The following is a 60,000-nucleotide window of genomic DNA, read 5'->3' as shown; positions in this document are numbered from 1 at the left end:
TGGCGAGGCTGCTGTTTCTCCCTGGGGTGCTGCCGATGTGGTTACTTGTGAACCCTGGAATGCTGCTGGTTTCCGTTTACTTGTCATTCCTACGATGTTCCATGTTCCTCTCCCAAGCCGATTTGCTGCAAACTCTTGCGCTTTTGCGCCTACCACTAAAGTCAATTTACACCAAGCTGATTAACCTGCAAACCTGCATGTCTTTGGAGTGTGATTAGAAAACTCACGTAGAAACATAGAAACGAGTGCAGAAGCAGGCCATTCGGGTCTACGAGCCAGCACCGCCATTCACTATGATCACGGCTGATCATCCTAAATCTGCAATCGATCCTGCTTTCCCCACATATCCCTTGATTCCGTTAGCTTTAAGAGCCATACCCAACTCTCTCTTGAATACATCCAGTGAATTGGCCTCCACGGCCTTCTGTGGCAGAGAATTCCACAGATTCACAACTCTCTGACTGGAAATGTTTCTCCTCATCTCAGTCCTACATGGTCCACCCCTTATTCTCACACGGTGATCCGGATATTCTTCTGGACTCAGCCAACATGGGGAACATTTTTCCTGCGTTTAGCCTGTCCAATCCCGCAAGAATTAAAAATGTTTGTATAAGATACCCGTTCATCCTTCCAAATTCCAGTGAATGGTGAAAGGCCTGGATAGAGTGGATGTGGAGAGAATGTTTCCACTAATGGGAGAGTCTAGGACCAGAGGGCACATACTCAGAATAAAAGGACGCGTCTTTCGAATGTAGATGAGCAGGAAGAGAGCGGTGAATCTGTGGAATTAATTGCCACAGACCGCGGTGGGGACCAAGTCATTGGGTATTTTTAAGGCGGAGATGGACAGGTTTCGTCATTAGGGGCGTCAACGGGGAGAAGACAAGATAATGGTGTTGAGAGGGAAAGATAGATCAGGTATGATCGAATGGCGGAGCGAACTTGATGGGCCGAATGGTCTAATGATGCTCCTATATCTCATGATGCAATGGGTTTGTGGGTTAATTGGCCTCCATAAATTGTGACTAGTGTGTAGGGAGCGAAGGGGAAGTAAGTATAACCTAGAACTGGCGTGTGAACGCATGATTAATGGTCGGCTTGGAGTGGGTGGGCGGAAGGGCATGGCTAGATAGGCTAGACAGATCAATTAATAGAGGGGATAGATTTAGCGTGATGGGGCAAAGTTGAAAGATGTACGGGGCACGTTTTGGGGGATTGAACGCACTGCCGGGGGTGGTGGAGGCAGATACGATAGTGGACTTTCAGAGGCTTTTAGATGGGCATGCAGAGAATGGGAGGATATGGACCACGCCCAGGCAGATATTAATTTAATTAGACATTATGTTGGACACGGACATTGTGGGCCGAAGGGCCTGTTTCTGTGCTGTACTGTTCTGTTCATGGGAATCTCGCACTCACAGGAACAGAGGGAACAACGAGGCCATTTACCATTGTGACACTCCACACCGCCTGGACCCCGAGGATTTTCATGAACCAGGTTTCTGCACCCACTGACTAACCCTTGCCCCTACAACATTCCCTATCCCGAGACACAGCAGGATGAAGGTCAGAAGATCATAAAGAATAGGAGTAGAATTAGGTCGTCCTGTCCATCAAGTCTATTCAGCCATTCACCCATAGTTGACATGTTATCCTCCTCCAAACCCCATCTCTCCTGCCTTCTCACCATAACCTCTGACACTTGAACTCACCAAGAATCTATCTATCTCTGCCTTAAAAATATCCACTGACTCGTCCTTCTGTGGCAAAGAATTCCACAGATTCACCATCCTCTGACTAAATACATTTCCCCTCCTGTATGTTTCAATGAGGTCTCCCTTCAATCGACTAAACCTCAGCGAGTACAGTCCCAGTGCGGACAAACGCTCTTCATAGGTTAACCTACTCATTCCTGGGATCCTACGTTTAGAGGTTGTTGCCCGGACTTGAGGGTCTGAGCTCCAGAGAGAGGTTGGGCAGGCGGCGAATCTGGTCCTTGGAGCACAGGAAGCTGAGGGGTGATCTTATAGAGTTGTATAAAATCACGAGAGGAATAGAGTGGGCTAATGCACATATTCCTCTAAACCTGTCCTATCCATCTACCTGTCTAATTGTTTCTTAAACGTTGGAATAGTCCCTGCCTCAACTGCCTCCTCTGGCAATGTTCCATACACCCATCACCCTTTGTATGAATGTTCAAGAATGAACTGCAGATGCCTTTCTGGATATTCGAGCCTTTCTGGATATTCACTCTTCCTCTTCGGCCTTCTTGTCCAGATCCGCCGAATCGATACCCACTTCTTCGTAGTCCTTCTCCAGCGACGCCATGTTCCCCCGCGCGTCCTGGAACTCCCCTTCCTCCAGCCGCTCTCCCACGTACCAGTGGACAAAGGCCCGCTTGGCGTACATAGAAACATAGAAACATAGAAATTAGGTGCAGGAGTAGGCCATTCGGCCCTTCGAGCCTGCACCGCCATTCAATATGATCATGGCTGATCATCCAACTCAGTATCCCGTACCTGCATTCTCTCCATACCCTCTGATCCCCTTAGCCACAAGGGCCATAACTAACTCACTCTTAAATAGAGCCAATGAACTGGCCTCAACTACCCTCTGTGGCAGACACTTCCAGAGATTCACCACTCTCTGTGTGAAAAAAAAATCTTCTCATCTCGGTTTTAAAGGATTCCCCCCTTATCCTTAGGCTGTGACCCCTTGTGACTTCCCCAACATCGGGAACAATCTTCCTGCATCTAGCCTGTCCAACCCCTTAAGAATTTTGTAAGTTTCTATAAGATCCCCCCTCAATCTTCTAAATTCTAGAGAGTATAAACCAAGTCTATCCAGTCTTTCTTCATAAGACAGTCCTGACATCCCAGGAATCAGACTGGTGAACCTTCTCTGCACTCCCTCTATGGCAATAATGTCCTTCCTCAGATTTGGAGACCAAAACTGTACGCAATACTCCAGGTGTGGTCTCACCAAGACCCTGTACAACTGCAGTAGAACCTCCCTGCTCCTATACTCAAATCCTTTTGCTATGAAAGCCAACAAACCATTCGCTTTCTTTACTGCCTGCTGCACCTGCATGCCTACCTTCAATGACTGGTGTACCATGACACCCAGGTCTCGCTGCATCCCCCCCTTTCCTAATCGGCCACCATTTAGATAATAGTCTGCTTTCCCGTTTTTGCCACCAAAATGGATAACCTCATATTTATCCACATTATACTGCATCTGCCAAACATTTGCCCACTCACCCAGCCTATCCAAGTCACCTTGCAGTCTCCTAGCATCCTCCTCACAGCTAACACTGCCCCCCAGCTTAGTGTCGTCCGCAAACTTGGAGATATTGCCTTCAATTCCCTCATCCAGATCATTAATATATATTGTAAATAGCTGGGGTCCCAGCACTGAGCCTTGCGGTACCCCACTAGTCACTGCCTGTCGTTGTGAAAAGGACCCGTTTACTCCTACTCCTGGACAGTTTGAGTGAGTGGGAAGATGCAGTATAATGTAGATAAATGTGAGGTTACCCACTTTGTCCTTGTTCAACAGTCACTGAAAGTAAACATGCAGGTACAGCAGGCAGTGAAGAAAGCTAATGGCATGTTGGCCTTCCAAACGAGAAGATTTGAGTATAGGAGTAAAGAGGTCCTTCTGCAGTTGTACAGAGCCCTGGTGAGACCACATCTGGAGTATTGTGCGCAGTTTTGGTCTCCTAATTTGAGGAAGGACATCCTTGCGATTGAGGCAGTAGGTTCACAAGGTTAATCCCCAGGATGGTGGGACTGTCGTATGAAGAAAGATTGGAAAGACTGGGCTTGCATTCACTGGAATTTAGAAGGATGAGACATATAACATTATAAAGGGACTGGACAAGCTCGATGCAGGAAAAATGTTCCCAATGTTGGGGGAGTCCAGAACCAGGGGCCATAGTCAAAAAATAAAGGGGAGGCCATTTAATACTGAGATGAGAAAAAAAACTTTTGCACCCAGAGAGTTGTGAATTTGTGGAATTCTCTGCCACAAAAGGCAGTAGTGGCCAATTCCCTGGATGAATTTAAAAGAGAGTTAGATTTAGCTCTAGGGGCTAGCGGAATCAAGGGATATGGGGAACAGGCACGGGTTACTGATTGTGGATGATCCGCCATGATCACAATGATTGGCGGTGCTGGCTCGAAGGGCTAAATGGCACATTTACACCACATCCACTGGTTCCCCCCTACCCCTCAAACAGGAAATTAGAAATGCGTGCGACAAACGCAAAACGGTTATAATGGGTGACTTCAATCTACATATAGATTGGGTGAATCAAATTGGCAGGGGTGCTGAGGAAGAGGATTTCTTGGAATGTATGCGGGATAGTTATCTAAATCAACATGTAGAGGAACCAACGAGAGAGCAGGCTATTTTAGACTGGGTATTGAGTAATGAGGAAGGGTTAGTTAGCAATCTTGTTGTACGTGCCCCCTTGGGCAAGAGTGACCATAATATGGTTGAGTTCTTCATTAGGATGGAGAGTGACATTGTTAATTCAGAAACAATGGTTCTGAACTTAAAGAAAGGTAACTTTGAGGGTATGAGACGTGAATTGGCCAAGATTGACTGGCAATTAATTCTAAAAGGGTTGACGGTGGATATGCAATGGAAGACATTTAAAGACTGCATGGATGAACTACAAAAATTGTTCATCCCAGTTTGGCAAAAGAATAAATCAGGGAAGGTAGTACATCCATGGATAACAAGGGAAATCAGGGATAGTATCAAAGCGAAGGATGATGCGTACAAATTAGCCAGAAAAAGCAGCATACCGGAGGACTGGGAGAAATTCAAAGATCAGCAGAGGAGGACAAAGGGCTTAATTAGGAAAGGAAAAATTGATTATGAAAGAAAACTGGCAGGGAACATAAAAACTGACTGCAAAAGTTTTTATAGATATGTGAAAAGAAAGAGATTAGTTAAAACAAATGTAGGTCCCTTGCAGTCAGAAACAGGTGAGTTGATCATGGGGAACAAGGATATGGCGGACCAATTGAATAACTACTTTGGTTCCGTCTTCACTAAGGAAGACATAAATAATTTGCCGGAAATAGCAGGGGACCGCGGGTCAAAGGAGTTGGAGGAATTGAGTGAAATCCAGGTTAGCCGGGAAGTGGTGTTGGGTAAATTGAATGGATTAAAGGCCGATAAATCCCCAGGGCCAGATAGGCTGCATCCCAGAGTACTTAAGGAAGTAGCTCCAGAAATAGTGGATGCATTAGTAATAATCTTTCAAAACTCTTTAGATTCTGGAGTAGTTCCTGAAGATTGGCGGGTAGCAAACGTAACCCCACTTTTTAAGAAGGGAGGGAGAGAGAAAATGGGGAATTACAGACCAATTAGTCTAACATCGGTAGTGGGGAAACTGCTAGAGTCAGTTATTAAAGATGGGATAGCAGCACATTTGGAAAGTGGTGAAATCATTGGCCAAAGTCAGCATGGATTTACGAAAGGTAAATCATGTCTGACGAATCTTATAGAATTTTTCGAGGATGTAACTAGTAGCGTGGAAAGGGGAGAACCAGTGGATGTGGTGTATCTGGACTTCCAGAAGGCTTTCGACAAGGTCCCACATAAGAGATTAGTATACAAACATAAAGCACAAGGCATTGGGGGTTCAGTATTGATGTGGATAGAGAACTGGCTGGCAAACAGGAAGCAAAGAGTAGGAGTAAACGGGTCCTTTTCACAATGGCAGGCAGTGACTAGTGGGGTACCCCAAGGCTCAGTACTGGGACCCCAGCTATTTACAATATATATTAATGATCTGGATGAGGGAATTGAAGGCAATATCTCCAAGTTTGCGGATGACACTAAGCTGGGAGGCAGTGTTAGCTGTGAGGAGGATGCTAGGAGACTGCAGGGTGACTTGGATAGGCTGGGTGAGTGGGATTAGATTCGATTAGGAAAGGGGGGGATGCAGCGAGACCTGTGTGTCATGGTACACCAGTCATTGAAGGTAGGCATGCAGGTGCAGCAGGCAGTAAAGAAAGCGAATGGTATGTTAGCTTTCATTGCAAAAGGATTTGAGTATAGGAGCAGCGAGGTTCTACTGCAGTTGTACAGGGTCTTGGTGAGACCACACCTGGAGTATTGCGTACAGTTTTGGTCTCCAAATCTGAGGAAGGACATTATTGCCATAGAGGGAGTGCAGAGACGGTTCACCAGACTGATTCATGGGATGTCCTGGGATGTCAGGACTGTCTTATGAAGAAAGACTGGATAGACTTGGTTTATACTCTCTAGAATTTAGAAGATTGAGAGGGGATCTTATAGAAACTTACAAAATTCTTAAGGGGTTGGACAGGCTAGATGCAGGAAGATTGTTCCCGATGTTAGGGAAGTCCAGGACAAGGGGTCACAGCTTAAGGATAAAGGGGAATCTTTTAAAACCGAGATGAGAAGAACTTTTTTCACGCAGAGAGTGGTGAATCTCTGGAAGTGTCTGCCACAGAGGGTAGTTGAGGCCAGTTCATTGGCTATATTTAAGAGGGAGTTAGATGTGGCCCTTGTGGCTAAGGGGATCAGGGGGTATGGAGAGAAGGCAGGTACGGGATACTGAGTTGGATGATCAGCCATGATCATATTGAATGGCGGTGCAGGCTCGAAGGGCCGAATGGCCTACTCCTGCACCTAATTTCTATGTTTCTATGTTACCCACGCTACTAGTTACATCCTCGAAAAATTCTATAAGATTCGTCAGACATGATTTACCTTTCGTAAATCCATGCTGACTTTGTCCAATGATTTCACCACTTTCCAAATGTGCTGCTATCCCATCTTTAATAACTGCCTCTAGAAGTTTCCCCACTACCGATGTTAGACTAACTGGTCTGTAATTCGTTTTCTCTCTCCTTCCCTTCTTAAAAAGTACATCTTGTCGAACTTGAGGTTCATGCGGGTCCAAGCCAGGGAGACGGCGGTGGTGTTGCTCAGCATGCAGACGGCACGTCGCCTCCAGGCACCACCGTCGGGGGCTGGTAGTTGATGCCCACCTGCGGGAGAGAGAGAAACACCCTTTAGTTCGGTTGCAGACACATTGGAAGGATCACATCCATATTAACGGGACGGAGGTGGAACGTGTTTCCAGCTTCAGGTTCTGGGGGTCAACATCTCTGATGACCTCACTGGGACCCACAATACCTCAACACTGGTCAATAAGGCTCACCAGCGTCTCTTCTCCGTGAGGAGACTAAAGAAGGTCCATCTGTCTCCGCAGATTCTGGTGAACTTATACCGGTGCACGATCGAGAGCCGGACCAGCAGGGTCAGGAACACTACTTACACTACTTAACTCTGCACCTTGTTGATTGGCAGTTGATTGCCCCCCCCCCCCCCCCCCCGACACTCCTTCCCCCAGAAAAATTGCACTACTGCTAAAGTTTGTACATATATATATTTTACTGCTCATTATTATGCATTGCACAATGACAATAAAGCTTGAATCTGAATTCAAGATGATATGCATCTGCCGCCAGTAGGTGGCGGCAGTGGCGCAGCGAATAAAAGCCACCTCCATTGCTTGGTCACGTCAACATGTCCGCGATGGATTAATAGGCAGTGTGCGTAAGTGAGTGGTGAAAGAGAAATCGGTGCTCTTTTAGCCGAGGGACACGAGTTTGGTTCTTCGGTTGGAAGAAGCCGGGGCCACCCAAATGGAGTTCTGGAAATTGCAAATGGTTCCCGCTAGGGTTGGAGTTCCACGAAAGCAGCTGTTCCAGAGCGCTGTGGATCCGGGATCGATCCCAACCTCCGACGTTACGCCACCTTACCCCTCCCCACTCCTCCCACCGCCCCCTTCATCGCAAAGGGGCTGGTGCTGGGTAATTGGCATGTCGCATGGAGGAATAATGCAAATATATGGGACTGAACGAGCGTTAGGATATAAGTGACAGGAGAGAATGGAATTGCAGGTTCAAGTTTAAGTTCAAGTGAGTTTATTGATAGGACAATTAAATTATTGCTTTGCTTCAGCACACAGAGCATAGTAGGTATTTACTACAAAAATTATCAGTTGGGGTGGTGGGTAAATTGGGGAAGATATGCCAGTGTTATTTGCATAGTTATTGGGTCCGAGTGCTACCATTTCCCCCAACACCGCACCATAGTGTGCGCCTGGATTCGCGTGGTCAGTGCGGAAACTCTCTGCATGCAGGGTCTTAGTTCCCGGTGCTCTGGAGTTATCCCGGTTCTCCCCATCACCGGTTTCATACGACGCCCCACCGCCCAAACCCGGGAGCACCTACCATGATGTCCCTTCCAGTCTTACAGCTACAGACAATGTGTCGCATTCGCCGAACGCGTCCCTTTGATACATGGCCCGATAGAATGTTCCATACACCCCGGCCGCGCTGTGATTGGCTGCCAGTGAACGAAGCGTCGGTGTGGAACGCGGAGACAATGGCAAAGGGAACGCCGATTGGTTCTCAAATCGAGTGTCGCAACAGAGGGTTCGCGGCCACATGTTATTCGAACGGCGCAAAGAACCAAAGAACCCCCAAACGACCAATAAGAGACGCATGATTTGGGGTTGGACAGGTTAGATGCAGCAAGATTGTTCCCAATGTTGGGGAAGTCCTGAACAAGGGGTCACAGTTTAAGGATAAGGGGGAAGTATTTTAGGACCGAGATGAGAAAAACATTTTTCACACATCGAGTGGTGAATCTGTGGAATTCTCTGCCAGAATAGGTAGTTGAGGCCAGTTGATTGGCTATATTTAATAGGGAGTTAGATGTGGCCCTTATGGCTAAAGGGATCACGGGGTATGGAGAGAAGGCAGGTACAGGATACCGAATTGTATGATCAGCCATGATCATATTGAATGGCGGTGCAGGCTCGAAGGGCCGAATGGCCTACTACTGCACATATTTTCTATGTTTCTATGTTTCTATGAATTAAACCTACAATAAGATTGCTATTGCCTGATGGCTGAAATCTTGGCAACATATTCTATTCATTTTAAATGCTGTTATTGCACCTACCTCGATTACTTCCTCTGGCAGATCGCCCACGTACCCATAATCTTCTTCGTGAGAACCTCACCACTCCGTTTCTATTAAAACATTACCATTAAATCTTTCCCCTTTCACTTTCCACCTCTTTACAATTTAGAATTCAGAGATGAAACACAGAAAGAGACTTTCCGCGCCGACCAGCGATCCCCGCACTATCCTCTACACTAGCAACAATTTGCAATTTTACCGATCAACAAATTAACTTACAAACCTGTACGTCTTTGCAGTGTGGGAGGGAACCGAGAGAAAACCCAGACGGTCACAGGGAGAACGTACAAACTCCGCACAGACAGCATCCGTGGTCAGCATCGAACCCGGGTCTCTGGCGCTGTGAGGCAGACAATGCCGCTTTCTGCAAAACGTTTTTGCTTACATTTCTATTTGTGAAGATGACATGACAGCATAAGTCCATCCCACAAAGTTATCAGTAGCTGGGTTGGTCACATATTATGAAGACAGTGCAGAAGTCCTAATTTGAAGAAGGACATTCTTGCTATTGAGGGAGTGCAACATAGGTTTACAAGGTTAATTTCCGGGATCGCGGGACTGTCAATGCTGAGAGAATGGAGCGGTTAGGCTTGTATACTCTGGAGTTTAGAAGGATGAGAGGAGATCTCATTGAAACATATAAGATTGTTAAATGGTTTGGACACGCTAGAGGCAGGAAACATGTTCCCGATGTTGGGGGAGTCCAGAACCAAGGGCCACAGTTTAAGAATAAGGGGTAAGCCATTTAGAACGGAGACGATGGAATACTTTTTCTCCCAGAGTGTGGTGAGTCTGTGGAATTCTCTGCCTCAGAGGGCGGTGGAGGCGGGTTCTCTGGATGCTTTCAAAAGAGAGCTAGATAGGGCTCTTAAAAATAGCGGAGTCGGGGATATGGTATGAAGGCAGGAACGGGGCACTGATTGGGGATGATCAGCCATGATCACATTGTACTGGCAGTTGAGATATTTTAGCTTGGCAGCACGTTCGGCGCCAACACTGTGGGCCGCTGGACCCGTTCCTGAGCTGTACTGTGGTAAGTTTTTTGGTCTATGAACACGGGAGCCGTGCCCATTCTCGCCGCCGGGTCAGCACGCTCCATGAGCTCAAGGGGTTTCAATGACTGGAACGTTGTGACCCGTGGACCCCGAACACTTTCAAGAAATAAATTTCCTCATCATTGACCAACCCCCAGCTCTACAAACATCCCCATCCAGAGATAAATCTGAATGATGATTTATGAGATGCGATGATTTACGATGCCACGACTCGTAGGATTGAGATGTAGGGGGCGGTCAGGCAGGCACAATCTGTAATCATTGGAACACAGAAGGCCGAGTAGAGTCCCTGTGGAGGTTTATGAAATCATGAGCGGCATACATAGAGTTAATGCACGGAGACCTTTCGTACCATAGAGGAATCAAAAATTAGAGGGCATAGGTTCGAGATGAGAGGGGAAACAGTTAGAGGAATCTGAGGGGCACATTTACCTCGCAGGCGGTGGCGGATGCGGCACGAGGTTCCAGGTTATAAAGCAGAAGCGGTTACAGTAACATTTAAAGGATATTTATGCAGTTACATGGCGAAGAATTTGATATAGTGAATGCGCCAAACGTGGGCAAATTGGATGAGCAGAGATGAGGCGGCATGGAAGGATCTGTCCGAAGGATCTGTTTCCACGATATAGATCTATAGACATTAAGTAACAGTGTCTTGACAAAGGACATAACACGAAACTAAGTCTCAAATAGATTTAATTTCGTAAATTAGATTTACACCAGTATACAAAAAACGAATCTGTATAAATATACAACACATTCACTCTTCCTCTTCCGCCTTCTTGTCCAGATCCGCCGAATCGATGCCCACTTCCTCGTAGTCCTTCTCCAGCGACGCCATGTCTTCCCGCGCGTCCTGGAATTCTCCTTCCTCCAGACCCTCTCCCACGTACCAGTGGACAAAGGCCCGCTTGGCGTACATTTTGTCGAACTTGAGGTTCATGCGGGTCCAGGCCATGGAGACGGCGGTGGTGTTGCTCAGCATGCAGACGGCCCGTTGCACCTTCGCCAGGTCGCCCCCTGGCACCACCGTCGGGGGCTGGTAGTTGATGCCTATCTGCGTGGGAGAGAAAGAAGAGACTCATAGAAACTTTCAATAGTATGCATTGCGAGCTAAATGTTAAGAAACCCGGGCCATCGTTCAGGAAGATTTTCGGCTGTTCTTGATGTGGTAGATATCACAATACAGTGTGAACCCGCGGATTGGGTCAAGCTTCTGTTGCGTGGATTGGTCTACAATCTACACCTACCTTGAACCCGGTCGGGCACCAGTCCACGAACTGGATGGAGCGCTTGGTCTTGATGGTGGCGATGGAGGCGTTGACGTCCTTGGGCACTACGTCCCCGCGGTACATCATGCAGCACGCCATGTATTTGCCCTGGCGGGGATCGCACTTGAGCATCTGGTTCGCCGGCTCGAAGCAGGCGTTGGTGATCTCCGACACGGAGAGTTGCTCGTGGTAAGCCTTCTCAGCCGAGATCATGGGCGCGTACGTCACCAGTGGGAAGTGAATGCGCGGGTAGGGGACCAGGTTGGTCTGGAGCTCGAGCAGGTCAACGTTGAGGGCGCCGTCGAAGCGCAGCGAGGCGGTGATGGACGACACTACCTGCCCCAGCAGGCGGTTGAGGTTGGTGTAGGTGGGGCGCTCGATGTCCAGGTTCCGCCGGCAGATGTCGTAAATAGCCTCGTTGTCCAGCATGAAGGAGCAGTCGGAGTGCTCCAGGGTGCAGTGGGTGACCAGCACGGCGTTGTAGGGCTCGACCACGGCGGTGGAGATCTGCGGCGCCGGGTAGACGGAAAACTCCAGCTTGGATTTCTTGCCGTAGTCGACGGAGAGTCTCTCCATGAGGAGGGAGGTGAAGCCCGAGCCGGTGCCGCCGCCGAAACTATGGAAGATGAGGAACCCCTGCAGTCCGGTGCACTGGTCGGCCTGTGGGCAGATAAAGCGGAGAGCATTGAGAAGTATAATGGTGGGGTGAGTGTGAGTGTTGCAGAAGTAAACTGACCCTCTGGAGAGGTGTCTAACATCTGTGGTCGCACCCTAACAACTGTCATTTTTGTGTAATATCTGGAGATGGAAAGTTGCTAGAGTATGCTGAGGGATAGATCATTCATTTAACCATATAATCATATAACAATTACAGCACGGAAACAGGCCATCTCGACCCTTCTAGTCCGTGCCGAACACATAATCTCACCTAGTCCCATATACCTGCTCTCAGTCCATCACCCTCCATTCCCTTCCCATCCATATAACTATCCAATTTATTTTTAAATGATAAAAACGAACCTGCCTCCACCACCTTCACTGGAAGCTCATTCCACACAGCTACCACTCTCTGAGTAAAGAAGTTCCCCCTCATGTTACCCCTAAACTTCAGTCCCTTAATTCTCATGTCATGTCCCCTTTTTTGAATCTTCCCTACTCTCAGTGGGAAAAGCTTTTCCACGTCAACTCTGTCTATCCCTCTCATCATTTTAAAAACAATCAAGTCCCCCCTTAACCTTCTGCGCTCCAAAGAATAAAGCCCTAACTTGTTCAACCTTTCTCTGTAACTTAGTTGCTGAAACCCAGGCAACATTCTAGTAAATCTCCTCTGTACTCTCTCTATTTTGTTGACATCCTTCCTATAATTAGGCGACCAAAATTGCACACCATACTCCAGAATTGGCCTCACCAATGCCTTGTACAATTTTAACATTACATCCCAACTTCTATACTCATCAAGGTGCGGAATCGGCGCGGGCGAACCAGGAGCGCCAGATCGTTGAATAACGGGCACTGTTTCACGGTTGAATTCGCTTCCACAACCTACCAGCTTCCGGATGCGATCCAGGACCAGATCCACGATCTCCTTGCCGATGGAGCAGTGGCCCCGGGCGTAGTTGTTGGCCGCGTCCTCCTTGCCAGTGATGAGCTGTTCGGGGTGGAAGAGCTGCCGGTATGTGCCTGTCCGTACTTCATCTACAGGGGAGCGAACAGAGAACGGAGAATGAACCAGTTCATTAAGAAACTGGTTCATTAAGAAGCACACGCCCCGGCAACCGCCGCGGGGAAGGTTTCAGACAAGCCCAACATGTCAGCTTACCGATCACCGTGGGCTCCAGATCAAGGAACACGGCCCGGGGAACGTGCTTGCCCGCCCCAGTCTCGCTGAAGAAGGTGTTGAAGGAGTCGTCGCCGCCCCGGATGGTCTTGTCGCTCGGCATCTGTCCATCCGGCTGGATCCCGTGCTCCAGGCAATAGAGCTCCCAGCAAGCGTTGCCGACCTGAACTCCGGCCTGGCCGATGTGGATGGAGATACACTCACGCTGGAGAGAGAGATAAAGAGGGGGTAGGTCGGTGGAGGAAAAGGGGAAGATATGATTGTGTTATTCCCACGGATATTGGTTCCGAGTGCTAACATTTTCCCCACGTCATACCAGAGTGTGCGACCGGATCAACGCGTTTGCCCTGCGTGGTCACCGCGGAAACACTCTCCACCCATGGGTCTTCGTTCCGGGTTCTCTGGAGTTATCCCGGCTCTCCCCATCACTAGTTTCACACGACGACCCGCCGCCCAGCCACGGGATCACCCACCATGATGTCCCTTCCAGTCTCTCAGCTCCAGACAATGTGTCGCATTCGCCGAACGCGTCCCTTTTATACCCCGCTCAATAGTACGTTCCATACACTCGGGCCGCGCTGTGATTGGCCGCCAGCAACCCGTGGAACGCGGAGACAAAGGTACAGAGAACGCGGATTGGTTCTCAGCGCGAGTGACGCAACAGAGGCGACCTCTACTTCCAACGGCGCAAAGAACCGTCGGCATCTCGACCGTCACAACCGAGGATCATTGGGCGTTTCAATAGTCGCGTCAACACGGACACCCCCAACGTCCAATCGTCGCAACATCAGCCCCCCAAAAGGAGAGTAATACATTAAGGTAAATGCAAAAAAAACTGTAGTTCAGCGGGACAGGCAGCATCTCTGGAGAGAAGGAATGGGTGACGTTTAGGGTCGTGACCCTACTTCTCACAATAAATCAGTAATGAATTAAACCCGAAATCAAATCCTTGTTTTTGTCGAAAGTCTCAAATCTTGGCAACGAATTCGATGCATTTCAAATGCTGTTGTGACACCTGCCTCGATTGCTTCCTCCGGCCGTTTGTTCCAAATTCACACAATGTTCTGTGTGAGAAGGTTAGCCCTCAGGTTCTTATCAAAATTGTACTCCCTCACATTAAATATTTCCTCCTCATCTTTCCCCTCTGGTAAATATTTGTGCTCGATTTCTATTCGTCAAGATTACATTATTGATTTAGTCGATAAACCTCCCAATTGGAATTGATGACATATTTTGAAGACAAAGCGATTGTCTTGCGCCGTCCATACTGAAATAGAATACATCCACTGTTGGGTTAATTTATTAATATCTCACATACCAGCTCCCGTAAAGTATAATCGCCATGAATACCTGTGGTAGCGTTATGTGGCTTTGCTTCGGCCGATCTTCGAGTATTGTGTGTATTTTTGATATGGAGGAATTAGAGAGGACATAGAAACATAGAAACATAGAAAATAGGTGCAGGAATAGGCCATTCGGCCCTTCGAGCCTGCACCGCCATTCAATATGACAATGCCTGATGATCCAACTGTACCTGCCTTCTCTCCATACCCTTTGATCCCTTTTGCGACAAGGGCCACATCTAACTCCTTCTTAAATATAGCCAATGAACTGGCCTCAACTACCTTCTGTTGGCAGATGTTTCCACTGATTCACCACTCTCTGTGTAAAAAATGATTATTTTCATCTCGGTCCTTAAAGACATCCTCCTTATCCTTAAAATGTGATCCCTTGTTCTGGACTTCCACAACCGGAAATAATCTTCCTGCAGATCTGGCCTGTCCAGATGCAAGTCCTTCTAAATTCATATGAAAGTCCTGCCATCCCAGGAATCAGTCTGGTGAACCTTTGTACTCCCTCTATGGCAAGAATGTCTTTCCTCAGATTAGGGCAAGAATGTATTTCCTCGGATTAGGGCAAGATGTCTTTCCTCAGATTAGGGCAAGAATGCCTTTCCTCAGATTAGGGCAAGAATGCCTTTCCTCAGATTAGGGCAAGAATGTCTTTCCTCAGATTAGGTGTAGAGGAAGTTTAGCACGATGCTGTCTGGTATTAGCTTAAAGCAGGTTGGACAAACCTGTGTCCTTTGATCTGCAGCGTTTAAGGCCGAGAAGAGACGCGATGGTAGTTTACAAAATGATGAGACAGAGATAGGTTAAAAGTCAGAACATTTTACGCTGGATAGAACTAGCAAGAACTCGAAGGTCTGATATATGGTGAGGCCCTGGCATTTTAACTGAGATGTGCGAGTATTTATTTTGCACTGAAACTGGTGGGTGCCTGGAACACGGAGGTATTTAAGAGGTTTTTAGTCGTGAACACGAATATACAGAGTATGGCCGTGTCTGCTGCCAGAAGGTTCACCCACGGGCAATTCCATAATTTGACTTCCAAATTTCCAGAGAAGATCAAACTTTGCCCGCTCCCTTATCTCAGAGGACTTGCGGTGGCAGAGTTCAGCCAGGATTGAAAGGCGGAGTGGACTCAAAAGGTCGAATGTCTTCATTATAGTCCTATAACTTATGAATTTGTGAACTTATAGGGCCCTGTTAATATTGTCCTGTCAGGAGGCTCTGAAATGGAAAGGATTCGAATGCAGGCTCACCGAGAAGAACTGAAGCAAAACCAAACTCCACACGCGAATGGAACCGAAAGATAGAGACCTGGAAACGACAGAACCCAGAGCTGTAACCGAACAGACAGAATACTGAACTGACCAGTCGGCACCTGATTGGATGATGGGAGCAGATTAAATGGACGTGTAACTCCTTATAGCTCAGGGTCGGTGTGTGGAAACAGTCTCGTGTCTGTAGGCGTGGCCATTGTGACAAGAGCCCTCCGCCATGGACGCCTCCTGGCGTCCTCGTTGGCTGGTCCGGATATTGGTGATGAACGTCACGGATCAGGTTGGGGACCAGAATGTCATGGGCAGGAATCCAGCTCATCTCCACTGGACCCTCACCATCACGGTCAGTCAGGTAGTGGATCCCTCTGCCACGCCGCCGGGATATCAGCAGTGTACACCGGCCCATCGTTCATGGTGCGGGAAGGTGGAGATAGCAGAGGGGCGAGAGAGAGGGAGCTGGAGGACACTGGCTTAACCCGGGATTCGTGGAAGGTGGGGGTGAAACCGCATAGTTCGGGGCAGTCTTAGGCGGACAACAGAGCGAGATTTAGGCGGACAACAGAATCGAGAATGGGCCAATAACCCGGGGTGCCAACCAATGCCTCTGTCCCACTTAGGAAACCTGAACGGAAACCTCTGGAGACTTTGCGCCCGACCCAAGTTTTCCGTGCCGTTACCGGAGGTTGCAGGTGGATGCCGGAGGTGGCAGGCAGTGGAATCAGGTAGGGAGACTGACAAAAACCTCCGGGAACCGCACGGAAACCTTGGGTGGGGCTCACAGTCTCCAGAGGTTTCCGTTCAGGTTAAGTAAGTGGGACAGGGGCATTACTACGCGACTGAACGCGGAGGGGAAATCTCGGGTGGACAGCCATACTCTCTAACCAAGCCGACAGCGAGGGGCAGAGGTCGACCCAGAAGGACAGGGCAATGAGGGGCATTTAGCAGGAGCTACTGAATTTTCTCCGGTGGTTTCCATTAACATAAAGGTCTAGAGGGAGAGTAGATATGGAATGGGCGGATATGGATCACGCGCAAGCAGAGGTTAGTCTAATTGGACATTGTGTTTGACACGGACATTGTGGGCCGAAGGGCCTGTTCCTGTGCCTAACTGTACTGTTCATGAGAATCTCGCACTCACCGTAAAAGACTGAATAACGAGGCCATTTACCATTGTGACACTCCACACCCACAGGTCCCCGAGGACTTTCCTGAATCGAGTCTCTGCACCCACTGACCAACCCCTGCCCCGAGAACAGTTCCCATCCCGAGACACATCAGGATGAAGGTCATAAGGAGTAGTAGAATTATGTAAATCGGCCCATCAAGTATACTCCGCCATTCAATCATAGTTGGTATTTTTCTACCTCCTAACCGCATTCTTCTGCCTTCTCACCATGACTTCTGGCACCTGTACTAATCAAATATATATCGATTTCTGCCTTAAAAATATCTACTGACTTGGCCTCCACGTCCTTCTGTGGCAAAGAATCCCACAGATTCGCCATCTTCTGACAAAATAAATTCCCCCCTATCTCCTTCCTAAAAGAATGTTCTTTAAATCTGAGGCTATGACCTTTAGTCCTCGGCTCTCCACTAGTAGAGCCATCCTCCCCACATCCACTAGATCCAAGCCTTTCACTGTTCTGTGTGTTCCAATGAGGTATTCCTAAATTCTACTAAACTCTAGCGAGTATAGGCACAGTAACATCAAACTCTCCTCATCATACGTTTACCCAATCATCGCCGGGATCATTCCACTAACCCTCCTCTGGGCCCTCTCGACGCCTGCGCACCCTTCCTTAGCTATGAGGCCCACGACCGCTTACAATATTCCAAACGTAGCCTAACCAACGTCTCATGGGGCCTGACCATTACTCTTTATGTACTAGTGTTCTCGAAACTGAAATGGCACATTGGCACAGCGGTCGCGTTATATGCATAGATACATAGATACATAGACAATAGGTAGCGGTGTGGAATGAGCTTCCAGTGGAAGTGGTGGAGGCAGGTTCGTTGGTATCATTTAAAAATAAATTGGATAGGCATATGGATGAGAAGGGAATGGAGGGTTATGGTATGAGTGCAGGCAGGTGGGACTAAGGGAAAAAAAAGTTGTTTGACACCGACTTGTAGGGCCGAGATGGCCTGTTTCCGTGCTGTAATTGTTATATGGTTATATGGTTATATAGGTGCAGGATTATGGTATGCGGCCTTTTGAGCCGTTCAATGTGATCATGGTTGATCTTCAGCAATCAGTACCGCGTCCCAGCCTTCTCCCGATACCCCTTGATTCCGCTGGCCATAAGAGGTCTTTCTAACTCTCTGTTGAATGCATCCAGTGAATCGGCCTTCACTGCCTTCTGAGGCAGAGCACTGAGCCTTGTGGTGCCCCACTAGTCACTGCCTGCCATTCCGAAAAGGACACATTAACCCCTTCTTTTGTTTCCTGTCTGCCAACCAATCCAAGTCGGCACTCTACGCCCAATTCCATGTGCCCTAATTTTCCCCACTAATGTCCAATGTGGGACCTTATCAAATGTTTTCTGAAAGTCCAGGAACACTACATCCATTGACTCTCCCTTGTCCATTTTCCTAGTTACATCCTCAAAAAATCCAGAAGATTAGTCAAACATGATTTCCCCTTCGTAAATCGATGCTGACTCGGACCGATCCTGTTACTGCTATCAAATGTGCCCTTATTTCATCTTTTATAATTGACTGGACCATCTTCCCCACCACTGATGTTAGGCTAACTGGTCTATAATTCCCTGTTTTCTCTCTCCCGCCTTTCTTAAAAAGTGGGATAACATTAGTTACCCTCCAATTCCCAGGAACTGATCCTAAATCTATAGAACATTGGAAAATGATCACCAATGCGTCCACGATTTCTAGAGCCACTTCCTTAAGTACACTGGAATGCAGATCACCAGGCCCTGAGGATTTATCAGCCTTCAGTCCCATCAGTCTACTCAACACCATGTCCTGCCTAATGTGGATTTCCTTCATTTCCTCCCATGGTCCAACGTCACTAGTACATTAGAAAGATTGTTTGTGTCCTCCTTATTGAAGACGGATCCAAAGTACCTGTTTAACTCATCTGAATGTCCAGGTACACTACATCCACTGGCTCTCCCTTGTCCATTTTACTTGTTACATCCTCAAAAATGTCCAGAAGATTTGTCATGCATGATTTCCCCTTCCTAAATCCACAAATGTACAAGGGACAGCCAGTGGATGTAGTGTACCTGAACTTTCAGAAAGCCTTTCATAAGGTCCCACATAGGAGATTAGTGGGCAAAATTAGGGCACGTGGAATTGGGGGTAGAATGCTGACATGGATAGAGAAGTGGTTGGCAGACAGAAAACAAAGAGTAGGGATTAGCGGGTCCCTTTCAGAATTGCAGGCAGTGACTAGTGGGGTACCGCAAGGCTCGATGCTGGGACCTGCAGCTATTTACAATATACAGGACATTCGGCCCTTCTATTGAGCACCGGCATTCAATGTGATCGTGGCTGATCGTCCCCAATTAATAACACGTGCCTGCCTTCTCCCCATATCCCTTGAATCCACTAGCCCCTTTTGGGAATCCTGTATCAGCGTTCCCAAGTTCCTTTGAACCTCAGTTTTCTGGATTGCCTCGATTTTCTCGATTGATTCTTACTATCAAAATGCCGATCTCCGCAATTTGCTTCGCTGTACTCCATTTGCCATTTCTTTGCCAACTTTCCAAACATGTCCAAATCCTTCGGCAGAGTCGCTGCTTTATCTACACTATCTGCCCTCACACCTACGTTCGCAGCATCACCAAACTTCCCAACAATCATTCAATTCCCTTATCCAAATCATTGATATACAACGTGGAGAGGAACTGCCATCGCACCGACCGCTTGCCTCTTGCAGCCAAATCAGAAAGGCCACCTTTATTGCCACTCTTTGCCCTCAGACATCCGTGCAACCAGTTGTCCAAACTGTGCAGGAAAGAACTGCAGATGCTGGTTTAAAATGAAGATAAATACAAAATGCTGGCGCAACTCAGTCTCTGGAGAGAACAAATGATACCTGTCCAGCTGTTACTCCAGCATTTTGTGTCTATCTGCTATCCATGGTGATATATTCCGTTTGCCACAAAGACGATAAGAACGCATTTGGAGAATTGTTTTCAGTTCTGGGTACTATGTTATAGGAAACATATAGTCAAGCTTGAAAGGGTTCAGTGCAGATTTACGAGCATGCCACCAGGACAAGAGGGGCAGAGCTTTTGGGAGAGTTTTAGCAGGCTGGGTCGCTATTCCTAGGAGCGCAGGAGGACGAGGCGTGATCGTATAGAGGTGTTAAAAATCATGAGGAAAAACAGGTCGGGTAGATGCACAGAATCTCCTGCCCAGAGTGGGGGAATCGAGGTCCAGAGGACATAGATTCAAGGTGAAGGGATAAAGATTTAATAGGAATGTGAGGGGTAACCTTGTCAAACAAAGGGTGGTGATTGCATGGAACAAGCTGCCAGATGAGGTGGTTGAGACTGCAACTATCCGATCGTATAAGGAACAGTTAAACAGGTACATTGATGTGACACGTTTGGATGGATATGGTCCAAGGGCAGGCAGGTGGGACTAGTGTAGCTGGGACATGTTGGCCGGTGTGGGAAGTTGAGCCGAAGGGCCTGTTTCCACACTGTATCGCGCTTTGACTCTATCACTCTATAAATCCATCAATATGATATCTTTGCGATTCATCCTAACGAGATTGGAGATAGCTGGGATTCTGATGGATTGCACGTCATCATATTTGTAGAGTACATCTTGCAATCAAACGAGATGTTCAATCAGACTTAATTAATCAGTGATTCATCAACTGGAATCTAATTGCATGATATCGTCACAATCAAGGGTCACTCCCACCCCCAACCTCTCCCTGCCATCCTTAAGCCCCGGTCATTCACTCTTCTCTCCACTTCTGTTGGACAGCGTGTACTAAAGCATAAAAGAACGTACCACCTGATTCAGGGACAGATTGTCCGCAGCAGACCTCACCTGCGCTACCTTCCTGTGGTCCTCATGCTTGAAAATAAAAACGCTCTTTTTATTCTCTAGATGTAACACTACACTCTGCACCTTGCGTTTTTTCGTGTTGCGCTACCAGATATACTGAGGAGTGATGTGATCTGCGTGGATAGTACGCCTGACAAATATTTTTTTCACAGCACAGGTGATGGTAATAAATCAATATCATTTGATGTCAGACAATGGGATGATAGACCGGAGATCCCGGATTATGAAGTGATGAAGGGAGAGAAATTGATGGTTATCTCATGTATGCGTGGGATTAACATCACATTCGGTGTGATCTGCAGCCATTTTCCCACCGGTAAAGTAGCTAAATTAATACGACCAGTTGATTCCATGGGGTTAGGAAGTCAAATAGTTGGCGCTCGGTATCATTTGGAGGCATGTGGTCAGATACTTTAATTTCCAGCTGTAATTGATAGATTGGAATCTGGGAGGTAAAGACAGCCAATGGATTGCGTCACTGGGGGTCCATTGTATTACGTCACAATTCAGCAACGAGCGCCTTGGAACCTTCTATGTTTGTTTCCTGTGGCAACCAAGGTCATTGTCCTCATTGCCCAATCGGCGCGCGTTTGGCCAACGCCACCGTTCTATCCCCGGGGCCGTATAAATACCGGAGCGGCGCCGCATTGCGTCACAGTCTCGAGAACCACGCGAGCGGAGCAACATGGTCAGCGCGCGGGAGAATGTCCGCGGGACGCGCGTGTTCCCCGGGCGAGGGATCCACGGGGGAAGGAAGCGATTGTCTACGGACACCGGACGCGGGAAGGGGAGAGCGCACAGGAATGGGAACGTGGTAGATAACTGAGTACTTAGAGCGGGAATGAGACGGCAACGGGGGGGGGGGGGGGGGGGGGTTTTTTTAGGGTAATATTGGGCAGGGAAATTAAGAATGCAATTTCGAGGAATTTGAGGGTTACAATTGGCGAAGGCAGCGTGGAGAGTCTGCGAATTGCAATGTTGGGTGGAACTGAGATGGTGGTCATATTGGGCGTGGGACGATGAATGATGAGCGGCAAACAGGGTATGAACAAGTCCAAGTGGTGATCAATAGGAATTATGTAGATCACGCGGCCTGCACCAGCAAACGAGTAATTACCAACGCGCACCTCTCGCCCTAATATCTCATCGCCTGTTTCCCCTCGCCAACAGCGGGAGTGTCTTTCAATCCACATCGGCCAGGCTGGCGTCCAGGTTGGCAATGCTTGCTGGGAGTTGTATTGCCTGGAGCACGGGATCCAACCGGATGGACAGATGCCCAGCGACTCGACCATCGGAGGCGGCGACGATTCGTTCAACACCTTCTTCAGCGAGACGGGTGCGGGCAAGCACGTACCAAGGGCTGTGTTCATCGACCTGGAGCCCACGGTGATCGGTAAGTTGGAGGTTGAGGAGAATGTTGGGCGTTCTCTTAAGTCCTTCCCGTGCGGAGAGGGGGCAGTGTGTGGCATTGGTTAATTCTCTCTCTGTGCCGCCATGTAGATGAGGTGCGGACGGGCACCTACCGGCAGCTCTTCCACCCTGAGCAGCTCATCACCGGCAAGGAAGACGCGGCCAATAACTACGCCCGGGGCCACTGCTCCATCGGCAAGGAGATCGTGGACCTTGTCCTGGATCGCATCCGGAAACTGGTAGGTTGCTCAGGGACTGCAAATTGCTCCGCGTGCTTACAGCGCCAATGTATCCGGTTGCACTGGATTATTCGCGAGTGCTGCGGCCACGGTGTTCCCAAATACTCATTGTCACCGCTCTGTTTATCACTGAGATACTCACCGAACCATCTCGCTCGGCGCCGGCTGTAGAGAGCACCATAACCCTCTGGTGTCGCTCCTTCCTTTTACACGTCGGCACAGAATTGAGCTTTTGTCCATTCTCCCCCCTCAGGCCGATCTGTGCACCGGACTGCAGGGGTTCCTCATCTTCCACAGTTTCGGCGGCGGCACCGGCTCGGGCTTCACCTCCCTCCTCATGGAGAGACTCTCCGTGGACTACGGCAAGAAATCCAAGCTGGAGTTTTCCATCTACCCGGCGCCGCAGATCTCCACGGCTGTGGTCGAGCCCTACAACGCGGTGCTGGTCACCCACTGCACCTTGGAGCACTCCGACTGCGCCTTCATGATGGACAACGAGGCCATTTACGACGTGTGTCGGCGGAACCTGGACATCGAGCGACCCACCTATACCAACCTCAACCGCCTGATGGCACAGTTAGTGTCGTCTATCACCGCCTCGCTGCGGTTCGACGGCGCTCTCAACGTGGACCTGACTGAGTTCCAAACCAACCTGGTTCCCTACCCACGCATCCACTTCCCGCTCGTCAACTATGCTCCCATTATTTCTGCAGAGAAGGCTTACCACGAGGAACTGTCCGTCTCCCAATTGACCAACGCCTGCTTCGAGCCGGCCAACCAGATGTTGAAGTGCGACCCTCGCCAGGGGAAGTACATGGCGTGCTGTATGCTGTACCGCGGGGACGTGGTGCCCAAGGACGTCAACGCCTCCATCGCCACCATCAAGACCAAGCGCTCCATCCAGTTCGTGGACTGGTGCCCGACCGGGTTCAAGGTGAGTGTGGCCAACGCTCGCGTTTCCATGCACACCCATGCAGTATAACTCATCTGCTGGAATACCAACATACATGCAACGAACTAAGAATGCATCCTTGGCACCATTTGTACTAAGGAAATAAATCATATCAGCACCCGAAGACACGCACACACCCTTCTTTAAGAGTTTGAACATTTTGCAAAGGGTGGAGGAGGGTCTCATCCGGACAGTCCTTGTCCTTGTGGCCTTGCGTTTTTGGGAGAGGATAGATAGGCTAGGGCTCTTTTTCATTTGGAACGTAGAAATCTGAGGGGCAGGCATATCCTGGTGTGGAAGATCACGAGGGACATGGATAAGATGTGCTCTCATCTTAACATCTCAATATTGGATGTCATCTACGTGAGGCGAGAGATGAGATATTTAAGAGGGACCTCCCGAACAATTAATCTATTCATAGTGTAGTCCGCAGCTGGAACGAGTTGTCAGGTAAAGCTAGAATCCCTTACATTTGCCACATTTAAAGCATAGATAGAAATTCCCAAAACATAGGATGTACAGGAAGGGTTTAGAAGGATATAGGCCAGTCGCATGCAAATGAGACGAGCCCAATATGCCAACTGTGGACATGGACAAGGTGGCTGGAAGAGCTCGCTTCCCTGCTGCACAGCATCTTACCTTCATGACACTAACACACTTGTATCGGAGCTTGCGGCTCTGATGGCAATCCGGTGAATAATTACAGCCATTTAATTTATTTAACGGAATCGCTAAGCTATTAATCAATGGTCATTTGTATAATTTAAGGACGCTGTACTAAACTGACAATGCAGGCATTTTTGTGCAAGTGGAATTAATTTTAAAATGTTTTTATTTCCGCCCGCAGGTGGGCATCAACTACCAGCCCCCGACAGTTGTTCCAGGGGGCGACCTGGCCAAGGTGCAACGCGCTCTCTGCATGCTGAGCAACACCACCGCCATCTCCATGGCCTGGACCCGTCTCAACATCAAGTTCGACAAGATGTACGCCAAGCGGGCCTTTGTCCACTGGTACGTGGGAGAGGGGCTGGAGGAAGGAGAGTTCCAGGACGCGCGGGAGGACATGGCGTCGCTGGAGAAGGACTACCAAGAGGTGGCCGTGGATTCCGCCGACCTCGAGAGAAGGGGGGAAGAGGAAGAATAACATGTATTAGTTAAAAGTTTAATTTAATACAGATTTAATAGATTATATTGATAGATTTTGTACTTAAGATGATAAAATTATTTTAAGGACTGATTGTTTTGTCGATTTATTTGAGGTCGGAGAATGGAAAATAACAACATTGTTAGGCAGAAAGTGGGGAGAGTAATTTGGGAGCAGCTGTTCTCATGTAAGTCCTCATCCTACCTGTAGTAGTCATTTAAAGACGTGGTGATGGGAATTCAGTTCTGATGTACTCCACAGAACATGAAGGAACATGATGGGTTTCCTGAAGCTTGGATGGTAAATTCAGTCAATAAGAAAAGAGGAAACTACCTCGGAGGAGCAGCGGTACAGCTGGTGCTTTACAGCGCCAGAGACACGGGTTCGATTCTGACTACTGGTGCTTATCTGCACGGAGTTTGTATGTTCTCCCCGTCGTCGCGTCGGTTTTCCCAGCGTGCTCCGGTTTCCTCACACACTCAAAAAGGCTCACGCAGGTTAAGACGCAGGTTAATTTGGCGTCTGTAAATTGTCCCTAGTGTGTAGGATAATTTTGAGGTAGGGGAATTGATGGGCGCCGCACGCTCGGCCAGCCGACGGGACTCCTTTCGCTCTGTATCTATGGAAAAGAAAAAACACTTGAAGGAAACTGTTGAGTCTGAAGTAGGGCCTCGAATCGAAACGTCACCTATTCATTTTCTCCAGATATGCTCCCTGACGGCGCCTATTCCGGCATTTTGAGTCTATCTTCGGTGGTAAACCAGCATCTGTAGTTCATTCATTCTTACACAAGATGAAATACAAGCACGTTTTAGGATGTTGAGATGGGAAAATGTCCCGATGGAATATACAAAAATGAGCAAAGCACTTAGGTAGTGAATCGGGAAGGTCAAATGTCTTTGGCCAGTGGGAATATGATAAATCCCATGGGTGTGAACTATATATGGATTATACGAGAGGAGACGAGGAGATGGGCATGCAGGTGCAGCAGGCAGTGAAGAAAGCGAATGGTATGTTAGCATTCGTAGCAAAAGGATTTGAGAATCGGAGCAGGGAGGTTCTATTGCAGTTGTACAGGGTCTTCGTGAGACCACACCTGGAGTATTACGTACAGTTTTGGTCTCCTAATCTGAGGAAGGACATTCTTGCCATAGAGGGGGTACAGAGAAGGTTCACCAGACTGATTTCGGGGATGTCAGGACTTTCATATAAAGAAACACTGGATAGACTCGTCTTGTACTCGCTAGGATATCGAGATTGAGGGGGATCTTATAGAAACTTACAAAATTCTTAAGGGGTTGGACAGGCTAGATGCAGCAAGATTGTTCCCGATGTTGGGGAAGTCCAGAACAAGGGGTCACAGTTTAAGGATAAAGGGGAAATCTTTTTGGACTGAGATGAGAAAAGCATTTTTTACTCAGAGAGTGGTGAATCTCTGGAATTCTCTGCCACAGAATGTAGTCGAGGCCAGTTCATTGGCTATATTTAATAGGGAATTAATAGGTCCTTGTGGCTAAAGGGATCAGGGGGTATGGAGAGAAGGCAGGTACAGGATACTGAGTTGGATGATCTGCCATGATCATACTGAATGGCGGTGCAGGCTCTGCACCTGAATCTGAATCTGAATCTGAATCTGAATCTGAAGGGCCGAATGGCCTACTCCTGCACCTATTTTCTATGTTTCTTTGTTTCTGTGATATTAAGTGTTCCCTCTCCAACCGTTTTAATAATTTTTTTACCTTTATAAGGTGGGACGGACTTGACGACAAACAGGGATCTAAATTACTGAAATTCTTCGCAGCTCAGATTTTTTTGGTTTATTTTGCCTATTTTAGTTTAGGGGGTTTTGTTTTTCTCTTTATTCTATTTTTTTATTTGTATCTTTTTGTTTTTATATATACAAGTTCTCTTTTAAACATTTAACTTTATTTACATAGAGATCGGGAGGTCTATACCCAATGTGTATTCTCACACTGGATTCATACTTAGGTTACACTTGTTGTTAATGTAATCCTGATCCCTATGTATCAATATCACTGTTATGTTTATCATTTTTTGTTTGTTTTTGAAAAATTAATAAAAAATTTTTAAAAGAAAGAAGAAAGGATTCTTAGAGCAACCTGGACTGGAGCCTACTAGGGAGCAGGCAATTCTGGATTTTTTGTTATGTAATTAACCGGATTTGATAAGGGACCTCAAGGTAAAGGAACCATTAGGAGGTAGTGGCCATAATATGATGTTTTAATCTGCAATTTGAGAGGTAGAAGGTAAAAGCGGAAGTGTCAGTATTCCATTTGAACAAAGGGGACTATTGAGGCAGGAGGGAGGAGCAGGCTATAGTTCACTAGATAGGATTATAGAAGGGATGACGGTGGAACAGCAATGGCAGGTATATCTGCGAATAATCCAGAAGATGCACGTTCATTTCTTTCCAAAGAGGAAGAAAGATTCTAAGGGGAATAAGAGCGACCGTAGTCGACAAGGGAAGTCAAGGGGTGCGAGATTACAGCATTCACGTGGTCCACCCTGTTTCGACTACTGCAATCAACCCGACGTGCAGAAAGAAGAGCAAACAGAACAAGTTGACCTACAACTTTAGGCAGTGCACGCCACGCGCAAGAAGAAGAAGGGAAGTCAAGGATATAAAAATAAAATAAAAGACTTATAACATAGCAAATATGAGCGGGAAGTCAGAGGATGGGGAAACTTTTAACGAACAACAGAAAGTAACCTAAAAGCTTCTTTAGGTATGTGAAGAGGAAAACAAATAGTTAAGACAGATGTGGGTCCTTTGAAGACAGAAACAGATTGATTTATTATGGGGACCAAGGAAATCGCAAACGGGCACTTTGGTTCTTTCTTCACTAAGGAAGACACGAAGTATCTCCAAGATGTACTAGTGGACAGATGACCCAGGTTGATGGAGGAGCTGAAGGAAATTCACATTAGTCAGGAAATGCTGTTGGGTAGACTGACGGCACTGACGGCTGATAAATCCCCAGGGCCGGATGGTCTGCATCCCAGGGTACTCAAGGAGGTGGCTCTAGAAATCGTGGATGCATTGGTGATCATTTTCCAATGTTCCATAGATTCTGGATCAGTTCCTGTGAATTGCACGGTAGCTAATGTGATCACGATCTTCAAGAAAGGAGGGCGAGAGAAAGCCGGGAATTATAGAGCAGTTAGCCTGACATCAGTTGCGCGGAAGATGCTGGAGTCGATTATCAAATATGTAATAGCGGCACATTTGAATAGCGGTAACAGGATCGGTGCAAATCAGCATGGATTTACGAAAGGGAAATCATGCTTGTCAAATCTCTGCAATTTTTTGTGGATGTAACAAGCAAAATGGACAAGGGAGAGCCAGTGGATGTAGTGTACCTGGATTTTCAGAAAACATTTAATAAGGTCCACGATATTGGGGGGTAGATTTCTGACATGGATAGAACATTGGTTAACTGACAGGAAACAAAGAGTAGGGATTAATGGGTCCTTTTCAGAATGCAGTCAATGACTAGTGGGGTGCCACAAGCGCGGTGCTGCGATCGCAGCTATATACAATACATATTAATGACTTAGATGAAGGCATTACCAGTAGCATTAGCAAATTTGCAGATGACATAAAGCTGGATGGCAGTGTGAACTGTGAGAATGTTATGAGGATGCAGGGTGACTTGGACAAGCTGGGTGAGTGGGCAGATGCATGGCAGATGGAGTTTAATGTGAATAAATGTGAGTTATCCACTCGTGGCAAGAACAGGACGGCAGATTGTTATCTGAACGGTGACAAGTTACGAAACGGGGAAGTGCAACTGGGCGTCCTCCGTGGCCAGAGTGAGTCCCACCGCAAATTGGAGGAGCAGCATCTCCTATTTCGCTTAGGTAGTTTACACCATAGCAGTATGAATATGGACTTCTCCAATTTCAGGTGGGCCCTGCTTTCTTCCTCCTTCCCCTCCCCTTCCCAGATCTCCCACAGCTTACTGTCTCCACCTCTTCCTCTCTTCTTCCCGGCCCCTCCCCACCCCCACATCAGTCTGACGAAGAGTCTCGATCCGAAACGTCACGCATTCTGTCGCTCAATAGATGCTGCCTCACCCGCTGAGATTCTCCAGCTTTTTGTCTACCTATTTTTTCCAGTATCTGCAGTTCTTTCTTAACCATACGTTGCCTGGTGACCGCCAAACCTGCCACATGGTCTAGCTAATTGGTATGGATAGAATATGCCCACAATTCTCTGCCCAGTTCTGCCGCCAGTCTGTCTCCATTCCACTGCTCCCATGCTTATACGTCACCTTTGTTCCACGCCAAGAGGAGGAGGTCTCCGTTCCCTCTGCCCAGGAATTTGTGCGCGCGGTTGTCGGACCCGGAAGGAAGCCAGTTCTGCCCTGCTCCACGTCGTACCCAGGTACACACAACAGGCGAATCGTCACCGGACCACTGCCCCTCGCTATCGGTTTGGTCAGAGGGTGTGGCTGTCCACCCGAGATCCCCCCCCCCCTCCCGCATCGAGTCCCGTAAGTTGGCACCCCGGGTTAGGTTGGCATCCCTCCATCCGTCTGAAGAAATGTTTCGGCCCGAAACGTTGCCTATTTCCTTCGCTGCACCCGCTGAGTTTCTACAGCATTTTTGTGTACCCCGGATTATTGGCCCATTCTTGATTCTGTTGTCCGCCTAAGGCTCGCTACGTTGTCCGCCTAAGGCTGCCCCGAATAATGCGGTTTCACCCCCACCTTCCGCGTATCACGGGTCAAGCCTGCGTCTTCCAGCTCCCTGTCTCCCGCCCCTCTGCTACCTCCGCCTTCCGGCACCATTAACGGTGGCCCGGTGTACACTGCAGAAGTATCGGCGGCGTGGCAGAGGGATCCACTACCTGGTTGACTGGGAGGGCTACTGTCAAGATGAGAGGAGCTGGATTCCTGCCCGTGACATCCTGGATCCCAACCTGATCCGTGACGTTCATCACCAATATCCGGACCAGCCAAAGAGGACGCCAGGAGGCGTCCATGTCGGAAGGGCTCCTGTCACACTTGCTCCGCCTCCAGACACGAGACTGTTTCCAAACACCGACCCTGAGCTTTTAGGAGTTAAACGTCCATTTAATCTGCTCCCATCATCTGTCACATGGAAAAAATATCTGAAATCTTCACCAATTAGGTGCCGCCTGGTCAGTTCAGTATTCTGTCTGTTCGATTACAGCTCTGGGTTCTGTCGGTTCCAGGTCTCTATCTTTCGGTTCCATTCGCGTTTGGGGTTTGATTTTGCTTCAGTACTTCTCGGGGAGTCTGCATTCAAGTCCTTTCCATTTCAGAGCCTTCTGACAGGACAATGTGTCTAAGTTCACAAATTCATATGTCATAGGAATATAATTAAGACATTTGGCCCATTGAGTCCACTCAGCCATTCAATCCTGGCTGATCTCTGCCTCTCTAAGTCCTCTGAGATAAGGGAGCGGGCAAAGTTTGATCATCTCGGAAGAAGTCCTCCATTTGCATGTGAATTATATCCCTCCATACACTCCGTGTTCCAGGCACCCACCCGTTTCCGTGCAAAATAAATACTCGCACATCTCAGTGAAATTGCCAGGGCCTCACCATATATCAGGCGGCCGAGTTCTTGCTAGTTCTATCCTGCGTAAAATGTTCTGACTTTTAACCTATCTCTGTATCATCATTGTGCAAACTACCGTCGCGTTCCTTCTCGGCCTCCTACGTTATATAGCAAACGACACAAGTGTGTCCAACCTGCTTTAAGCAAATACCAGGCAGCATCGTGATAAACCTCCTCTACACCTACTCTGAGGAAAGACATTCTTGCCCTAAACTGAGGAAAGACATTCTTGCCCTAATCTATGTTTCTATGTTTCTATATCCTCTCCAATGCCCCCAGAGCTCTATCTAACTCTCTCTTAAATCCATCCAATGACGTGGCCTCCACTGCCCTCTGTGGCAGGGAATTTCATAAATTCGCAACTCTCTGGGTAAAAAAGGTTTTTCTCACCTCAGTCTTAAATGACCTCCCCTTTATTCTAAGACTGTGGCCCCTGGTTCTGGACTCGCCCAACATTGGGAATATTTTTCCTGCATCGAGCTTGTCCAGTCCTTTTATAATTGTATATGTTTCTATAAGATGCCCCCTCATCCTTCTAAACTCAAGTGAATACAAGCCTAGTCTTTTCAATCTTTCCTCGTATGACAGTCCCACCATCCCAGGGATCAATCTCGTGAATCTACGCTGCACTGCCTCAATCACAAGGATTTCCTTCCTCAAATTAGGAGACCAAAACTGTACACAATACTCTAGATGTGGTCTCACCAGAGCCCTATACAACTGCAGAAGGACCTCTTTACTGCTATAATGACATCCTCTTGGTATGAAGGCCAACATTCCATTAGCTTTCTTCACTGTCTGCTGTACCTGTAAGCCTAACTTTCAGTGACCGGTGTACAAGGACGCCCAGGTCTCGCTGCACCTTCCCCTTACCTAACCTAACCCCATTGAGATAATAATCTGCCCCCTTGTTTTTGCCGCCAGTGGATAACCTCACATTTATCTATATTATACTGCAACTGCCACGCATCTGCCCACTCACTCAACCTATCCAGGTCACCCTGCAACCTCCTAACATCCTCTTCACAGTTCACACTGCCACCCAGCTTTGTGTCATCCTAATTCTCATCCAAATCAAAGATATATATGGTAAAAAGCGGGAACTGTGTAAGTCCTCCAAGGTAAGGAGAGGGCAGCCGACAATCCTCTGGGCGTTGTCAATGGCCCTCTGGAGCGCTTTCCTCTGAGCCGCTGTCCAGCTGGTGTACCATACGCATACACAGTATGTTAGTATGCTCTCAATGGAGCACCGATAAAAGGACAGCAGCAGTCTCTGAGTGATGTTATTCTTCCTGAGCACCCTCAGGAAGTGCAGTCTCTGCTGGACCTTTTTCAGCAGCGCAGTGGTGTTCACGCTCCACGTCAGGTCCCCCTCAATATGGATTCCCAGGAAGCGGAAATCCGCCACCCTCTCCACACAGTCCTCTCTGATAATCAATGGTACCATGTCCGTTTTATTCTTCCTAAAGTCTATTATTATTTCCTTTGTCTTTAAGGTGTTGAGGAGCAGGTTATTTTCTTCACACCACACTGTCAGCTGCTCCGCCTCATCCCGGTAGGCGTACTCGTCCCCCCCCGGAGATGAGTCCCACCACCGTAGTGTCATCCGCAAATTTGACAATGGTGTTGCTGTGGTGGGCGGGGGTGCAGTCATGTGTGTAGAGCAGGGGGCTCAGTATGCAGCCCTGTGGAGAGCCGGTACTGAGGCTGAGGGCTGTGGATGTATGATGGCCCACTCTGACTCTCTGGCTGCGACACGACAGGAAGCTATTTATCCACATGCAGGTGGTGTGGAAGTCCCAAGTCCCCCAGTTTGTCCACCAGTTTGTGGGGAAGGATGGTATTAAAAGCAGAGCTGTAGTCCACCAAGGGCATCCGCACGTAGCTCCCCCGCTGCTCCAGGTGAGACAGTGCAGCATGGAGAGCTGTGGCTACAGCGTCCTCTGTAGATCTATTTGCTCTGTACGCAAACTGGTGGGGGTCAAAGCTTCGGGGCAGGAGTGATGTGATATGACCCCGGACCAGTTTTTCAAAACACTTCATCACCACTGGTGTGAGTGTGCGACTGGCCGGTAGTCATTGAGGCTGGAGATGTTGGTTTGTCTGGGCAAGCGGACTATGGTGGAGGACTTCAGACAGGGTGGAACAGTGGACTGGGCCAGAGATTGGTTAAAAATCCTCATACAGACTCCAGCCAGCTGGTCTGCGCAGTCCTTCAACACGCGTCCAGAGACGCCATCAGGTCCAGCAGCCTTCCTTGGATTGATGGCCCGCAGCGTGCGCCTCACCTCATGCTCCTCTATCTTGAGGGTTGGGCTGCTGTGGACCATGTGCTGTGATGTGGCTGTCTCTGGTGCCTCCATTTCAAAGCGAGCAAAGAAGTGGTTCAGCTCCTCTGCCAGCGAGGCGTCACCTTCAGCAGCTCCAAGGTTGGTCTTATAGTTGGTGAGATACTGGATCCCCTGCCACACTTGCCTGCTGTTGTTACTGTCTAGGTGGTCCTCTATCTTCCTCCTGTAGTTTGATTTGGCCTCTGATGCCTCTCCTCAGGTTAGCTCGGGCCGTGCTGTATAAAGCCCTATCGCCAGACCTAAAAGCGGTGTTCCTCTCTTTCAACAGCCGCTGGACCTCCCGGGTCATCCAGGGCTTCAGGTTGGGATAGACCCGGATGCGTTTTCCACTGTGACAGTGTCCATGCAGTTTTTAATGTAACACAGTACACTGTCTGTGAACACCTCCAGGTCCCGATGTTCAAACACCTCCCAGTTGGTCCTGTCGAAGCAGTCCTGCAGCTGCTGAGAAGCACCATTAGGCCAGGTTGTGATGGTCTTTGTAATAGTAGGAGCGGTTTTCCTGAGGGTGGCATATGCAGGAATTAAGAGCAGGGACATATGGTCCGACTGACCCAGGTGTGGTAGTGGTCTAGCCCTGTAGCCCAGCTTGATGTTGGAGTAGACCTTGTCCAGTGTGTTAGCTCCTCTTGTAGCACATTTAACATGCTGGTAGAATTTGGGCAGCATTTTCTTCAAGTCCGCGTGATTAAAGTCCCCTGCTATGATGTGAACACCGTCAGGATATATGCTCTGTTGACTGCTAATGCTAGTGTTATACCATGATATAAATATATGCACACATGAATAAATAAACTGATAAAGTGCAAATAGCAGAAAGTGGTTATTAATAATCAGAGTTTTGTCCGAGCCAGGTTTAATAGCCTGATGGCTGTGGGGAAGTAGCTATTCCTGAACCTGGTTGTTGCAGCCTTCAGGCTCCTGTACCTTCTACCTGAAGGTAGCAGGGAGATGAGTGTGTGGCCAGGATGGTGTGGGTCTTTGATGATGCTGCCAGCCTTTTTGAGGCAGCGACTGCGATAAATCCCCTCGATGGAAGGAAGGTCAGAGCCGATGATGGACTGGGCAGTGTTTACTACGTTTTGTAGTCTTTTCCTCTCCAGGGCGCTCAATTTGCCGAACCAAGCCACGATGCAACTGGTCAGCATGCTCTCTACTGTGCACCTGTAGAAGTTAGAGAGAGTCTTCCTTGACAAACCGACTCTCCGTAATCTTCTCAGGAAGTAGAGGCACTGATGAGCTTTCTTGATAATTGCGTTAGTGTTCTCGGACCAGGAATCATTCTCCGTTCTCTGTTCGCTCCCCTGTAAATGAAGTGCGGACAGGCACATACCGGCAGCTCTTCCACCCCGACCATCTCAGCCCGGCAAGGAGGACACGGCCAACAACTATGCCCGGGGCCACTGCTCCATCGGCAAGGAGATCGTGGACCTGGTCATGGATCGCATCCTGAAGCTGGTAGATTGTGAAACTGATTCCAACCGTGAAACAGCGCCCGTTATTCAACCATCTGGCGCTCCTGGTTTCTCCTTCTCAATGCTCTCCGCTTTATCTGCCGTCCGTCGACTACGGCAAGAAATCTAAGCTGGAATTTTCCGTCTACCCAGCGCCGCAGATCTCGACCGCCTTGGTCGAGCCCTACAACGCCGTGCTGGTCACCCACTGCACCCTGGAGCACTGCGAATTCTCCTTCATGCTGGACAACGAGGCTATTTACGACATCTGCCGGCGGAACCTGGACATCGAGCGCCCCATCTACACCAACCTCAACCGCCTGCTGGTGCAGCTACTGTCGTCTATCACCGCCTCGCTGCGCTTCGACGGCGCCCTCAACGTGGACCTGCTCGAGCTCCAAACAAACCTGGTCCCCTACACGCGCATTCACTTCCCGCTGGTGACCCACGCGACCCTGAACGCCGCCGAGAAGGCTTACCACGAGCAACTGTCCGTGTCAGGGATCACCAACGCCTGCTTGGAGCCGGCCAACCAGATGCTCAAGTGCGACCCCCGCCAGGGCAAATACATGGCGTGCTGCATGATGTACCGCGGGGACGTGGTGCCCAAGGACGTCAACAATACGTCATCGCCACCATCAAGACCAAGCGCTCTATTCAGTTCGTGGACTGCCCGACCGGGTTCAAGGTAGGTGTAGATTGTAGACCAATCCACGCAACAGAAGCTTGACCCAATCCGCGGGTTCACACTGTATTGTGATATCTACCACATCCAGAACAAGCGAGAACCTTCCCGACCGGTGCCCACGTTTCTTAACATTTAGCTCGCAATGGATACTATTAAAAGTTTATATGAGTCTATTATTTTACTTCCCCGCAGGTAGGCATCAACTACCAGGCCCCAACGGTGGTGCCAGAGGGCGACCTGGCTAAGGTGCAACGAGCCGTTTGCATGCTGAGCAACACCACTGCCGTCTCCATGGCCTGGACCCGCATGAACCTCAAGTTCGACAAGAATTACGCCAAGCGGGCCTTTATCCACTGGGAAGTCGGAGAGGGTCTGGAGGAAGGGGAGTTCCAGGACGTGCGGGTGGACATGGCGTCGCTGGAGAAGGAGTACGAGGAAGTGGGCATCGATTCGGCGGATCTGGACAGGAAGGCGGAAGAGCAAGAGCGAATTTTGTTGTATATCTCCATATAACCATATAACAATTACAGCACGGAAACAGGCCATCTCGACCCTTCTTGTCCGTGCCGAACACATATTCTCCCCTAGTCCCATTTACCTGCGCTCAGACCATAACCTTCCATTCCCTTCCCGTCCATATAACTATCCAATTTACTTTTAAATGATAAAAACGAACCTGCCTCCACCACCTTCACTGGAAGCTCATTCCACACAGCCACCACTCTCTGAGTAAAGAAGTTCCCCCTCATGTTACCCCTAAACTTCAGTCCCTTCATTCTCAAGTCATGTCCCCTTGTTTGAATCTTCCCTACTCTCAGTGGGAAAAGCTTTTCCACGTCAACTCTGTCTATCCCTCTCATCATTTTAAAAACCTCTATCAAGTCCCCCCTTAACCTTCTGCGCTCCAAAGAATAAAGCCCTAACTTGTTCAACCTTTCTCTGTAACTTAGTTGCTGAAACCCAGGCAACATTCTAGTAAATCTCCTCTGTACTCTCTCTATTTTGTTGACATCCTTCCTATAATTAGGCGACCAAAATTGTACACCATACTCCAGAATTGGCCTCACCAATGCCTTGTACAATTTTAACATTACATCCCAACTTCTATACTCAATGCTCTGATTTATAAAGGCCAGCACACCAAAAGCTTTCTTTACCACCCTATCTACATGAGATTCCACTTTCAGGGAATTGTGCACAGTTATTCCCAGATCCCTCTGTTCACCTACATTCTTCAATTCCCTACCATTTACCATGTACGTCCTATTTTGATTTGGCCTGCCAAGATGTAGCACCTCACACTTATCAGCATTAAACTCCAACTGCCATCTTTCAGCACACTCTTCCAACTGGCATAAATCTCTTTGTAGACTTTGAAACTCTACTTCATTACCCGCAACCCCACCTATCTTAGTATCATCTGCATACTTACTAATCCAATTTACCGCACCATCATCCAGATCATTGATGTACATGACAAACAACAGTGGACCCAACACAGATCCCTGTGGCACCCCACTCGTCACTGGCCTCCAACCTGACAAACAACCATCCACCATTACTCTCTGGCATCTCCCATTCAGCCACTGTTGAATCCATCTTGCTACTCCACCATTAATACCCAACCATTGAACCTTCTTAACCAACCTTCCACGAGGAACCTTGTCAAAGGCCTTACTGAAGTCCATATACACAACATCCACTGCTTTACCCTCATCAATTTCCCGAGTAACATCTTCAAAAAATTCAAGAAGATTAGTCAAACATGACCTTCCAGGCACAAATCCATGTTGACTGTTCCTAATCAGACCCTGTTTATCCAGATGCTTATATATATTATCTCTAAGTATTCTTTCCATTAATTTGCCCACCACTGGCGTCAAACTAACAGGTTTATAATTGCTAGGTTTACTCTTAGTCTCGAAAGATTCGTTTTTTTTTAATACTGGTGTAAATCAAATTTATGAAATTAAATATATTTGAGACATAGTTTGGTATTGCGTCCGACGTAAAGGCACAATTGCTCAACGTCTATAGTTTCAAACCGTGGAAACAAACCCTTCGGCCCAACGTCCATGCCCACCATGCCGCCGCAACTCTGCTCATCCAATTTGCCCACGTTTGGCGCATATCAATCTATCCAATTCTTCGACATGAAACTGCACACATATCCTTTAAATGCTAAATGTTTAAATGTCTCTCCATCGCAGGAGACAGACTTCTGACCGACATACACTACAAACCCACTGACTCACATGGCTATCTGGACTACACGTTTTCCCACCCTGCCCCCTGTAAAGACTCCATCTCCTACTCCCAATTCCTCCGCCTACGCAGCATCTGTTCCCAGGATGAGACGTTCCACACCAGGGCATCGGAAATGTCCTCGCTCTTCAGGAAACGGGGATTCTCCTCCTCCACCATAGATGAGGTTCGCACCAGGGTCTCTTCCATACCCCGCAACACTGCTCTCTCTCCCCATCCCCGCACTCGCAACAAGGGCAGAGTCCCCCTAGTCCTCAGCTTTCATCCCACCAGCCGGCAAATACAACAAATAATCCTCCGCCATTTCCGCCACCTCCAACGTGACCCCACCCCTCGCCACATCTTCCCATCTCCCCGCAAGTCTGCCTTCCGCAAAGACCGTTCCCTCCGCAACTCCCTTGTCAATTCTTCCCTTCCCTCCCGTACCACCCCCTCCCCGGGCACTTTCCGATGCAACCGCAAGAAATGCAACACCTGTCCCTTCACCTCCCCCCTCGACTACATTCAAGGACCCAAGCAGTTGTTCCAGGTGCGACAAATGTTCACCTGTATCTCCTCCAACCTCATTTATTTGCATCCGCTGCTCTAGATGTCAGCTGATTTACATCGGGAGACTATGCGGAGGCTGGGCGATCGTTTCGCCGAACACCTCCGCTCAGTCCGCAATAACCTACCTGAACTCCCGGTGGCTCAGCACTTCAACTCCCCCTCCCATTACGGAGTTCCCACTAATAATTTCACCAGCGTCTGCCTTCAAGGGACCCACATTTGACTTTGCTATTATTTTTCCCTTAACATATATATAAAAGCTTTTATATATCCTTCTTTATATTCCTGGCCAGCTTCCCGTCCTACATCATATTCTCAGCCCATATGCCCCGTTTTCTTTCCTTCTGTTGTCCTATGAAATTGTCCCAATAATCTGGCTACTGTTTGCTGTGATATACATCTTTCATTTAAGTTTCATTCTATCGCTGAATTCTCTTGTCAGCCACGGGTGCCTCCTACTCCCCGTAGAATCTGTCTTCCTCTTCGGAATGAAATGATGCTGTGTCTTCCGAATTATGCGCAGAAATTCCTACCATTGCTGTTCCACCGTCATTCTTGCTTGTATCCCTTTGCAGTCTACCTTAGCCAGCTCCTCTCTCATGCCTTCATAATCCCATTTGTTCAACTGCATCACTTCCACTTTCTTTCCTTTCCTTTCCAAATTACAGTTTAAAACTAATCACATTATGATAACTACCAAGCGGTTCCTTTACCTCGAGTTCTCTTATCAAATTTGGTTCATTGGACAACAGAACATCCAGAATTGTCTTTTCTCTGCTTGGCTCCATTACAAGCTGCTCTAAGAATCCATCTCGGATGCACTCTACAAACTCTCTTTCTTGGGATCCTGAACCAACCTGATTTTCCCAGTCTACCTGCATATCGAAATGCCCCAGCACCAGTGGCATTACCTTTGTTACATGCCAGTTTTAACTCCTGTTGCAACGTACACCCTACAACCGGGCTACTATTTGGTGGTTTGTAGATAACACCAATTAGTGTCTTCTTGCATTTGCATTTCCTCAACTCAATCCACAGTGACTCTACCGCGTCAGACCCTATGTCTTCCCTCGCAAGGGGTTGAATTCCACTCATCACCAGAAAAAAGCTACCCCCCCCCCCCCCCCTCCTCTGCTCACCTGCCTGTCCTTTCTATAGGATGTTGACGATGAATACGAAGTTTCCAGACCCGATCCTCCTGCAGCCACGTCTCGATAATCCCACAGTCATGTCTACCAACGTCTATCTGAGCCTCAAGCTCATCTACTTTACTTCTTGTACTTTGCGCATTCAAATACAATACTTTTAATTCCTCACGCATCTCACCGTTCACATCGATCCCTGCAACACCAGGCCATACTCTCCTATATCCTTTGTGAGTCCCCCCCCCCCCCCGTTAATTCTACGGATATTAACTATCCCTTTACGCCCTTTCCCTTTAAGTCCGTCATTGACTATCCCATTTGACCCCCCCCCCCACCCCTATTTAGTTTAAAGCCACCTGTGGCGCAGTGGCAAACCTGCCAGCCGGAATGCCGTCCACCCATCTGTTCAGGTGCAATCCGACCCTTTTTTACAGTTCCCCTTACTCCAAAACAGATCCGAGTGCTCTAAGAATCGAAATCACTGGCCCCTGCACCAGTTTCCCAGCCGCACATTTAGGTCCAGTATCTCCCTGTTCCTGCTCTCGTCAGCACGAGGAACTGGAAGCAAACCGGAGATAACCACCCTGGAGTTCCTGCTTTTCAGCAATTTTCCGAGCTCTCTAAAGTCACGCTTCAGTCTATTCATCCCCTTCTTTCCGACATCGTTTGTGCAACATGCACTACAACTTCCGGCTGTTCACCTTCGCCCTTGAGGATTTTCTGCACTCTGCCCGTAACATCCTGGATCCTGGCACCAGGAAGGCAGCACACCATCCTCGAATCCCGTCGGTTGCCGTGGAAACCCCTGTCCGTACCTCTCACAATGGAGTCTCCAACCACCATTGCATTGCCTGACGTCGGCCTCTTTGGTTTTGGCTCAACAGCACTTTTTGGTTCGCAAGCCAGTGCGCCGCTCAGTGCGTCAACGTCTTCTGTCCCGACAGCTTTTAAGTGGGTGAACCTGTTCACAAGAGGTGCAACACCCGGGGACGTGTGCATTCCATGTTTACATCACTTTCTCTCTGTCACCCATCTTCTCTCTTCCAGTGTCTTAGGTGTAACACTCTTGCTATATGATTTGTCGAGGACGAACCAGAGGTCATCCACTTGCTTCTCGAGTTCCCCAACTCGGCCTTCAGGAGCTGTACCTGGGTGCACTTCTCGCACGTGCAGCAGCCAGAGGCATCAGCGTTGCCCTTGACCTCCCACATACTGCAAGCATCCCAATGAATCAGCTTGCCTGACATCTCCTTGTTTCGTCTCACCCTCTCCAGAGATTTACGTAGCCTCCTCCCCTCAGCCTCCCCGCCGAAGACTCTGGAGCCAAAGACTCACACTTTACTCACAATGCACTTCCCTCACCAGGCCGCTCCCATAGAGCACTCTTGCCTATATTGACTGCTAAATTGCCTAATTTACCAATTTACAAACCAAATTCCTCAGTTTTATACTGTTTACCCCAACTGATTCACCTCTTTCTCTCCTCCCACACGGGCTTCAGCCAATCAGTGCGTCTTCCTGCTTCTCTTTGTGGCTGCTTCTTCAAAATCCACGTAAGCTCTGTGTTAATTCCGTCTACGTTTTTCCGCTCTTTTTCAATTGTTTTCCCCTCTGACTCGCCTCGTTCTCCCCTCCCACACGGGCTTCAGCCTATCAGTGCTTCTTCCTGGTTTTGCTTGTAGCTCCTTGTTGAGGACAGGCTAGATGCAGGAAGATTGCTCCCGATGTTAGGGAAGTTCAGGACAAGGGGTCACAGCTTAAGGATAAGAGGGGAATCCTTTAAAACCGAGATGAGAAAAACTTTTTTCACACAGAGAGTGGCGAATCTCTGGAACTCTCTGCCGCAGAGGGTAGTAGAGGCCAGTTCATTGGCTCTATTTAAGAGGAAGTTAGATGTGGCCCTTGTGGCTAAGGGGATCAGAGGGTATGGAGAGAAGGCAGGTACGGGACACTGAGTTGGATGATCAGCCATGATCATATTGAATGGCGGTGCAGGCTCGAAGGACCGAATGGCCCACCTAATTTCTATGTTTCTATGTTTCTATGAATTTAAAATAATATCTTGAGGTCAAATTTCTTCTGTACTCACGACGCCTTGTTGAATAGCTCTTCCCGCTGTTGAGCGCGGTCACTGTGGTACAATTTCCAATAACCACTTATATTGGTCTCTTATGTAACCGTTTAATGTCTCCACTTCAGGTGAAACCACTTCTCTTCCGATTCACATTCCACTTCAGACGGTAGGAAACTCTGTACTAATTGTCGTTTTGTACAACCTTGAGGTGGAGGTTGATCAATTGAACCAGATTAGATTTTTACTTCCTCTTCGTTGTCATCAGAGTTCCTTCTGGCATTCGTTTAACTTCTTGATCTGTTTCCATAATTTATTTATTTCATTCTGGCCTTTATCCAGGAGCGCAACTTGGGCCTTTTCATTGAGTTTGATGGTTCGGTTTCCACATATTCCCTGGTTTGACTCATCGTCTCCCTCTTGTGGCGGTTCTTCGCATTTACCTGCTGGAAGTGCCATGGCTGTGGCTCTCAATCACGATGTTTTATAAAAACATGAAATAATCCAACACAGAACTGGTCTTTCTTCAAAAGCACCTCGTTATTTTCAAGATCATGTTTTTTTCTGCCAGTACCTATTGTAAACAATCTCCAACTTGAGCACGCCGTAAAGAAACATAGAAACCTAGAAAATAGGTGCAGGAGTAGGCCATTCGGCCCTTCGAGCCTGCACAGCCAATTTTATCACGGCTGATCATCCAACTCAGTATCCTGTACCTGCCTTCTCTCCATACCCACTAATATCTTTAGCCACAAGGGCCACGTCTAACTCCCTCTTAAATATAGCCAATGAACTGGCCTCAACTACATTCTGCGGTAGAGCATTCAACAGAGTCACCACTGTGTGAAAAATGCTTTTCTCATCTCGGTCCTAAAATATTTCCCCTTTATCCTTAAACTGTGACCCCTTGTTCTGGACTTCCCCAACATCGGGAACAATCTTCCTGCATCTAGCCTGTCCAACTCCTTGAGAATTTAGTAAGTTTCTAAAAGATCCCCCCTCAATCTTCTAAATTCTAGCGAGTACAAGCCGAGTCTATCTTTCTTCATATGAAAGTCCAGACATCCCAGGAATCAGTCTGATGAACCTTCTCTGTACTCCCTCTATGGCAAGAATGTCGTTCCTCAGATTAGGAGACCAAAACTGTACGCAATACTCCAGGTATGGTCTCACCAAGACCCTGTACAACTGCAGAAGAACCTCCCTGCTCCATACTATAACCATATAACCATATAAAAATTACAGCACGGAAACAGGCCATCTCGGCCCTACAAGTCCGTGCCGAACAAATTTTTTTCCCCCTTAGTCCCACCTGCCTGCACTCATACCATAACCCTCCATTCCCTTCTCACCCATATGCTTATCCAATTTATTTTTAAATGATACCAATGAACCTGCCTCCACCACTTCCACTGGAAGCTCATTCCACACCGCTACCACTCTCTGAGTAAAGAAGTTCCCCCTCATATTACCCCTAAACCTCTGTCCCTTAATTCTGAAGTCATGTCCTCTTGTTTGAATCTTCCCTGTTCTCAAAGGGAAAAGCTTGTCCACATCAACTCTGTCTATCCCTCTCATCATTTTAAAGACCTCTATCAGGTCACCCCTTAACCTTCTGCGCTCCAGAGAATAAAGACCTAACTTATTCAACCTATCTCTGTAACTTAGTTGTTGAAACCCAGGCAACATTCTAGTAAATCTCCTCTGTACTCTCTCTATTTTGTTGACATCCTTCCTATAATTGGGCGACCAAAATTGTACACCATACTCCAGATTTGGTCTCACCAATGCCTTGTATAATTTTAACATTACATCCCAGCTTCTATACTCAATGCTCTGATTTATAAAGGCTTGCATACCAAAAGCTTTCTTTACCACCCTATCTATATGAGATTCCACCTTCAAGGAACTATGCACGGTTATACCCAGATCCCTCTGTTCAACTGTATTCTTCTGAGATCCTTTTACTGAAATCCTTTTGCTATGGATGCTAACATACCATTCGCTTTCTTCACTGCCTGCTGCACTTGCATGCCTACTTTCAACGAGCCTAATGTTTTCCAAATGTAGTGCCTCGGACATATAAGCAATCCACATCTTGACTGTAGTCTGTTTCTAAAATTTGTGTATTAATTTGTTCGCCGGTATTATTCCGTAATTAAGGAAATGTCTTTGGATAACAGGATCTTTAACAATAAAATTCACCGTTAAGTTTGATTTAATGTCCGGATCATTAGCAGATATGTCAGACCCCAACTCAAGCTTTGGCCATTCTCTGTCTGGCTTGCAGAGAGATTTTAGTTAATTGATCAATTTTTTCTCGCTTAAGAAACGGTTTACTGTCAGTTCTTCTCTTCTTCCCGGTGCTCTGGTAGCTCTTCTTCAGTGTGAAGTGCTTCAGGATAATATTGCTTGCACTCATATCAAATTATAGGACTTACAGTCTCTCACCATATGTCCCTTTTTCAAACATCCAAAACATCACTTCTCTTTCAAGAAATTCATCTTGTCTTCTTATTATTTCATCTTGAATCTTCGACACCCTCCCATGACGTGACCAACGTCATCACAAAACAAACAATACTATTTGCCCGTTAGTAGACGCATTTTTTTAATTCCATCTGCCGTTTCCACAGGTCTGGATGTGATAGCAAAACTGCTTCTCTTAGGTTAAAATATTTCTTCAATTCTGTAAAAGTAGAACCTTTAATAGTTGCAATCTAAGAATTCCACCAGCTCTGGCAGCCTGGCTACTTGGTGCTTTTCATCGCTAATCTTGCCTTCTTCAACTCTCCACTTTTCTCTTAGTCTTCTGGGCAGTTTGTTACAGATGATTTTAGTATGGCTGAGGAACTGGTGCAGGGAGCAGGGATTTAGATTCTTAGATCACTGGGATCTCTTTTGGAGTAAGGGGAAACTGTACAAAAGGGACGGATTGTATCTTAACAGGTGGGGGACCAGCATTGTTGTAGGCAGGTTTGCCACTGCTGCACGGGTGGTTTTAAACTGAATAAGAGGGGTGGGGTGGCAAATGGGATAGTCGAGGATGGAGTTAAAGGGAAAGAGGGTAAAGGGGTGGTTAATGATCAGGACCACATAATTAACGGGAAAGGACGCTCACAAAGGAATAGGAGAGTATGGCCAAGTGTAATAGGGATCGATGTGAAAGCTGAGATGCGTAAGGAATTAAAAGTATTGTATATGAATGCGCGAAGTATAGGAAGTAAAGTAGATGAGCTTGAGGCTCAGTTAGAGGTTGGCAGATATAACATTGCGAGGATTACTGAGACGTGGCTGCAGAAGGATCGGGCCTGGGTACTTAACATGCAGGGTTATACATCCTATAGAAAGGACAGGCAGGTGGGCAGAGGAGGGGGTAGCTCTGCTGGTGAGGAATGGAATTCAGTCCCTTGCGAGGGAAGACATAGGTACTGACGGGGTAGAGTCACTGTGGATTGAGGAATTGTAAAGGCAAGAAGACACTAATTGGTGTTATTTACAGACCGCCAAATGGTAGCCCGGATGTAGGGTGTAAGTTGGAGCAGGAGTTCAAACTGGCATGTAGCAAAGTTAATGCCACTGTGATGATGGGATGTTTCAATATGCAGGTAGACTGGGAAAATCAGGTTAGTTCAGGGACCCAAGAAATAAAGTTTGTAGAATGCCTCCGACATTGATTCTTAGAACAGCTTGTAATGGAACCGACCAGAGAAAAGGCAATTCTGGATTCTGGTCCAATGAACCAGGTTAGATAAGAAAACTCGAGGTAATGGAATACCCTGGAGGTAGTGGTCATAAAATGATTAGTTTTAATCTGCAATTTGAGAAGGAAATCGTTATATCGGAAGTGGCAGTGATGCAGTTGAACAAAGCGGACTATGAAGGCATGAGAGGGGAGCTGGCCGAACTAGACTGCAAAGGGATCCTAGCAGGAATGGCGGTGGAACAGCAATGGCAGAAATTTCTGGGAATAATCCGGAAGACACAGGATCATTTCATTCCAAAAAGGATGGAAGATTGTAACGGGAGTAGGAGGCAACCGTGGCTGACAAGAGAAGTTAGGGATAGAATACAACTAAAAGAAAAGATGTATAACACAGCAAAGAGTAGCCGGAAGCCAGAGGATTGGGAAACTTTCAAAGGACAACAGAAGGAAACAAAACGGGCAATATGGGCTGAAAAGATGAAGTACATGGGGAAGTTGGCCAGGAATATAAAGAAGGACAGTAAAAACGTCTTTAGATATGTTAAGGGAAAAAGAGTAACAAAGTCATATGTGGGTCCATTGAAGGCAGACACGGGTGAAATTATCGTGGACAAAGAAAGAGTTGAATAGGTTCTTCGGATCTGTCTTCACTAAGGAGGACACAAACAATCTCCCAGATGTACTGGAGGACAGGAGATCTAAGGGGGTAGTGGAACTGAAAGACATTTTCATTAGGATAGAAATAGTATTTGGTAGGCTAATGGGACTGAAAGATGATAAATCCCCTGGTCCTGATGGTCTGCATCCCAGGGGCCTAAGGGAAGTGGCTCTCGAAATAGTGGACGCATTGGTGATTATTTTCCAATGTTCAATAGATTCAGGTTCAGTTCCTGTGGATTGGAGGAAAGCTAATGTTATCCCACTTTACAAGAAAGGATTGAGAGAGAAAACGGGGAATTACAGACCAGTTAGTCTGACTTCGATGGTGGGAAAGATGCAGGAGTCAATTATTAAAGAGGTGATAATGGATCATTTGGATAGCAGTAAAATGATTAGTCCAAGTCAACATGGATTTATGAAAGGGAAATCATGCTTGACTAATCTTCTGGAATTTTTCGAGAATGTGACAAGTAAAATGGATGAACGGATGCCAGTGGATGTAGTGTATCTAGACTTTCAGTAAGCATTTGATACGGTCCCGCACGGGAAAATGGTGACAAAAATTAGAGCACATGGTATTGGGAGTAGGGTGTTGACATGGATAGAAAATTGATTGGCAGACGGGAAGCAAAGAGTAGGAGTGAACGGGTCCTTTTCAGAATGGCAGGCAGTGGCGTGTGGAATGCCGCAAATCTCGGTGTTGGGGCCGCAACTGTTTACCATATATATTAATGATTTGGAAGAGGGTATTAGGAGAAACACTGGCATAAATCCAAAGGGTTTCTACAGCTATAATAATAGCAAAAGGATAACAAGGGATAAAGTTGGCCCATTAGAGAGTCAGAGTGGACAGCTATCTGCAGAGCCAAAAGAGATGGGGGAGATATTGAACAATTTATTTTCTTCGGTATTCACCAAGGAGAAGGATATTGAATTATGTGAGGTAAGGGAAACAAGTAGAGTAGCTATGGAAACTATGAGGATCAAAGAAGAGGAAGTACTGACACTTGAGAAATATAAAAGTGGATAAGTCTCCAGTTCCGGACAGAATATTCCCTAGGACTTTGAGGGAAGTTAGTGTAGACATAGCAGGGGCTATGATAGAAATATTTCAAATGTCATTAGAAATGTGAATAGTGCCGGAGGATTGGCGTACTGCGCATGTTGTTTCATTGTTAAAAAAAAAGGGGTCTAAGAGTAAACCTAGCAATTATAGACCTGTTAGTTTGACGTCAGTGGTGGACAAATTAATGGAAAGGATACTTAGAGATAATATATATAAGCATCTGGATAAACAGGGTCTGATTAGGAACAGTCAACATGGATTTGTGCCTGGAAGGTCATGTTTGACTAATCTTCTTGAATTTTATGAAGAGGTTACTCGGGAAATTGATGAGGGTAAAGCAGTGGATGTTGTATATATGGACTTCAGTAAGGCCTTTGACAAGGTTCCTCATGGAAGGTTGGTTAAGAAGGTTCAATGGTTGGGTATTAATGGTGGAGTAGCAAGATGGATTCAACAGTGGCTGAATGGGAGATGCCAGAGAGTAATGATGGATGGTTGTTTGTCAGGTTGGAGGCCAGTGACTAGTGGGGTGTCACAGGGATCTGTGTTGGGTCCACTGTTGTTTGTCATGTACATCAATGGTCTGGATGATGGTGTGGTAAATTGGATTAGTAAGTATGCAGATGACACTAAGATAGGTGGGGTTGTGGATAATGAAGTAAATTTTCAAAGTCTACAGAGAGATTTATGCCAGTTGGAAGAGCGGTCTGAAAGATGGCAGATGGAGTTTAATGATGATAAGTGTGAGGTACTACATCTTGGCAGGACAAATCAAAATAGGACGTACATGGTAAATGGTGGGAATTGAAGAATGCAGGTGAACAGAGGGATCTGGGAATAACTGTGCACAGTTCCCTGAAAGTGGAATCTCACATAGATAGGGTGGTAAAGAAAGCTTTTGGTGTGCTGACCTTTATAAATCAGAGCATTGAGTATAGAAGTTGGGATGTAATGTTAAAATTGTACAAGGCATTGGTGATGCCAATTTTGGAGTATGGTGTACAATTTTGGTCGCCTAATTATAGGAAGGATGTCAAAAAAATAGAGAGAGTACAGAGGAGATTTACTAGAATGTTGCCTGGGTTTCAGCAACTAAGTTACAGAGAAAGGTTGAAAAAGTTAGGGCTTTATTCTTTGGAGCGCAGAAGATTAAGGGGGGACTTGATAGAGGTCTTTCAAATGATGAGAGGGATAGACAGAGTTGACGTGGATAAGCTTTTCCCACTGAGAGTAGGGAAGATTCAAACAAGTGGACATGACTTGAGAATTAAGGGACTGAAGTTTAGGGGTAACATGAGGGGGAACTTCTTTACTCAGAGAGTGGTAGCTGTGTGGAATGAGCTTCCAGTGAAGGTGGTGGAGGCAGGTTCATTTTTATCATTTAAAAATAAATTGGATAGTTATATGGATGGGAAGGGAATGGAGGGTTATGGTCTGAGCGCAGGTATATGGGACTAGGAGAGAATATGTGTTCGGCATGGACTAGAAGGGTCGAGATGGCCTGTTTCCGTGCTGTAATTGTTATATGTTTGTATGGTTATGTTTGCGGATGACGCAAAGCTGTGTGGCAGTATGAACTGTGTAGAGGATGTTTGAAGGTTGCAGGGTGACCTGGACAATTTGCGTGACTGGGAAGATGCAGTATAATGTAGAAGAATGTGAGGTTATCCACTTTAGCGGCAAAAACAAGGGCGCAGATTATTATCTCAATGAGGTGGAATATTGATCTCACATTTGAAGCAGTGGGTGGGTATCAGGGGCATAGCACTGGAGTGGTTCAGGTCGTACCTGGCTGATCGAACTTTCTGTGTCAGCCTTGGGGACTCTGTATCCTCCTCTGCTCCTCTCTCGTGTGGGGTCCCACAGGGCTCAGTTCTTGGCCCTCTCCTCTTTTCTCTCTACTTGCTCCCACTTGGTTCCATACTTAGGAAACATGGAATTTCATTCCACTTTTATGCAGATGACAGTCAGATTTATGTGCCTCTTAAAAAGAAGGATGAACGCTCTGTCGGACTGTTAATTGAGTGTCTCAATGACATAAAGGCCTGGATGGCTCTGAACTTTTTAAAATTTAATTATAAAAAGACGGAAGTAATGGTTTTTGGTGGCACCACTGGGGCCCCCCCCTGTAGATCTGGGCTCCCTGGTCCAGTATATCAAACCAAGCATCACAAACCTAGGGGTTAAAGTGGACCCTGAGCTTAAATTTGACAGTCAGATCAAGGCTGTTGTTAAAGCAAGTTTTTTCCATTTGAGGCAGCTGGCCAAAATAAAGCCAATTCTGTTACCACTCGGCTGGATTACTGCAATGCACTGTATGTGGGGTTTAGTGGGTCCTCAATCGCACGTCTCCAGATGGTACAGAATGCAGCTGTACGTCTTTTAACTGGCACACGAAAACATGAGCACATTTCGCACATTTTAGCCTCACTCCATTGGTTGCCTATTCAGTTTAGGATCCATTTTAAAATTATTTTATTTGCTTTTAAATCCCTAAATGGTCTTGCCCCGCCCTACCTATCTGAGCTTCACACCCTTATACACCCGCCCGCTCTCTCAGGTCAGATAGCCAGCTGCTCCTGAGTGGGCCTAAAACTAAGCGGAAGCTCAGAGGGGACCGTGCCTTTGCTGTGTCGGCACCCAAATTATGGAACGATCTGCCTCTCCACATTAAACAGGCCTCTTCTCTGTCTGTTTTCAAATCACTTCTTAAAACCCATCTCTTCTCCGTGGCCTTTGATACCCAGTAAGATGTCGACTTTATTTACTTGATTTAATTTCTTATTTTGATTGCTTTATTGCGTGGTTATTATTTTTACTCATGTTTTATGTCTTTTAATTTATTGTTGTATTCCATATGTAATTTTTTCGCTTTATGTGAGCTGTTATGTTATATTCTGTTATGTTGTATGTTTATGATGTCTTGTTTATTCTTCTGTACAGCACTTTGGTCAACATTGGTTGTCTTAAAGTGCTTAACAAATAAAGTTGGGTTGGATTAGATTGGATTGGGTTAAGTTAGGTAAGGGGGAGGTACAGCGAGACCTGGGTGGCTTTGTACACCGGTCACTGAAAGTTGACGTGCAGGTACAGCAGGCAGTGAAGAAAGCTAATGGAATGTTGGCCTTCTTAACAAGAAGATTTCTGTACAGGAGTAAAGCGATTCTTCTGCAGTTGTATAGGGCTCTGGTGAGACCACATCTGGAGTATTGTGTACGGTTTGAGGAAGGACATCCTTGTGATTGAGGCGGTGCAGCGTAGGTTCACGAGATTGATCCTGGGATGGCGGGACTGTCATATGAGGAAAGATTGAAAAGACTAGAAACATAGAAACATAGAAATTAGGGGCAGGAGTAGGCCATTCGGCCCTTCGAGCCTGCACCGCCATTCAATATGATCATGGCTGATCATCCAACTCAGTATCCCGTACCTGCCTTCTCTCCATACCCTCTGATCCCCTTAGCCACAAGGGCCACATCTAACTCCCTCTTAAATATAGCCAATGAACTGGCCTCGGCTACCCTATGTGGCAGAGAGTTCCAGAGATTCACCACACTCTGTGTGAAAAAAGTTCTTCTCATCTCGGTTTTAAAGGATTTCCCCCTTTATCCTTAAGCTGTGACCCCTTGTCCTGGACTTCCCTAACATCGGGAACAATCTTCCTGCATCTAGCCTGTCCAACCCCTTAAGAATTTTGTAAGTTTCTATAAGATCCCCTCTCAATCTTCTAAATTCTAGAGAGTATAACCCAAGTCTATCCAGTCTTTCTTCATAAGACAGTCCTGACATCCCAGGAATCAGTCTGGTGAACCGTCTCTGCACTCCCTCTATGGCAATAATGTCCTTCCTCAGATTTGGAGACCAAAACTGTACGCAATACTCCAGGTGTGGTCTCACCAAGACCCTGTACAACTGCAGTAGAACCTCTCTGCTCCTATACTCAAATCATTTTGCAATGAAAGCTAACATACCATTCGCTTTCTTTACTGCCTGCTGCACCTGCATGCCTACCTTCAATGACTGCTGTACCATGACACCCAGGTCTCGCTGCATCTCCCCCTTTCCCAATCGGCCACCATTTAGATAATAGTCTGCTTTCCTGTTTTTGCCACCAAAATGGATAACCTCACATTTATCCACATTATACTGCATCTGCCAAACATTTGCCCACTCACCCAGCCTATCCAAGTCACCCTGCAGTCTCCTAGCATCCTCCTCACAGCTAACACTGCCCCCCAGCTTAGTGTCATCCGCAAACTTGGAGATATTGCCTTCAATTCCCTCATCCAGATCATTAATATATATTGTAAATAGCTGGGGTCCCAGTACTGAGCCTTGGGGTACCCCGCTAGTCACTGCCTGCCATTGTGAAAAGGACCCGTTTACTCCTACTCTTTGCTTCCTGTTTGCCAGCCAGTTCTCTATCCACATCAATACTGAACCCCCAATGCCTTGTGCTTTAAGTTTGTATACTAATTTCTTATGTGGGACCTTGTCGAAAGCCTTCTGGAAGTCCAGATACACCACATCCACTGGTTCTCCCCTATCCACGCTACTAGTTACATCCTCGAAAAATTCTATAAGATTCGTCAGACATGATTTACCTTTCGTAAATCCATGCTGACTTTGTCCAATGATTTCACCACTTTCCAAATGTGCTGCTATCCCATCTTTAATAACTGACTCTAGCAGTTTCCCCATTACCGATGTTAGACTAACTGGTCTGTAATTCCCCATTTTCTCTCTCCCTCCCTTCTTAAAAAGTGGGGTTACGTTTGCTACCCGCCAATCTTCAGGAACTACTCCAGAATCTAAAGAGTTTTGAAAGATTATTACTAATGCATCCACTATTTCTGGAGCTACTTCCTTAAGTACTCTGGGATGCAGCCTATCTGCCCCTGGGGATTTATCGGCCTTTAATCCATTCAATTTACCCAACACCACTTCCCGACTAACCTGGATTTCACTCAATTCCTCCAACTCCTTTGACCCGCGGTCCCCTGCTATTTCCGGCAAATTATTTATGTCTTCCTTAGTGAAGACGGAACCAAAGTAGTTATTCAATTGGTCCGCCATATCCTTGTTCCCCATGATCAACTCCCCTGTTTCTGACTGCAAGGGACCTACATTTGTTTTAACTAATCTCTTTCTTTTCACATATCTATAAAAACGTTTGCAGTCAGTTTTTATGTTCCCTGCCAGTTTTCTTTCATAATCTATTTTTCCTTTCCTAATTAAGCCCTTTGTCCTCCTCTGCTGATCTTTGAATTTCTCCCAGTCCTCCGGTATGCTGCTTTTTCTGGCTAATTTGTACGCATCATCCTTCGCTTTGATACTATCCCTGATTTCCCTTGTTATCCATGGATGTACTACCTTCCCTGATTTATTCTTTTGCCAAACTGGGATGAACATTTTTTGTAGTTCATCCATGCAGTCTTTAAATGTCTTCCATTGCATATCCACCGTCAACCCTTTTAGAATTAATTGCCAGTCAATCTTGGCCAATTCACGTCTCATACCCTCAAAGTTACATTTCTTTAAGTTCAGAACCATTGTTTCTGAATTAACAATGTCACTCTCCATCCTAATGAAGAACTCAACTATATTATGGTCACTCTTGCCCAAGGGGGCACGTACAACAAGATTGCTAACTAACCCTTCCTCATTACTCAATACCCAGTCTAAAATAGCCTGCTCTCTCGTTGGTTCCTCTACATGTTGATTTAGATACTATCCCCGCATACATTCCAAGAAATCCTCTTCCTCAGCACCCCTGCCAATTTGATTCACCCAATCTATATGTAGATTGAAGTCACCCATTATAACCGTTTTGCCTTTGTCGCACGCATTTCTAATTTCCTGTTTGATACCATCTCCAACTTCACTACTACTGTTAGGTGGCCTGTACACAACACCCACCAGCGTTTTCTGCCCCTTAGTGTTTTGCAGCTCTACCCATACCGATTCCACATCCTCCAAACTAATGTCCTTCCTTTCCATTGCATTAATCCCCTCTCTAATCAGTAACGCTACCCCACCTCCTTTTCCTTTCTGTCTATCCCTCCTGAATATTGAATATCCCTGGATGTTCAGCTCCCAGCCTTGGTCACCCTGGAGCCATGTCTCCGTGATCCCAACTATATCATAGTCATTAATAGCTATCTGCACATTCAACTCATCCACCTTATTACGAATGCTCCTCGCATTGAGACACAAAGCCTTCAGGCTTGTTTTTACAACACTCTTACCCCTTACACAATTATGTTGAAAAGTGGCCCTTTTTGATTTTTGCCCTGGTTTTGTCTGCCTGCCTGCCACTTTTACTTTTCACCTTGCTACCTATTTCTTCTACCCTCATTTTACACCCTTCGGTCTCTACGCTCACACATTTAAGAAACCCTTTCCCTTTAACTCCATCCTCCACTGTCCCATTCAACACCCCACCCCCCTTATTCAGTTTAAAGCCACCCGTGTAGCAGTGGCAAACCTGCCTGCCAGAATGCTGGTCCCACACCTGTTAAAATGCAATCCGTCCCTTTTGTACAGTTCCCCCTTACCCCAAAACAGATCCCAGTGATCTAAGAATCTAAATCCCTGCCCCGTGCACCAGTTCCTCAGCCACACGTTCAGGTCCCGTATCTCCCTGTTCCTGCTCTCGCCAGCACGGGGAACTGGAAGCAAACCGGAGATAACAACCCTGGAGGTCCTGCTTTTCAACATTTTTCCCAGCTCTCTAAAGTCACGCTGCAGAATATTCATCCCCTTCTTTCCGACATCGTTTGTGCCGACATGCACTACCACTTCCGGATGTTCACCTTCGCCCTTGAGGATTTTCTGCACTCTGTCCGTGACATCCTGGATCCTGGCACCGGGAAGGCAGCACACCATCCTCGCATCCCGTCTGTTGCCGCAGAAACCCCTGTCCGTACCTCTCACGATGGAGTCTCCCACTACAATGGCCTTGCCTGCCTTAGGCCTTTTTGGTTTTGGCTCAACAGCCCTATTCGCATCACAGGCCAGTCCGCCGCTCACGTCTTCTGTCCCAACAGCTTCTAAGCGGATGAACCTGTTTACAAGAGGTACATCACCCGGGGACGTTGGCATTCCATGCTTCCCTCCCTTTCTCACTGTCTCCCACCTTCTCTCTTCCAGTACCTTAGGTGTAACAATCGTACTGTAGGACTTGTCGAGGAACGACTCCGTTTCTCGTACGAACCGGAGGTCATCCACTTGCTTCTCCAGTTCCCCAACACGGCCCTTCAGGAGCTCTACCTGGATGCATTTTTCGCATTTGTAGCAGCCAGAGGCACCAGCGGTGTCCTTGACCTCCCACATACTGCAAGCATCACACTGAATCAGCTTGCCTGACATCTCCTTCTTTCGTCTCCCTCTCAAGCGTATTGCGTGGTCTCCTCTCCTCAGCCTCCTCTCCGAAGACTCTCGAGCCAAAGACACTTTTCTCACAGGGCACTTCACTCACTGCCGCTCGCAAAGAGCTGGCCTGCTTAAATTGACTGATAAATTGCCTGATTTACCAATTTACAGAGCAAATTCCTCAGTTTTCAACTGTTTCCACCCCTCTCCTCCCACTTGGGCTAGAGCCAATCAGTCGTATCTCTTGCTAATCTATTGCTGCTGTTGTTCCTCCCAAATCTACAGCAGTACTCTGTAGATTTGGCTGATATTCACTGGAGTTTGGAAGGATGAGGGGGATTCTTACAGAAACATACAAAATTATAAAAGGACTGAACAAGCTAGATGATGGAAAAATGTTCCCAATGTTGGGGGAGTCCAGAACCAGGGGCTACAGTCTTAAAAAGTCTTAAAATATAGGGGAGGTCATTGAAGACTGAGGTGAGAAAACAAACGTTTTCACCCATACAGTTGTGAATTTATGGATTTCCCTGCCACAGAGGGCAGTGGATGCCAAATCACTGGATGGATTTAAGAGAGAGTTAGATAGAGCTCTAGGGGCTAGTGGAGTCGAGGGAAATGGGAGGAAGGCAGGTATGGATTATTGATAGGGGACGATCAGCCATGATCACAATGAATGGCTGTGCTGACTCAAAGGGCCGAATGGCCTCCTCCTGCACTTATTTTCTACGTCAATGTCTATGTCTATGTCTTGTATTACTTGGAAGATTCATTTCTTCCATGTTTTCTCATCAAGCTACAACAATTCCTCAGATATATTGAATGGATTAAAGGCCGATAAATCCCCAGGGCAAGATAGGCGGCATCCCAGAGTACTTAAGGAACTAGCCCCAGAAATAGTGGATGCACTAGTGATCATTTTTCAAAACTCTTTAGATTCTGGAGTAGTTCCTGAGGATTGGAGGTTAGCTAATGTTACACCACTTTTTAAAAGGGAGGGAGAGAGAAAATGGGGAATTACAGACCTGTTAGTCTAACGTCGGTAGTGGGGAAACTGCTAGAATCAGTTATTGAAGATGGGATAGCAGCACATTTGGAAAGTGGTGAAATCATTGGACAAAGTCAGCATGGATTTATGAAGGGTAAATCATGTCTGACGAATCTTATAGAATTTTTCGAGGATGTAACTAGTAGAGTGGATAAGGGAGAACCAGTGGGTGTGTTATATCTGGACTTTCAGAAGGCTTTCGACAAGGTCCCACATAAGAGATTAGTATACAAACCTAAAGCACACGGTATTGGGGGTTCAGTATTGATGTGGATAGAGAACAGGCTGGCTGGCAGACAGGAAGCAAAGAGTAGGAGTAAACGGGTCCTTTTCACAAAGGCAGGCAGTGACTAGTGGGGTACCGCAAGGCTCAGTGCTGGGAACCCAGCTATTTACGATATATATTAATGATTTGGATTGAATGCAACATCTCCAAGTTTGCGGATGACACGAAGCTGGGGGGCAGTGTTAGGTGTGAGGAGGATGCTAGGAGGCTGCAAGGTAACTTGGATAGGCTGGGTGAGTGGGAAAATGCATGGCAGATGCAGTATAATGTGGATAAATGTGAGGTTGTTTAGGAAAGGGGGAGATGCAACGAGACCTGGGTGGCATGGTACACCAGTCATTAAACGTAGGCATGCAGGTGTAGCAGGCAGTGAAGAAGGCGAAAGGTATGTTAGCATTCATAGCAAAAATATTTGAGTATAGGAGCAGGGTGGGTTCTACTGCACTTGTACGGGGGGAGGGGGGGAAATCTTGTGAGACCACACCTGGAGTATTGAGTACAGTTTTGGTCTCCTAATCTGAGGAAACCTTGCTCTTTCTTGACAACTTTCTACATGCTCTTTCACACTTCCACTTATTATTTCACCAGAAATCGTAAACGCTCCTTTTCATCCATAACTTTCGTTTCTAAATATTTCTTCTAATGCCTTTACGAAAGCTTCATACTGCAAAGGATTCTCTACCATATGTTATGAATTTCTACTGGTGGTAGAATGAGAGAGGTATTCTGTGGAGATATGATCTCGTTGAATTAATATTGCGTAGTCAACAGTGCCAATAATCAATCCTGATAACTCTGGCTTGGCTCCACTTGTTGATAAACAGGCCTATGTGACTCAACTCTGGCTTGCTCGAGCCTGTGCATGGTCCCAGAAAAGCGTGGTCCGCTATTGGTTTGTCTCGAGCATCCCACAGACGCTCCAATGGTAATTGGTTTCGATCTGGCACTTATTTGCTGAGATGAAGTTGCACCCATCGTCCCTCTGTTCCAATAAGTTTTCAAAGCCTAGAAATGCTGTGGGCCTCGATTGTGGAATTGATCCAACTGCTAATTCACTTCGAAACAGTTTTCCTTCTTGGTCCAGAGCGCATTGTCCTTGATGATCTGGAGCTACATGTTGAACCCTCACCTTTCAAAGCTCGTTCTTTGATCTCATGCCTCTTCTTGATGGCATCCGCCTCTATTTTTCTTCTTCTTCTTCTTCTTTCTGCAGCACCTAACACTTCCAGTTTCCTAAGCTTGTATCTTGTGACATAATTTCAGATAACCACTTCTCTGTCTTTTTTCATGAAATCATCGACTATCTTCTTCTTGTCTTCATCCCCACTGGGTATGTCTTCTTCTACATCCTTCTAAAGACGTCTCTGAACACAGCAGTACAGCTTGTTTCTTGCCAACCTCCTGGTAGAGGTTCCATAGTTGGCTCATATTAGATTTCACCTTGAGCACGTTCTGTTCCATTTTCATTAGTTTCTGCTGTGTATCAAGTAATCACGTAACCTGTATCCGTAATTCGTACCTCTCTTTCTCAATTTCTTTCAAGCAGGCAGTATGTGCATTATCTGTTTTCTTTAAGTTGTCTGGGTCTTTCTCTTCACCCACCACCTGGTTCATCTGTGGTAGCACTTTCTTTCCCTTCTAATTCCATGATTTTAAAGAGGTCTTGGCAGATTGCCAAATCTTTAAATTAATCGAACAAAAGTATCTGTGAGGGAGTGCAGAGAAGGTTCACCAGACTGATTCCTGGGATGGCAGGACTGTCTTATGAAGAAAGACTGGATAGACTTGGTTTATACTCTCTAGAATTTAGAAGATTGAGAGGGGATCTTATAGAAACTTACAAAATTCTTAAGTGGTTGGACAGCTAGATGCAGGCAGATTGTTCCCGGTGTTAGGGGAAGTCCTGTACAAGGGGTCACAGCTTAAGGATAAGGGGGAAATCCTTTAAAACCGAGATGAGAAGAACTTTTTCACACAGAGAGTGGTGAATCTCTGGAACTCTCTGCCACAGAGGGTAATTGAGGCCAGTTCATTGGCTATATTTAAGAGGGGGTTAGAGGTGGCCCTTCTGGCTAAGGGGATCAGCGGGGATTGGATGAGAAGGCAGGTACGGGATACTGAGTTGGATGATCAGCCATGATCATATTGAATGGCGGTGCAGGCTCGAAGGGCCGAATGGCCTACTCCTGCACCTAATTTCTATGTTTCTATGTTTCTATGTTTTTCTATCTGCTATTAGCAAATCATAACATACTGTTAAGGTAGAGACATCTATCCAACTCCAGGTGCAAAATGATGATGCTAATTCAAATGGGATGCGTTTTATCAAGAGACTCAAAACAATCGAAGTTCGGTCTGGCTAGAATCTCCATGCAGATTAGAAAAACAAACTTTCCGAGTTTATCTGATAGATTTGCAGTTTACATTTAATGCTGTGATTTTCAAATTCAAAGAGCAATAAATCGATTTGTAGACACAAATCCGGTGATACGTCTTTAGATTAGTCTCGATGCTGTTGATAGACCTCAAGGCCCTTCTCTCTGGCCGAGATCTAGTTCCTCCTGGAACCACTTTCTTCTGGCTAAAACCTCTCCGAGAATCTTAGCCAAGGCTTTTGTCTTCATCTCTGGGACTAGTTTCGCTCCTGTGACGAAGGTCTTCTTCGATGTTAATCCTTGTGTCACTTTCTCTGGGACTGGTATTTTACCCCCCCCCCCCCCCCCCCCCCCCCCCGCTGGAATGTTCAGCCTTCGACTTATGTAACGGCAGATTTCACACCTTTCAGGTAATTAGCACCCTAGCCACTAAATGGATGAGCATGGTTTTGGGGGGTGGTCTTCAAATCGCACGCAAAGCTCACTCACAGAGCATTAGAAACATAGAAAAATAGAACATAGGGTGCAGGAGGAGGCCGTTCGGCTCTTCGAGCCAGCACCGCCAATCATTGTCATCATGGCTGATCGTCCCCTATCAATAACCCGTGCCTGCCTTCTCCCCATCTCCCTTGACTCCACTAACCCCTAGAGCTCTATCTAACTCTCTCTTAAATCCATCCAGTGACTTGGCCTCCACTGCCCTCTGTGGCAGGGAATTCCATAAATTCACAACTCTCTGGGTGAAAAAGTTTTTTTCTCGCCTCAGTCTTAAATGACCTCCCTTTATTCTAAGACCTTCAGAGCTTCTTCTCAGATATGGATTCAAAACACAGTCTTTTGATGAATAAATGTTTTATTGTTCGATGGAAAACAGTAAGATAAATCCAGATTTTTTACGAATCGTTACTACAATCTTCATCGAACACATGCTTGTTACTTTAAACATTAGAAACCTCCTCGTGTCTCCCGTAACACTTGAATGATCTCCTTTAGATCTGGCATGGACCCCCGCATGTGACCCATGCGACCCTGCATGTGACCGCAGTTTAAACTTCCCCATGGCCTCTCCAAACATGGCCTCTCCAAACTAATCTAAAAACTAAACTTCTGCGCAAGCATCTAAGCTCCAAACATGGCCAAAACAAGTTATAAAATCCCACCCACAATCTAACGGGTTGTCTGAAATTTAAAGACACATGCCATCATCAGTTGACATCAAAACAGGCCAAACGGCCACTGTAATGTATTCTTGCATATCATGTACATGCTAATGAGTTGGTGTTGTATATAAGCAGGGAATATTGGGTAATAAACCTCTCTTCTGATCCAGCCAGCCTGCGTGTAAGTTGTTATTCATCTGCTGTCCGGGATATAACACAATTGGCGACGAGGAATGGGATAGAGTTTGATCGAACGCATCCTTTTAAATACAGTGCATGACTGTTTTGCAACACGCATTATTGTTTATAACAGTTTAACAGTAAATACAGAGTTGTGTCCACAGTTGTTTGCGCGCTTGACTTGGAGAAGCCTGCAGACCCCTTCGATGCAGGGGAGCAGTAGTTTTAAAACAACAGCTGGATAAATTGGCGAGAGTTTGTCAAGGCTATCTCTCTGTTTGTGTCTACGGTGGCTAAGGTGTCGTCCTTTGGGAAGGTATAACCATATTAGACTGCGTTTTTTTTGTCGAATTCCCTCAAGTTGAATAGTGCTTTGTACAGCTACATTTTAGGTGAATTTGTTTACACACCAGAACCGACAGAATCTTCGGGTTTGTTGTGACACGTAAACCTTTTATTTTTTTTAAACAGACACGACACGTATGGCAGCGTCCACGGGCTACATTGGAAACCGTTGCGCTTTTTGGCAAGTGTATTGACATCGTGCGGCTCCCTATTGTAAGAGAGCGAACATGTTTTTTCTCAACGGCAAACAATATAATTGGCATTAGTGGTCAAGGAGAAAATAGTGGCCCTGAAACAAATAAGGCCGGTAGCGACCGCGGCTGACAGCGATTCTGCTTCACGGCGAGTCGGGGGGTCCTGAAGTGTGCGGCACATGCGATGAATCTCATTGCCCCTTATAAGTCAAAAGACGTGTCACCAAAGACATTTATAGATTAGAAGTTTGGAGGATCCGCGATTCCCCAAGCCTCTGGGAAAAATTGGCAGAAAGCTATAATTTTGGCACTCGAACTCAGAAGCCGAATGAGACAATCAATGATTACTTTGTTGCCTTAAAAACGACGTTGGAAACATTGTCTTTGACTATCACTACTTGACCGATTTGTTTGTTGGTCTAGTGGATTAAGAAATTTAGTCCAAACTGATGAACACTTCCAGATCTCACATTCGAGACAGCTGCAAGATTGCCACCACCAAAGAGATGGCATATCAAGATTGCTCTCGCGTTTTGCCCACCACTGGACTGCATGTGGCCATTGTACAGTCACAAGGCAGTGCACATGGCCAAACACAAGAGGCGCTAACCCAAACGGAATTATGTGGGGAGGCGCAGTTCATCCAGAGTGTTTATCGGTTTGCAACGGTAATCATCGAATCCCAATTTTGCAGTTTCAAAATGGCCAATACTATAACTGCCGAAGAATGACATAATGCCTCCACATGTCGTTGCACAAGGATCCCACAGAAACCAACATCTCGGGAAACACGCGACAACACAGAAAGATTCATCCTTGGAGTGAATGCAGATTGTCCATGAACT

General features: G+C 46.8%; 2 protein-coding genes and 1 pseudogene across 5 annotated transcripts; 2 read left to right on the top strand and 1 right to left on the bottom strand.

The window, feature by feature from the left end:
• Positions 1-6,959: 6,959 nt before the first annotated feature.
• Positions 6,960-13,736, bottom strand: LOC129701393 (tubulin alpha-1 chain-like). Of its 4 annotated transcripts, none has more exons than XM_055642533.1 (5): positions 13,682-13,736; positions 13,191-13,413; positions 12,918-13,066; positions 11,351-12,031; positions 6,960-7,037 (listed from the first exon to the last, which is right to left on the bottom strand). In XM_055642533.1, exons 1-5 carry the CDS (start codon positions 13,682-13,684, stop codon positions 6,975-6,977), a joined length of 1,119 nt encoding a protein of 372 aa, XP_055498508.1. In that variant the 5' UTR covers positions 13,685-13,736; the 3' UTR covers positions 6,960-6,974. The 4 variants fall into 4 exon arrangements, with proteins under 4 accessions (XP_055498508.1, XP_055498507.1, XP_055498506.1 ...); XM_055642532.1 differs by lacking the exon at positions 6,960-7,037 and adding an exon at positions 10,806-11,157; XM_055642531.1 differs by lacking the exon at positions 6,960-7,037 and adding an exon at positions 10,807-11,153 and having other exon boundaries at positions 11,347-12,031.
• Positions 13,737-21,811: 8,075 nt separating this feature from the next.
• On the top strand, positions 21,812-24,646 carry LOC129701394 (tubulin alpha chain-like). Its single transcript, XM_055642535.1, has 4 exons — positions 21,812-22,276; positions 22,384-22,532; positions 22,786-23,466; positions 24,332-24,646. Exons 1-4 carry the CDS (start codon positions 22,156-22,158, stop codon positions 24,626-24,628), a joined length of 1,248 nt encoding a protein of 415 aa, XP_055498510.1. The 5' UTR covers positions 21,812-22,155; the 3' UTR covers positions 24,629-24,646.
• A 105-nt stretch (positions 24,647-24,751) lies between these two features.
• LOC129701392 (tubulin alpha-8 chain-like) lies at positions 24,752-36,624 on the top strand (annotated as a pseudogene).
• Positions 36,625-60,000: the final 23,376 nt, after the last annotated feature.

The sequence above is a fragment of the Leucoraja erinacea genome, chromosome 11 (genome assembly GCF_028641065.1).
Source record: "Leucoraja erinacea ecotype New England chromosome 11, Leri_hhj_1, whole genome shotgun sequence".
Classification (NCBI taxonomy): domain Eukaryota; kingdom Metazoa; phylum Chordata; class Chondrichthyes; order Rajiformes; family Rajidae; genus Leucoraja; species Leucoraja erinaceus.
Note: the sequence above shows the minus strand (reverse complement) of the source record. Positions and strands in the feature narration are given on the sequence as shown.

Excerpts from the sequence above, each read along its gene's own strand:
- LOC129701394 (XM_055642535.1), top strand. The coding sequence starts at position 22,156 with ATGCCCAGCGACTCGACCATCGGAGGCGGCGACGATTCGTTCAACACC. Across the intron at positions 22,533-22,785 it reads TGGATCGCATCCGGAAACTG|GCCGATCTGTGCACCGGACT; the intron begins GTAGGTTGCTCA and ends CTCCCCCCTCAG. Across the intron at positions 23,467-24,331 it reads GGTGCCCGACCGGGTTCAAG|GTGGGCATCAACTACCAGCC; the intron begins GTGAGTGTGGCC and ends TTCCGCCCGCAG.
- LOC129701393 (XM_055642532.1), bottom strand. Across the intron at positions 12,032-12,917 it reads TGGATCGCATCCGGAAGCTG|GCCGACCAGTGCACCGGACT; the intron begins GTAGGTTGTGGA and ends ATCTGCCCACAG. Across the intron at positions 11,158-11,350 it reads GGTGCCCGACCGGGTTCAAG|ATAGGCATCAACTACCAGCC; the intron begins GTAGGTGTAGAT and ends TCTCCCACGCAG.